Source organism: Eublepharis macularius, chromosome 18, assembly GCF_028583425.1.
Source record: "Eublepharis macularius isolate TG4126 chromosome 18, MPM_Emac_v1.0, whole genome shotgun sequence".
Taxonomy (NCBI): Eukaryota; Metazoa; Chordata; class Lepidosauria; order Squamata; family Eublepharidae; genus Eublepharis; species Eublepharis macularius.
In genome coordinates, this window is record NC_072807.1 from 1,779,304 (window position 1) to 1,832,467 (window position 53,164).

A 53,164-nucleotide genomic window follows, 5' to 3' on the forward strand; every position below is an offset into this window, starting at 1 on the left:
AGATGAAATGCCAGGAGTCTTCATGAAGAGCAATAATTTTATTGTCCCAAGGTGTAGGGGCCCTTCAATATCCATGGGACAGTAAAATTGTTACCATCTCTACTACCTTCTCCTAGGATTTCATATAGTATATTACAGGCTTTATTCATTGTATTTTCTTTGATGTGTTTATAATATTTATTACATTCTCTGAGCACTTTCAGCACATTGCACTTTTCTAAATAATTAAAAAACAACATACATCTGGGTTTAGCCTTGTCCCTCCGGCAGGCTCTTCGCCTTTTCCTTTGCTAGCTCCTGAAGTGATGGCTGCCACTGAGGTTGCACAAAGCGAGGGTGGTTTGAATAAGCTCTCCGTGACTCTCCCGGCTTGAAGAGGGTGAATAGGCAGCGCACGCCCCAGGAAGCCACCTCCACGTGGCTGAGGCACCGGGACAGGGCGGCTGTCAGAAAAGGGGAGCCACGCGTCCTCTGCCGTTGGGTATTTGGGTTGTGTCTGCCAGAAGCTTACTGCGGCCAAGTGTTTGGGGCCTTCAAACTTTGACCCCTACACCCCCTCTCAAGTTGTGTCTAAAACTGCTGCTATCAGGTTATTTACCCTGCCCTGGTTGGCCGAGGCTAGTCAGACCTCGGAAGCTAAACAAGGTCAGCCCTGATTAATACTTGGAGGGGAAACCACCAAGGAGGCCCCGGGGCGCAAGTGGTGGCAATCCACCTCTGCGCGTCTCTTGCCTTGAAGACGCTGTGGGATCGCCATAAGGCAAATTTGGGTCGAGTGGTGGCCACTAGAGGGCAGGAGCAGCCTCGCACGGCCATAGCAAGCGAGGGGCTTCTTAACGTGGACGTGGACGTGGTGCTGGTCTCGTTTCCCTGCCTTTTTCTACTGCAAGGGGATAAGAAAGGAAATCTTTCCAGCGTTGCAGAAGCACAGCTGGCAAAGTGTTTCTTACTGCTACCGCCAGGCTGAGTCTAAGCCTAGCCTTGCTGACATGCCATAGCTATGGAAACTCGCAGGGAATCTCACGGAAACACTTAGTTTCTCGCACGAACCCTGGCGCCTGTTAGCCAGCCTTTTATGCGATAGACGGCCTACAAGTCCCTGTCCTTTATTTTGCTTTCTGGCAGGCTCTCCCAAGCCCTGGCTTTGCCTTAAAAAGAGTAGGCCTGCCAGGGAGTTACGTTTCCTTGCCCAAGCCTGCAAGAAGCTCCTGCGTCTGCATGTGGCCACCTGCCAATCCCAAGGGTGATGGAAGCCGTCAGAGCTCATGGGCCTAGTCAGAGCTGTCCCAAGCCATTCTCATATTCCACTTTTCTCCCCAACGGAGACCCAAAGCAGCTTGCAACATATTGTTCCCCTCCATTTTATATCTTCACAACCACCCTTGGAGTAGGTTGAGCTGAAAGAGTGTGGTTGGCCCCAGGTCACCCATCCACCTTCCATGACAGAGTGGGGATTCGAACCTGGGTCTCCCAGACTCTTGTCAGATTCTGTGCCATGCTTGAGTCTCTTTGTGCCTGAGCAGAAATGCTCGTAAAAATAATCCTCCTTCATAGCAAGTGTAATAGTTCGGTATGCTGGATTAAGATTTCAAAGAGCTGCATTCAAATCTCCCCACTGCCGGAAATCTCTCTGGATGACCTCAGGCCAGTCGCGGTCTCTCTCACCCTGGCCTGCCTCACAGGGTGGTTGTGAGGATAAAAATTACATGTACCACTCTGTGCTCCTCGATGGAAGGGCAGGATAAAAATATAGCTGATAGTAAAGACGTTTGAGAATGTGTTGCCCTTTCACTTGGCTCCAGAATATGCTGTCTAAAGGCCTCACCTTTCCTGGCTGGCTGGAAGCCAAAGTGGCTTGGCTGAAGAAGGGCAGGCCAGAAACCTTCAAAGGGCAATGTGCCAGCCCTTCACTGCGGCACCTTCTCCCTCTGCCCTCCCATACCCAACCTTTGCCCTCCCCTACTGTTCCTTTCTCCCCCTCTTACATTTCAGCCCTTAGGCGTACCATGGAATTGATTGAACATCAGTCCCTAGATGTATTCCAGCCCTGCCGACTTCTATCCCCAACTCCTGGGGTGAGCCAGATAAGTGCACTGCCTGCAGGTTTAATATAAACACAGGGAACATGGACTTTTTGACATCTCTCCCTCAGTTGTCCTCTGCCCCCTGCCCAGAGTCCTTGTTGGCAGTTATTTGCTTATCAAACACAGGATGCTGAGATTGTGCAAGGGCTCGAACAGACCCACATTCCTCTCCAAGTCTCTCTGTCTGCAAGTTGTAATGGTGAGCCACAGTGATGCACCAGCCATGTACTGTGGCCTGTCAGAGACTCGGTAAACCTGCTATTCTTCTTGCCTCCGGTGCCAAAAACAGAATGGGTAGGAAACCCTTAAAGCACCACAGGTTAGCCACACTGGGCTTGACCCCTCATGAGTTGAAGTGACCCACCAGTAATCAAGAATGAGTTGCCAACTCTGGCCTGGGAAATTCTGGGAGATTTGGGGGTGCTGCTTTGTGGAGGGGAGAATTTGGGAAGAGATCTCACCTACAATCTATGAAATACTCCTTGGAGCTGCCATTTTCTTCAGGGGAACTGAAGCCTATAGTCGAGATCAGTTACAATTCCAGGAGGTCTCTAAGCTTCACCTGGAGCTTAGCAACCCTAAATCAAAATCTGGGGCAGGAGTCATGGGGGACAGCAGCAAAAGGGTTCTTGACAAGCCCCTTCTGGCATCCTTTGAGTGTGGAGTTATAAACCACCCCTCTGGCCTTTTGATAAAGGTCACAACCTCCAGCAGGGCTAAACTTAGACTTTGGGTCCTTTGCTAGGAGAGGGGGATCACCGTTGGACGATCAGAATCAGGTTACAATCCAATCCAAGTGAACTTTCTTGGGAGTTCCTCTGCGCCTGCATCTCTGCTGCTGCCCATCTAACACTTTCTTCTCTCCTCAGCTGCTCAAGATATATTTTTGGCCTTTTCTTACTAGTCCAACACAGCTTTTATGAGATTCAATTTTGTTAAAACATTTCCCTAGTTTACAGAAGAAAACACTCCTGTGTTGACCCGCGTGTTGTTCAGAATTTTTGCATGTGAGTGCGGGACTTCGCTTTGCAATTCTGGCATTTGGGGGAAAGGGGGAGGTGCCAACGTGCTGGTTCAGGTTGCTGGTCCTCCTGCTGTGGCCCAGTTTCCAACTTGCTTTGTACAAACAAGCATGCTTTAAAAAAAAAAAAAACTTTAAATTTTGTTGACTTATATTCTGAGTTCTTTTTAATCACTAACTTGGACTCCTCATAATCAAATCTGAGAGATTCTTTTGGCATCTCTATCAGGATTTTCTTTTTTAAAAAACTTCATTTTAAACTTTTCCTAACATTCTTCCATACAAGTCACCAAAAGGTATACTTCACTTGCAATATGGGATGTTTGAATATAGCAAGTCAATAACAATTTCAACAGAGCCACCAAAAATGTAGCAAGAACAAGCTCATCTACAATGTTGTTTATATCTAAGGTTACAGTGTTGTATGTAACTTTTTATGAAGTTTTAATACAGATCTAAATACTTCACGGCATGTGGCCCGTTTCTTATTTGAGCCAACAAATTTAAAAAAAGGGGGGGGGTCTGTTATAAGAGAAATTTTGCCTCTTTATAGCAATCATTTAGTTGATGTGTAGTCTCAAGCTAGGATTTAGGAGAGCCAAGCTCCAATACCCCATCGGCCGTGCAAGCTTGCCATTGGATCGGGCCAGTCACTGTCCTTCAGCCACGGTTTGCAACTTGTGCGGGACAATGATCCCGCTCTCACACACGCCCTGGGAGGCAAACCTTTTCTTGCCCACAGACAGCCCCCTAACCTCAAACAACTTGCTCGCAAGGATGCACGTCCCAACATGGGCACGGACTCTGGCACCAGAGTCTGCAGTAAATCAACTCTGCTTGCATAGTCACCCCAGCAGCCGCTGGACCCCACAACACCCGCTGGACCATCTCAGGCTCACTCACTTGTCCACTTTCCGGCATTATATAGACCATCGGGTGTTAGCGATGCCCTTCAACAGTTGGACAAACAGAAGAATGAATGGACATAAATCTGATATCAAAAACCAACAACGATCTAAAACCAATGGGAGAACATTTTAATCTGCCAAGTCATTCCATTACTGACAGTAGCAGTTCTCAAGATGAGAAACATCAAAGGAAAATTACAACATGAGATTGCTGATATTGAATTTATATGCAAATTTGGAACAAAGTTGCTCCCAGGACTGAACTGGAACATAGGATATTTCTCACATTACAGATGCTAATTTTCTGTGCTTCACATCCAGACTCTATCAAGCTAACTACAATATGCATTATAGTTAGCTCCCTAACTCTCTAATTTACAATACCCTTCCCACCCTCTGCCTAGATTATGGACAGTGCAACCTGAGGCCTGCTGTGCCGCTGGTGCCCCTGTGCCCATATACCTGTGGCACTGCTTATCCAGTCTCTAAGGGCAAGCAATGCCAGCAGCTGAGCCCAACAGGACACAGGGGAGTCGCAGCTGAGAGTGCACGCCCCGATGTTCCCCTGACAATCCCGCTGTGAGGATCTGCCAAGCAACTCTTAAAAGACTACACTGCAGTTAGTAAAAGCTTTATTGAAAAGTTGCCAGTATCGTGATCTTACTCCGTCTTTGCCAGGAATAGCAGTTACATGCAAGCCTCATATATAGCTTTCTAATGCTGTGGGCATACTGTAGCCCCTCCCGCCCAGACTAACTGTCCTCTAAATTCAGTGGGAAAGCATCTAAGCGAGAAAAGCAACAGGAATGATGTGTGGGGTTTTCCCAGGTTGTACAGGTGCCCCTTCCCAGGCGAACAGGAGAGGCTTAGAATCATAGAGTTGGAAGGGGCCGTACAGAGACCATCTAGTCCAACCCCCTGCCCAGTGCAGCATCAGCCTAAAGCATCTCTGACAAGTATTCATCCAGCCTCTTCTTGAAAACTGCCAGTGAAGGGGAGCTCACCACCTCCCTAGGCAGCTGATTCCACTTCTGAACTACTCTGACCATGAAAAAGTTTTTCCTAATATCCAGTCGGTATCTTTCTGCATGTAATTTAAGCCCGTTGCTTCACGTCCTACCCTCTGCTGCCAACTGGAACAGCTCCTTGCCCTCCTCCAAATGACAGCCTTTCAGATATTTAAAGAGAGCAATCATGTCCCCCCTCAACCTCCTCTTCTCCAAACTAAACATTCCCAAGGCCCTCAGCCTTTCCTCGTAGGGCTCAGTCTCCAGACCCCTGATCATTCTCGTCGCTCTCTTCTGCACCCTCTCGATTTTGTCCACATCCTTTTTGAAGTGAGGCCTCCAGAACTGCACACAATACTCCAGGTGTGGCCTGACCAAGGCAGTATAGAGAGGGGCTATGACCTCCTGCGATTTCGACGCTATGGCCCCTTTGATACAACCCAGGATTGAATTGGCCTTTTTTGCCACCGCATCACACTGACTGCTCATATTCAGTTTACAGTCCACTCTTACCCCAAGATCCCTTTCACATATACTACTGCCCAGAAGTGTATCCCCCATCCAGTATTTGTGCTTCCCATTCTTGTGGCCCAGGTGTAATACTGTGCACTTGTCTTTATTGAATTGCATCCTATTCACAGCTGCCCACTTCTCCAGAGTATGGAGCTTTTGGTGCAGCTGAGATAAGCATACAGATAACAGCAGGAACAACCACCTCCTTTGCATATTTCCCCGTCGCAGGTCCGAACAACAAGCAGTCCAAGCAATCAATGATCTCAGCATTTACCCACACATAAAGCATAATCCTATTGGCTGGGGGCGGCTGGTCATGGCAGGTGGTGATGCTGAGCACCTGCCACCCGCCAGCATCCCCTGACGGCCGTGACACTCCTATGACAGGCACGCAAGTGGCAAGCAAAGGCACAGCCAATGTGTGGGCCTTGGTTCCTGCTGCCCATCGACACCCACTTCCCCCTCACACTAGAAAGCAGGCAACTGGGGGTCCACATGCCCCTGCAGTCATAGCACTTCTGGGAGCTGCATGGGGGGGAGCTTCTCAGCCGAGTGGCAGGCAGGGCACTTGGCCCCCCTCAGAGGTGGAGCCTGCAGCAAGGACAGCATGCGCTAACTGCCCAGATGCAGGGGAGGGACCTGCCAGGGAGACTTGGCTGGGGCTGCCACAGGAACAGCCGAGGGACACACACACACACACACACACACCTGGGGTGAGCTGTACATACCGGCGGAGTGGCCATTCCTGCAGGCAGCTGAACGGGAGCGGGCTGCACTGTACAGGGCAAGGGCATAGTGCCCAGACCTCTGGGATGGGCCCCGCATCTCCCATATCCCGGCCCAGAGCCTGTGGCACGCACCCCATCCTACCAGCCCATGGCCCCCTCCACAGCCCCCACCAGTGTCACCCCACCCCTGGGAGAATGTAGAGTCGGCCTGTGGCTCCAGGGACTCAGGACAGCCGTTCCTGCGGCCACAGCCCGTCTCAAGGAGGTCATGGCTAGAAGATGTGCCATCACTTCAGTGGGGATCGCCAGTGTCCAGGCCCCTGCGGGGGAGAAAGCTGGTCCTCAGGCCAGGCATCCAGGCCCTGGGACACCTCCCCGCCCCCCGCCCCTGTCACCTGTCGTGTCCACTCCGCTGGTGCTGGGATTGTCTGCCGCCTTAGCCAGCTCCATTTCCTCCCGGATTTCCCCTCAGCTTGGCGGGGGGAACTAAGTCTGGGGCCTATGGCGGGGTTGGCCCCCTTCTCCGCAGCCTCCTTGCCTGTGACACCTAACAGCTGTGGAGAGCCACCCATGCCAAGTGCTTCACTTGCAGGACAGAAGCGAGGGGGGCACTAGCGGCCTGCAAGGGGGGCCAGGCTCCGTGTCCAGGCCTCCTGTCTGCCCAGCCCGCACTGCTCCCTCTGGCCATGAGCTAACCTGTCGGGTCTTCAATGCGAAGGCCGCCCACCACCACCCCAACAGTAGGGATCACACCCACAGGACCTTCTCCACCCCAGGCAAACCCTCCTGTACTGCCTGCTTGTACAGGGTGCCCCCCAGCCTTGAGGGCGCGCACACACTTCTGAGCCGGCCTGGTGCTTAATGGAGGACAGCTCCCCAGGGCTGACGCTCACTCTGCTGCCATGCACCAAAAGGCCTGGCAGCGACTGGTGGCTAAGGCGGCTCTGGCCATGGCAAAGACAATGCGGGTATGCTCCAACGCCAGGCCACGTGGGAGGCACGCACGCACGCACGCACGCACACCACCACCACCACCACCACCACCACTACTACTGGCCAGCAAATCACAGGATGAATACTGAGCAGATGGAAGCCGCTCACGGGCCTCCGGGGGGACAGGGTTTGCTGGCCCCCACGCTGGGTTCTGGGCCAAGCAGGGTGTGGGTCCCCTCCCCTCCCATTCCCCCCCACTAATTCTGCCCATCTCCTGCAGCCCCCATACAGGAAGACCTCACCTGGCACCTGTTCCTGCCACCGCCACCCCCCCCCCCGCCCCCGGTCCCAGGGGTCCACCTACTCCAACTCCTGCTAGCACTGTGTGGTTGGGTTGTGCGCATTGGTACCAGGCCAGACGATGCCAGGAGTGCATCTGCACCCTCCAGATCCCAGACAGCACCTGTCTCTGGACTGTTTCTGCCTGGACAGGGTGGCCATCCAGGACTTCTGTGAGGTGCTCAGGCCAGCGCTCCAGGGACAAGCCCCTGCCCCCAGGGCCAGTTCCACCCTGCAGAAGGTGCTGCTCTTCTCCCATTTCCTGGTCACCAGATCATCCCAAGGGGTGGCCAATGCCCTGGAGGTCTTCCAGGCCCCCACAAGTCATTGTCCCCACGCCTTCCTGGATGCCATGCTGGGCTGACTCCGGGAGCGTGTTTCCTTCCCCACAGAGGAGGCCGCGCTGGCCCCCACCTGGGCCTGGTTTGCTTCCCTCGCAGGGTTCCCAAATATTGTGGGAGCAGGGGACTGCATGCACACAAGCCTCTGGGTCCCCCACAGGGAGCCCCAGGTCTACCAGAATCGACACCGCTTCCTCAGTGTCGACATCCAAGTGGCATCTTCACGGACCTGTTGGTCGAGTTCCCCAGGAGCTTCCACAACGCCCAGATCTTCGCAGCCTCTGGCCTGAAGCGGTTCTTTGCTGCGCGACTGGAGGGCCGGGGCGAGCTGCTGGGGAGGCCGTCACGGGGAGAGGGCGTGGCACTTCCCTACTCACACAAGCGACCGGGGTGGCCCACTCCTATACCTCCTGGCCCCAGATCCCGTGGAAGAGCTGGTAGACCGTGCCACTGGCAACCACGTCCACTGGCAGATGTGGGTGGTCATCGAGAGGGTCTTTGGCCAGCTGAAAATGTGGTTCTGATGCCTGCACCTTGCTGGGGGGGGGGCTGCCAGGCAATGCAGCCCATGGTGGTAACAAAGCTCATGTTTGTCTGTGTCATGCTCCACAACTTTGCCACATAAGAACATAAGCAAAGCCATGTTGGATCAGGCCAGTGGCCCATCCAGTCCAACATTCTGTCACACACAGTGGCTAGAGATCCAGTGCCATCTAAAGGACTGTCAGTGAGGCCAGGACACCAGAAGCCCTCCCACTGCCTTCCTTCCAGCACCAAGACAACAGAGCACCACCTCCCCACAAAGAGAATACCATCTATCTCCTGTGGCTAATAGCCACTGATGGACCTCTGCTCCATATATTTGTCCAGTCCCCTCTTGAAGCTGGCAATGCTTGTAGCTGCCACCACCTCCTGTGGCAACGAATTCCATGTGTTTATCACCCTTTGTGTAAAGTAGTATTTTCTTCTATCTGTTCTAACCCGACTGCTCAATAATTTCATAGAGTGCCCACGAGTTCTTGTATTGTGAGAAAGGGAGAAAAACACATCTTTCTCTACCTTCTCTAACCCGTGCATTATCTTGTAAACCTCTGTCATGTCTCCCCTCAGTCGTCTTTTCTCCAGGCTAAAGAGCCCCAAGCGCCTCAATCTTTTCTCATAGGGAAAGTGTTCCAACCCTTTAATCATTTTAGTTGCCCTTCTCTGTACTTTTTCCAGTGCTATGATATCTTTTTTAAGGTGTGGCGACCAGAACTGTACACAGTACTCCAAATGAGGCCTCACCATCGATTTATACAGAGGCATTATGATACCGGCTGATTTGTTTTCAATCCCTTTCCTAATAACCCCTAGCATAGCATTAGCTTTTTTTATGGCAGTCGCACACTGTGCTGACGTTTTTAGTGAGTTATCTATCATGACTCCAAGATCTCTCTCTTGGTCAGTCTCCGCCAGTTCAGACCCCATCAACTTGTATTTATATTTTGGACCAAGCAGCCGTTTCCGCTGCCTCGAGACGGGGCCTCAGCCGCCCCCTCACCCAAGCCAGCAGAGGACTGCCGTGACAGGCACACAGCTGAGCACAAGTGGGAGCGTGAGCACTTTTGGCCCAGCGGCTGCTGAATGACGAGGCCATCCCACAACATGGGAAAGCAATTGGGGGCAACCTGGCCCCACACTTCCTCTGCCGCTGGGGACCATGGAGACAGCCCATATCACGGATCGCACTGGTCCTGTGCCAGCAGCCCCCCCTCCACACTATGCAGCCGAGCGCCGTCTCCCAGGTCACATTGTTGGACAGGGCTGGCCTCCCACACGGGAGTGCGAGGGGGGTGGCCAGCTCCCCGCCCCTCCTGCTCCAACAAAGTCTCTCTCTATGCAGGTGAGGGGGCCGTCCCGGCAAAAACTGTTCCCGGTCCTGCCCTGCGGGGGGGGGGTGCTTGCAGGAACCTCACACTGGCAGTTGCCGTGGCCACCCTGGGACCCCCTGCAGCTGCTGGCTGGCATCCCCGTGCCAAGGCGGAACAGAAAGATCACGAGCGAGCGGCTCATCCAGCTTGAGGGAACTTCGGGTTACTTGGGCCGGTCTGATCAAGACTGTTACTCCTGAGCGTGCTGCTAGAGAGCTGACATGTACTTGCACCACCATGTGTGCTTCCTTCTCCCTGCCCCAGTATTTCACATGGAAGCACTGATCCGGCGGCGGGAGGGGGGTTGCTCCCTACAACCATCTTTTCTTCAGTGCTCCCCAGGTTAAGATCCCCACTTTCACTGGTGAAGAGAAGAACCCTCGGGGGGAGTGTGTGCACAGCGCATGGACTGGCCCGCCCCCCCATGGGTCATCCTTGCCCCCCCCCGGCTGCCATGGCCATCTGCCTCGCACCTCAGACCCCAGCAGTGCTGGGGGGGGCTGATGGTTCTCTCCCCTGCACATGGGCGGGACTTAGCATCCCACTGCATTTGCCATGCTGCCATGTGCGGGGGGATGGGGGCAGCAGCCCCCACGGGATCCCCAAGCCCCTGCTCTGTTTGGGGACCGAGCCTCCAGTAGGGCTCAGTTGGACCACTATGCCATCTTGGAGCGGGGTGGTTACACTGGTGTAAGTCCAGGATAAGCCAGCACAACTCCTTGTTGGCTCCCAGGTGCCCCCCACCCCCGGGTCAGGATTGCGCTGAAAGACTCCGATGTTTTTCCACTCAGTTTCTGACAAAGGGAGTTTTGCCTCTCAAAAGCTCATTCCCTGGAAATCTAGTTGGTCTTTAAGGTGCTACTGGTCCAGGATCTTGCTGTTCTACCTCAAAGGGTTGTTGTAAAGGCCTTTACCTTTACCTCAAAGCGTGGTTGTGTGAGGATGAAATGGAGAAGAGACTGATATTATAAGTGGCTTTAGGTTCCCATTGGGGAGAATAGCAGGGTTAAAATATCTAAAATATACTCCTCATAATTGGCAGGCTGCGCTTATTACCCTCATATTGCGGTGGGGGGAGCAGCAGCAGGGCTTGATTGAGGTTATCTAGCAAGTTCACAGCAGCACTGAGATTTGAAGCAGGGTCCTGTGGAACCACATCACGTTTTCCAAGTCCTGATGCAACAGTTATGTGAGGACCCTGGCCGACTCGCAGCATCTCTCTGCGGGGGATGAGTGCCTCAGTCCTATAGCTAGAAACCAAGAGCTCCTCAGCCTGGCAAATGGGACAGCCCCGTGCACAAGAACGGCCTCTCCGGCTGCCTCCTTCCTTCTTGGGTCCCAGGGTCAAAATGCTTTTTAGCCCTGCTCCAGGTACAGTGAACAAGAAATCTGACCAATCTACAGTCCTTTTAGCCCACAGCACAAAGAGATTGTCTTTGAGCTGTGGGTTGAAGTACCATTTTAAATCCCAGGGTAGAAATTGGGCTGGCCTGGCCTTTCTTCTCTGTGGGGACTGGGCTCCCAATCGCAGCCTTATTCCTAGCCCCTTTGGGCAGGCCAGGGGAGTCTCTGTTAAGTCTTGTAGCACCTTTAAGACTAACCAATTTTATTGTAGCATAAGAGAATCAAGTTCTCTTCGTCAGATGCATGGTACAGAAACTGGTCAAATATAGAAGAGGAGGGGGGAGGAGGGGAGGAGAGAGAAGATGCAATTAGGGGGGGAGAGGGAGGGTGCAACCAAAACATTCCTTTGCTAGTAAATGTAAACATCTCCTTTTGGTGTGTGTATCAGTTGGCTTCAAAGGAGTGTGCCCTGTTAGTTTGTAGCAGCAAAACAGCTAGACCATCCAATTCCAATGCAGTGTAAGCCTTCAATAACCACAACTCTCCCCGTCAGATGCATCTGACAAAGAGAACTGTGGTCCCCGAAAGCCCACGCCAGGCTCCCCCAGACCCCGTCTCTGTAAAGGAAATCTGTTACCTGTGATAATGCTACAATAAAATTGGTTAGTCTTAAAGGTGCTACTGGATTCTTTTTGATTTTGCTACCACAGACTAACACAGCTAACTCCTCTGCATCTGTTAAGTCTTAACTCTCTCGTTTCATCTCTTCCACATGACCATTTTTGATGGCTGTTTTTTCAATGCTTCGTGAAACTTTGGAGAAGGAACTTTCTAAACCAGAAGGTGGCTGATGTCACTCTGGCAAGATCTCTTTTTTTAAAAAAAAGTCCTCGAACCCACCCTCTTTTCCACTAGTACCTTTTAAATTTAGAAAGCCAAAGTAGGTCTTTTACGGAGTGATCCTGAGCAGAATTAACTCCAGTCTGAGCCCCTAGTTTGAGTAATTCTCTCCCGGGTCACACTCGTAACTACTGAGGCATAATTAATTAATTAAAAGGCATCTTGTGGCACCTTAGCAACTAAGAAGATTTTCGATGTATTGTTGAAGGCTTTCACGGCCGGAGAACGATGATTGTTGTGGGTTTTCCGGGCTGTATTGCCGTGGTCTTGGCATTGTAGTTCCTGACGTTTTGCCAGCAGCTGTGGCTGGCATCTTCAGAGGTGTAGCACCAAAAGACAGAGATCTCCCAGTGTCACAGTGACACTGAAACCTTACCTGAACACCTCTGAAGATGCCAGTCACAGCTGCTGGCGAAACGTCAGGAACTACAATGCCAAGACCACGGCAATACAGCCTGGAAAACCCACAACAACCATAAGAAGATTTTATTCCAGCCTAAGTTTTCAAGGGCTGTAGCCTATAAAAGCCTACCCTGCAATCCCAAAAAAATCATCTTGAAAGTGCCACGAGGCTCTTTCCCTTTTAATGCAGCAGCCTAACCAAGCCCCCCCTCTGGACATGCTCCGGAGCTAAGTGGCTCCAAGAACAGCAGGAGAGGCCTGTCTGGGAGCAGGCTGGAGGGCAAGTCCTTGGCTCCTCCCAGCAGCAAGGCCTGTAGGGCACTTTACGGGCAACTGGCCAACGGCGGTGCATCTTCGCCTATTTTTAATTTTTTTTATTTGAAGAGGGAAATGATTAAAATAAGCTTCCTGTGCAAGAGAAATAAAACGATGACAGTTTGGTGTAGTGGTTAAGTGCAGCAGGACTCTAATCTGGAGAGCCGGGTTTGATTCCCCCCTCCTCTGCTTGAAGCCCGTCAAGTGACCTTGGGCCAGTCACAGCTCTCTCAGAGCTCTCTCAGCCCCACCCGCCTCACAGGGTGATTGCTGTTGTTGGGACGGTAATGACACACTTTGTAAACTGCTCTGAGGGGGCGTCAAGTTGGCCTAAAGGGCGGTATATAAATCGAATGTTGTTTTTATCATCATCATCATCATCAGTGAGAAATCTATGCTAGGCAGCATCTGCAAAAGGTTTCCGCATATCTCAAGGAAGCCCGCCCGCAGCCACGCCGGCCCCCTGCCACCCTTGGCCCATCCGCGATATGAACCCGGGGCCCCCGTTCTGCCCCCACCCCGCGGCCGCCTTCCCCAGCCGCGGGGCGTCCCCGGAGTCCCGCCGCCGCCGCCTGCTCCAGCCCGCACGTCCCGCGTCTGCGGCGCCCTGGCCTGCCTTTGCTGCCCCGCTCAGCCCCGACGGGCCAACGCGCGGCCCTCGCCCGATCTTGCAGGCCGCGGGCCTCGGCCGCAGGCGCTCCGGCAGAGGGAAACGGGCCCGGGGGTCCCCGGGGGGCCGGGGCTGCGGCCCACAGGCAGGCGGGACTGCCGCGGTCACGTCCCGCCCGTAGGAGCGCCGCAGGAGGCGCGGGGCGGGCGCGGCGGGGCGGGGCGGGCTGGTTGCCGGGCAATCGAGGCGGGCTGGCGGCCCCCGCGGGGCAGGAGCCGCAGGCGTCGGCCAGGCCTTTGTTAGGCAAAGAGCGGCGGCGCCTCTCTGCAAAGCCGCCCCGTCTTTGTTCGGCCGAGCCGAAGCCGACAGGCGCGGGACGGGGCTCCGGGGCAAGCCTGAGCGCCTCCGCTCGGCTCGAAGCCTTCGGCGACCCCGTGAGCCTTGGCCGCGCTGGCGCTGCGCTGCGGAACGGCTGGCAGAGCTGGCACGGCGGGCCCTTTGGCGAGGCCCTGGACTTGGCACGAGACCCTCAGGCTGGAGGGTCTGAACGGACTGAAAAGGCGGCAGCGAGTGCCCGCGGAAAACAACCGGGGGGGGGGCTTGAAGGCCCTTAGATAGAATGGGAGCCCCCCGACCCCCCATGCCAACTCCTTTCCATTCGCTCCGTTGAAGCACATTGCAGAACCAAAACGTTGCAATGAAATTATGGGGTGGAGTGTGAGGATCTTGCCCGGAGGACAGAGCCGAAGGAGAGTCCCTGGCGCGACGAAACTGCTCCGAGCGCGGCGTGAGGGGGCTGCCATCCCGGCCCAGGCCATCCCAGGGGCCGTCACGCCGGGCCCGGAGTGACGTAGGCGGTCCCAGGGGCCGGCGTTGCAGCTGGCCGCCCACAGTCCCTCCTCAGAGCAAGATCCTGCACGCCGGCTCGTGTTTTCAGGGCGATGTTTCGGTCCCGCCATGTATCTCAATGGAGCTCGTGCAAGTCAACCGGCACGTACGGCTCCCCTTCTATGCAATGGGCCCTCAAGCCTTTCCCATTGTTTTCATGCCCAGGCTTGTCATGCCTTTTAGCTTGTCCCCTTGCGCATGCCTTCCTTGGGCACACTATTAAACGGAAGTCCCGCGACCCCTTCAGGCGGAGGCTTTGCTACTGGCTCCTCTCTGAGGTGCAACGGGACTTCCCTTCGGTTTTATTTTCGTTTGCTGCTACAGACTGAGGCGGCTGGGAAACGCGCTCTAGATCTGTGGGGTTTCCTTTGACGGGCAGGATTCGGGTGAACAAGCGTTGAAGCTTGCGTTGAGCCCCATAGAGGCCTGCTGGGGCGGGCGGGTGCTCCGCTTTTCCCAAATGAAGTCCAACCAGCAGGCGCATTCTTTCCCCCATCCCACCAAGGAAATACGGTGCTGTCCTTCCTCACGTGCCTCTGGGACACGCGATCCAAGGCAGATTCAGTGGCCGGCCCTCGCGCCTCCCCCTCCTTTGGCCTGGCCGCGGTGGGGGGATGGGGGGATGGAAGGAACTCTCAGGACGGCCCTCGGTCGCTGCGGGGCATTCCTTTCGCTAGAGACAAAGGCAGTCGCTTCTTAAAAGGTTTTTTTTTTTAAAGTTGTATTTCGTTTCCTCGGCATGTGCAGCTGCGCAAAATGGCCCAGGCGATGCTATTCTTAGGGACTTCAAGAGCTGCCTCGGGGTCCAGGTCTCCGCATCCTTAGAGGCCAACGGTTTCCTTTGGGGGAAAACAAGAATGTCAGGCACTCATGCAAAATACAGAGACGCTCTACACAAGACATCTTACAGGGGATGCTCAAACGTTGGGAGATGCAATGCTAGCTAGGAAGCATAGTTTAAAAAGACAGAGCCGGCGCACATCGCTCCAAAGAGGGTTTGTTAATTTCATCTTCACCTCCCCAAGACTTTCTCAATTTCACCTCCCCTTCCCTGAGGCGAAGATGAAAGGAGCGATCTCCACCGGCTCTGTCTTTTTAAACTATGCTTTTCGGCCTCTCCTCACGAACATCCGGTGTAAGATGTCTTGGGTAGAGAGGGGCATAGTTTCCTTCTTTTTTTTAAGGTGCCGAGGATGGGAGGGGGGCACCCCCTCCCCCCTCCGCGGAGATTCCGCCCGGTTGCGTAGGGCCCTGGGAGCAGTTGCGGGCCTCTGGGGGAGGCCGGGAGATGCCGGTCCCTCCGCGCCTCGTTCGCGGCTCATCCTGGGAGGGCCGGCCTCGCCCCCTCCCGTAGTCACTGCGCTAGAAGGGCGTTCCACTCGGGAAGGGCGGGGACGGGGATTTGTGCTAATTGGCGGAAGGAAATCTCTTGCCGAATTCGTGCGAACGAGACTTGCGAGATGGCGAGGGTTCCTCGGGGCGGGTTTTGCTGGGCAGTGCCCACCGCCGGATACCTTGACAGCCCCCTAGCTCTAATGTGGCATTTCCCGCACCAGACTGGCACAATCCCTTCACACGTTCAGCTCTTGGGTATCACAGTACTCGAGCGGGGGCTGTGCACGTGCGCCTCCTCCCGGGGGATGCCCGCGGACGCTTCCCCCTCGCCTGCTTCCCCACCGCGGCTCCTTTGGGTGCTCTTTCTGGGAGGGGAGGGAAGGCGAGGCTTTTAAAGCGAGAGGAAACCCCCCACTCGGCGCTCTCTCCTAGCGCCCCGCAGCCCGGGGCGGGGGGGCTGTCTGTGCCCCGTTCCCTTCCGCCCGCCCAGCAGCCTCCGCCTTGGCCCGATGACTGGATCAGGCCGGTGCCAGGGCCCGGAACCTTGCGCTGGGTCGGGCGGGTCTGTGTCTCCGGTAAATACTGCAACATACTTTTAAAAAGCACGAAACAGCCACGAAACTGGTCGGCCACGGATCTGGGGGAGGCAGCTTGCCTGCGGGGCCGGCGCGTCCGCCTTCCCTGCCAGCGGCTGGGTCCGGGAATCGCGAGCAGCACTCGGCTGCCCTTAAGGACAGGCACTGCTGGGTGAGCGCCTCCACCCAAGAGCCGCTGGCCCCGGCCTTGTCTCCCGCAGCCGCACGCGGCGGCGGCGGCCTCGAATCGCCCGGGCTCAGCAGCGCCCGGCTGAAGCGCCCCCGCCGCGCCGCTCTGCCCGCGCGTTCAGACGAAACGCAACGGCGACTCACGGCGCCTTCCAACCCAACCGCTTGAGCGGGAGCGGGAGCGGGACCCCCTGCTGCAGGAGCCCCCGCGGGGCCCGCGAAAGCGCGGAGGGGACCCGCGCGTGGCTCTCGCAGGCGGCGCCAAGCAACAGGCGCCCAGCGGCGCTCGCCACTTTTAGCGCAGGACACACTTGCGAGGGCCGGCGCGAGCCCGCCCCGTCGGGGGCACCTGCTAGGGCGGCCTCTGCAGCCCGCCAGGTCCGCGCCAGCGCCAGCGCCATCTCGGCGGCCTTCGAGGCCTCCCGAGGCTCCTGCCGCGGCTTCGCTGCGCGCCTCGTCCCCCGGGGTGGCAGCCGGCGGGCGGGCGGGCCCGGCGAAGGCGCCCTTTCGCCCCCACGGCAGACGGGGAGTCCCGACCTGAACCCCCGGGGAGAGGCGGGACGCCTGGCAGCAAGAGGCCCGGGAGGGCGCAGGGCGCGGCCTCGGCAGCCTGGCCGGGGAGGGGCCCAGCGAGGGCCGGCCCGGCTTCCCGCGCCTGGAGGACTCTCCCCTCCTGGAACAGGGGGCGGCCCCCAACGAGCGACTGCGCCTCGGCCTGCCCGGCCCCAGGGCTGCTTTCGGGGGGGGGGGAGGCGGGCTCGGCGGCCCGGGGGCGGCCCGTCGCCTTTCGCGGGGCTCTGATTCGGCGCCTGTCGGCGGGGCCGGCCGCACGATTAGCATAGGGGGCAGTATAAAGGGCAGGGCGGGCCGCCTGGCGCGCTCACCTCCTCGCTTCACCGCGGAGCTGAGTTAGGCGGAGACCCGGGTGAGTCGCCGGCCCCAGGCGCGGGGCCGGGGCCGCGGGGCGAGGCTGGCCGGCGGCGCCCTTCGGCACAGCTCGGCCCGGGAAGCGGCGGTGGGGCCGCTCGCTTCGAGGGGAGGGTCAGGCCACGAGCCCAGCGCGAAGGGGCGGCCAGTTGCGCCAAGCGCGAAGCCCCGACGGGGAGGGCGAGGGGGCGGCCGGCCCGGGCCGGGCGCGCTACCTCGAGATGCGGCTCGGCGGGACCTGTTGCGTCGGCGGCCGCTTGCCCGGGGGCAGCGCTTCCTCCCGCTTCTGCCGCGGCCATGGGGGGGGGGAGATGCCCGCTTCCCGGAGGCCTGGCGGAGAGGGCGTGGGAGCGGGGCGCGGCCGAGGCGACGGGGTTGCGCTCCGTGGCGACCACTTTCCGCCTCCGCCGAGAGCAGTCGCCGTGTGGCTTTCCAGCGGGCGGCCGCGACTCTCTCCCCGGCGGTGGGCAGTGAGGGCGGGCAGGGGGGCTGGGGCTGGGGGGCTCGGCGGGAGGGGCTTCCCCGCCCTTTGCGGGCGAGCGGCTCACCGCCCCGTCCTTTTCTCCCCAGGAAGGCAGGCCGGCCCTTTTCAAGCCAAGATGGTGAAAATCGGAGTGAACGGGTGAGTCCGGCGGGGCCGACGTGCGGCGCGCCTGGCCGGCCATGGCGGGGGAGGGGGAGGGGAGCGGCCCCGGGGCTGCCCCTCCCCCGCCCGCCCCGGCAACTCGCGGCGAACTTTCTGGCCAAGGGCGGCGGGCGGCGGCAACGGCGAGGGATGGCCGGGGCTGGTGCCCCCCCCCAAGGACGCCTGAAGGTCGCCCCATCGCGGGGCTCCTCGTGGCTCTTGCTGCGAGGGGCCGTCGCGGGGGATGGCATTTCCCCGCTTGGCCGCGCTGAGTCACTCGCAGCAGGAAGCCGCCGGCTGCCCGCGGGGCGCTCCCTTCTGCCGCCTCCTGTGGCTCTTCCCCCCTCGCTGCCGCCCCGGAAGGCCCGAAGCCGCGGGCGGGCGGGCGGGCTTGGAGGAGCCCCCGAGAACGTGCCCTTCTGCGGGCCCTGTAACCGGAGCGCGCGGCCCCTCCTGCCCGGCGCTAAAGTTAGGCCTGACCTTTCCTGCGCGGGGCGGCGCCGCCTGCTCGGGAGGCGACTTGGGAGGCGCCCCCCCCCGCCCGAGGCTTTGCCTGCGACAGGCCTTGGCTCCGGGCTCTCGCGGGGCGGGGCGCGGGGAGGAAAGCTCTGCGCGGGGCCTCGGGGAGCGAGTGCCGCGCGGGGCGGCCCGGAGCAGCGCTGCTTCCTGCGGTCCGAACAACCGTTCAGGGGGCAGAAGCCTTCCGGCCAGCGCAGGTAGCTTCGCAGGCACCTTCAGGCCGAGGACAGACGCTGCCCGGAACGGGACTCCCGCCGCTGCTCCGGGGCTGGTCCGCCGCCCGCTGCCTCGTGCCTGCTGGAGGGACGGAGAGCCGCGGCGAGGAAGCGGCCCCCTTCCGAGCCCGGAGGCCCCCTTTGTCTCCAGCCCGGAGCCACGTGGCCCGCAGGCACCTGCCGGGATCCCTCGGAGCGCAGCTGCGCCTGGGCAGGCCCCGCCCCTCCCCCTGCGCCCTGCTTCCTGCCCCTGTGGATGGAGGCCCCCTCCTGCCCCGCGGGGGGGGCATTCGGAGGGGGGGGCCGGGGCAGGCAGCTCCTGAGACTTCCCGCCGTGTATGTTGACGAAAATCAATGATGAGTGTTTTTTAAACCCTTGTTTAAAACCTAATGGACTAGTTTGGTAAAAGTTAAGAGATGAGTGAAGGTTTGCATTCTTGACACGGACTCACCAGTTGCCAATTACATAGGCAGAGTTAAAGGCTGTTTTTCTACACGAATTACTAGGGGGAAAATACTTTTTTAAAAAATCAATCATTCCTAAAACACAGTGGAGTGTGTGGCGCTATTATGGGCGTCTTGATAGCAGTCTCTGGTTGGTGGCGCAGGCAGCCCTCTTCTGGTTTAGAAAATGCTTTCCTATAAGGAAATTGCCCCGTACCTATCTGGGTGAATGTGCATCTATATCTATCTTCGTTCTGTGACTGTCATAAAATCTGCCTTTTTGGGTCGCTTGCTTCTGTCCAGCCTGGCTTTTGTTCTGCCTAAAGCAGTTTCCGGCTGCCTGCGCATTACCCAGTGAGGGGCCTATTGTGGTTTTTCCCTTCACCCAAGAGCAGGGATATCCTTCCGTGGACGTGATCCTTGTTCAAGAAGATCTTTGTCTGTGGGAGATGTGAGGAATTAAAGAGGAAAGGTTTTCTTGTTTCTCCACCCTGAAGGTGGTGACTGTTCTCATTTCCTGTCTTTAGATTTGGCCGTATTGGCCGTCTGGTTACGAGAGCTGCATTTATCTCTGGAAAAGTTGAGGTTGTGGCGATCAATGACCCCTTCATTGACCTCAACTACATGGTGAGTGGGAGAGGGGGAGGGGGCGGGGGCCCTCCCGCTTGGGCTGCTTCCCCTTCAGATGCTTGAGTGTCCCTGGGAACCTTGCAGGCATTCTTGTATCCCTAAATAATTCCCTCCCACATTCTTGCTACCAGGAAAATGAACTACAAGGTGAAAGCTCTATCTGAGGAAGGGCGGAGGGGGCAGGGAGTTGCCATCAAAGCTCTGGGAAGGCCACTGAATGAAGGCCAGGATTGAGCCGGCAACTTGGGACCAAGCTGGTTCTCTGGTTCCTGCATTCATGAGACTGTCATCCTCGTTAAGCCTCCCGTTTCTTGTTTTGATATGCCAGCTCACATTCCCCTTGGCTGGTAAAATCTCTCGATACCGTTTCAATACATGCACACCCAGGTGAAAATACTTTCTGAACCAGTGGTAGATGGTGGCATCCACAGTTAAGGAAGCACCTGTTTCTCATGGAAGGGGCACCAAGGCGTAGGCAGGATTCCACCCATGTAGTTGTGTTTGAAAAAGGCTTGGCCTGGGGACAGGGGAAGAGAAATGGCTGGATGGGGCGGGGGTGAAGCAGGGAGACAGCTGACCGGAGTGCCTCTCTCAACCCAGGTCTACATGTTCAAGTATGACTCCACTCACGGCCGTTTCCATGGCACTATCAAGGCTGAGAATGGAAAACTTGTGATCAATGGGCATGCCGTCACAATCTTTCAAGAGTAAGCAGTGTCTATCCTCCCATTCTAACTTCTTTGCAGGCTGTAAGAAATGTTTTGATTCTAAACTGCTTTCTGCTCAATTCTTTTTGGCGGCAGGCGTGACCCTGCTAACATCAAATGGGGCGAGGCTGGTGCAGAGTATGTTGTGGAGTCCACCGGAGTTTTCACCACCACAGAGAAGGCCAGTGTAAGTAGCTGGGGACGGAGGGCTCATCCAGCCCATTGCCTGGGACTGAGGGGATGCCCAGATGCACACACGGGCCTAACCTACCTCACAGGGCGGGCTGGGAGGATAAAATAGAGGAGAATCGCATGCACCACTCCGATCCTGTCTTTCTTCAAGGAGCCTAAAAATGTAGATTGATAGAAGAATAAACGAGCTACATGCCAGTCCCTTCTGTTGTTGACCTTTAAGAAGTTATGGGTTGGACATACCAATTTAGTGGGGGTACTGATGCTTGCACGTCTGTGCTATGAACTACTGGTTTGCATATTCTTAGCATGCATCTCTTTTGGGGATGCTCATATAATGGATCAAGAGCCGCTTTTCGTAGCTGTGTGCCACACGGGTGTATTAATACTTAGGGATTAGAACCGTGTGGGCAGGGCCAGTCACTCGGATCCCTTTCTGTTGGATCCCCCTCCCCTGGTGAGCCGAGTCCCCATGCATGTGGGCGATTTAAGCCCCCGAATGACACCCTAGAACAAGCCCCCAGTCAAACGGGCCCACGTGCAACTGCAGGAATGCAAATGGGGTTCTCGTGACGGCTTTCTTCCCTCTCCTTCAGCCAGCCGTGGAGGTATAATGCAGATGTTGTGTGTGCTTTCTCCACCCCTTCCAGGCTCACTTGAAGGGCGGTGCCAAGCGTGTTATCATCTCTGCCCCATCTGCAGATGCTCCCATGTTTGTGATGGGTGTCAATCATGAGAAATATGACAATTCTCTGAAAATTGTCAGGTGAGTGGGGTGGTGGGGGGTGTCAAGGTTGTGGTAACTGGAATCTCAGGCTTCTGCTCTGCCCCACTGGCCTGAGGCCGGAAGTCTCCTGAAAGGGGCGGGAAAGGAAGAGGGAAATGCCCCCTTAATTGGTTTCGGTATAATTCCCTTCTAGCAATGCCTCCTGCACCACCAACTGCTTGGCTCCCTTGGCAAAAGTCATCAACGACAACTATGGCATTGTGGAAGGCCTTATGGTACGTGGGACAGAATGCACATTGTCCACGCTTCTCTTTAGCAGGCTGTGGCTTTTGTAATGAGCTGGATATAAAACGGGTTTTCTCAAGGAAGCAAAAGTCCAGCACCACCTTAAAGACTAAAAGTATTTATTCTAATGAGAGCTTCTGTGAGTCACAGCTCGCTTCCTCAGATATCAGACTGGGAGCTCTACTTGAAAGGAAGATTGGGGGAGGGAGGGAGACAGAATTTGGAATTCCCACCCAGCTTCTCTCAGCCCCTGTTGTGATCTTCCCTTGATACAGAACTCTTGAGTTTGATTTCCTCTACTTGACCACGGAAGTGAGTTTTGGCTCACAGAAGAACATAAAAGTTGTTGATCTTTGAACCCATGAAGCTGCCTTATGCACTGGATCAGACCGTTGGTCCATCATGGTCAACATTATCAATTTGGACTGGCAGCAGCTCCCCAGGGCCTCAGGGTGGGGGTCTTTTACATCACTTCCTGCCTGATTCTTACTGGAAATGCCAGGACTGAACCAGGAACCCTCTGCATGCCAAGAGGGGGCTCTGCCCCTGCGCCATGAGCCCTCCCTGTGGTGGAGGTGGCTGCTGGGATTTTGCTTTATTTTGCTGAAACAGACTGTCATGGCTACCTCTTTATCAAGGAACCTGGGTGGGAATGCTACTTGCCTATGGAACAGGCTCTGGAGAGTGAGATGGTAAAATACCGATTAGAAAGGCAAGTGGCCAAGAGGGTGAAATTCGTGAAGTATTTTCTTGATACATTTGTGTGGTGCCAAGATTAGTTTGGGGGTGGGGGGGAGAGAAGGCTGAGCTTAGGGCGTAGCCAAACCTGTGTGGGCTTGGGTAGAAACGGCCTCTTCTGCTCTTCCTCCTCCAGACCACCGTCCACGCCATCACTGCCACACAGAAGACTGTGGACGGTCCCTCTGGAAAGCTGTGGAGAGACGGCAGGGGGGCATCTCAGAACATCATCCCGGCATCCACAGGTGCAGCTAAGGCCGTGGGCAAGGTGATCCCTGAGCTGAACGGGTAAGTCTCTCCCGTCTCGGCAGAGGGTGCCCGTTGGAAGCCGTGGGTCATAGAAATGGCACGTGCGTTCCTACTGACCTGGCCCTTGCTCATCCACAGGAAACTCACAGGGATGGCTTTCCGTGTTCCAACGCCAAACGTTTCTGTTGTGGACTTAACATGCCGCTTAGCGAAACCAGTGAGTATCCCTTTCGGCCCTGCTGTCTGAAGGGGTTTCTCTTTATTTCTTGTGGCTTTTACTGCTTGAACTTGCCAGGGCAGAGATCTCCGTGCACAGTGGACTGGATGTATGGATACTCCCTACAATGTCTGACAATATTATGTGGTCTATTTCTACATTGGGACAGAGGGCCTTCTGATACCTTTAACAGGGCTGCAGGAATTGTGTGCATTTCTGGGGCAAGCGAACCTTTTCCTTTGAATGTTTTGGCTGCCTGTTTTGGAGAAGGCTTCAGGCCTGGAAGCAGGCTGAGGGGAGGATTCCTTGGCTGGAATGGCGGTGCCTACATAATTCCCCCAAGCCGCTCCTCTAGTCTCCATCTCAGGCATAGCTGTGCTGACCCAGCCGGCTGCTGCTCACAGGGACTGAACTCGGGCCTTGAAACTCTGCATGCTCTTTCCTTTCTACTCAGGCCAAGTATGATGACATCAAGAAGGCTGTTAAGGCAGCATCTGAAGGCCCAATGAAGGGTATTCTGGGATATACTGAGGACCAGGTAAGCAGCAGCCATGGACTTTTTTTTTTAATAGCGGCTGTGCCCGTTTTCTGGGGTGGCTTCACACAAACAACTTCAAATTGCCATATGTCTAAATTGCACAGAGGAAATGCTTGGACCAGGCTCCTCTGCTGAGCAGTGACAGTGCTAAAAAAGAAAAGGTACTTCCAGAGTTCAGTAGTTGCATCAGCATATCGCGGTAGAAGACACAGGAACACGTGGGAGACTCTTGGAACTATAAACATGCTTATGATTACACATTCAGTCCTTGGTTGCAGGGAATTGGTGGGGGGCATAGGTGTTGACAGCTGATACTCCCCCCCCTTTAATTCTTGCAGCCTTGTGCATTTTAAGTAACCCCTCCCCCCCCTTTTAAAGGTGGTCTCCTGTGACTTCAATGGCGATTCCCATTCCTCCATCTTTGATGCTGCTGCTGGCATTGCCCTCAATGATAACTTTGTCAAGCTGGTCTCCTGGTAAGATTTGGCTGGGGGAGGATACACAAAGGGGGTGGTGGGAGACAGGATGGGGAGGTGGTTACGGCTGGGGCCGATCTGTCAGGGAGTAGTGATGGTATCATATTTAAAATCTTTCCTGTTGCCCAAACACTTCAGAATAGAAAGCCTATTCTTATCTAGCCCATTTTGTGCATGCATGCTAATTCCTGGTGGGGTTTTCCCCTCCTTTTCTAGGTATGACAATGAGTACGGATACAGCAACCGTGTGGTCGACTTGGTAGTTCATATGGCATCGAAGGAGTGAAGACAGACCAGCTGCAACCTGCCTGGAGGGGGGGCCGCATCTCCAGAGGCCCCCCTTCGCCATTGCCCCCTGGTACCTTCTTACGACTCAGCTCTATAGCCTAGCCTGCGGTTAGAGGCCTCCTCTGTTCCATCTGCCTCTGAGGAAGTGGAGAGGCTGGACGAAACGTGACTGTTTCCGTAACACCTCCTCCCCTCTCAATAAAGCCATCACTGTCTCAAGAACTTGCTCTTGATTGGTGTGGGAAGGGAGGTTTAGGGGGGAGGGTTGAAAGGGTTTGCTGAAACTGAGTGATTGGTTTGGTAGATCTTTGGGTCAGCTTTAAATAATTTCTGATTGATTAGTGGTGTTTGCTTACTTCATGTGGGTCACAGTAAGAGAGACGATGAAAATAATTAGCTGCTCTCAGTCAAGGGCACTGACTTGCTGGTAGCCTACAGCTCTTACTGCAGTGTGTGCAAGTGAGCAAACTTCCTCAGTTTTCACTTCTACACTTTTAGCAAGGAGGAAGTATAGTTGAATTGTGACTCTCTTTAGGAATGTTGGGTACCAGCATAGCAACTGAGACTGTGTTTCTGCTGAACATACTAGTAAACATTTGCTAGGCACACTATTTGAATTTTGTCAGCAGGCTCTAAATAAATTCAACAACTATATATATTTTTAGGGAGAAAGCTGAATACTTACCCATGCATTGATCTAAATATTACATTACAAGAGGCAATTAAACACCTTGGCATTTAATGTTTCTTCCCTCTTAGCTGAAACTACAAGCAGGTTAGATTTGTCCTGTGGAAGAAGGTAGCCATTAAGATCAAACTCTAGCCAGAAATGTGGAAGTTTTACTGGAAGTAGCTGCTGTGCAAAGTATGGGCTACGTGCCTGCCTGCCTTCTACTGCAAAATGACCTGTAGCTTCCTGATGTCTGTAAATGGAACTGGAGTGGAAGTGGTAAATCATCTTGCCGTTTGAGGGGGAAGACAAGCGAACCATTGAAGACTTCAGACGGGGCTTAGTGCAGAAGAACTTCAGGTTAAGAATGGTGTATCTACCAACTTCCTGGTATTTCAAGAAAGAAGAGCTGCTGTGGGTGGGAGCTCTGTTAGGTTAAATCTATTCCAAATGTGAGAAAGGAGTTGCTACTTTCCCATTTGACTCTAAATTTACTTTTGGACCTGAATCTTGCCCCAGTGAAGAAATTCGTCCGGTGAGACTGAAGTTGCTGGTAGGCTAGGACTTTTTAAAAAAATCACTAAAGCTTAGATGCTATGTAAGATGATATATTATGGAGCTCACTCCATAATACAATGCTGGGACTAAAGCCATTTTAAGGCTGGAAGTTTTCATAGACTAAAGCCCACCTAGTTTTTAACTTGACTCCTGCTGGTTTGTTGGAAGCATACTAGCACCACCAGCCCCCCTGTAACTGGAAAAGGAGGACCCAGTAATGAATGCAGGGCTGCTGGTGGGGCCCACCAACACGCTCTAGGGAGACAGACGGATCCTCCAGATAAAAGGCAACGGGGGAAATTTCAAACATTGATACTTGAAGAAGTGCATGATGAATGCATTTTTTTAAAAAAAATCCCAAAAACCTTACGCTTGGAAGCTTTCTAAAACTCACCCCCCCAAGATAGACTACGTGAAGTTTCAGAGGCAACTTAACAGACTGGGATTCCCATCACACTTTCTAGCCCTTATCTAGGATGCTGATGGAAAAGGAGCAGGGCTCTCTTGCAGTGCGTGTGGGGGAAAGGATTAAATTTTTCCACATTAACCTGGAATAAAAGTACAACTTGGCAAGTGCCGCAAAAAGTAAAGTAGAAAATGTCAATTTATTAGTAATGTTGAGAAAGTTTGTTAGATGAAGGGTATATATAGTAACACCCATTTGAGAAGCCCAACTGAAATCTGATGGGGAGAGCTTTGAATCAGATGCCCAGGGATGTGATGGGGTCCCTCACACATTGGCAATCTTCAATGAGCAACTGGGCAAACGTAACGGATGCTTCAGGCTGTTCCTGCATTTGGCAGGCGGTTGGACTAGATGGCTTGCAAGGTCCCTTCCATGAATCTCAAAAGCTCATATCCTGGAAGTCAGTGCTACTGGACCCAAATCTTGCTCAACTAAAATATGTTGTGAGTCATCTTCAAAAGGTATCCAGCCTCCCTCACTGCCCAGCCTACTCAATCCAAGTAGCCTGCTGTGTTGCAAATCGAAGACTTACAACTGGGACTCCTGCGGAGACAAAACATCAAATGTTCTCAGGAATTATCTTTACTGCAGAGGACATAGATTGGATTTAAAATGGTAAGCTGCTTTAATGCAATGGGGACTCGCACAGCCTTCAAGCAGCGCTGCTACGCTTTAAAGGATTTTTGGCAGCGAGCTACTTGGGAGGCTGAAGCCTGATACTTCCAACATCTAGAGAGCAAAAGGCAGCTGGTGATGGCCCGGAGCATCAAGTAGGATCTTGGAGATGCTAGTCGGACCCCTTACGCTGCCCTTGGGCCAGTCACATACACAGCCCAACCTACCTAATAGGGTTGTTGCAAGGCCAAACATGGGAACAATGTTTTTACACACTGAGCTTCCTGGAAGGAGGCCAGGAACAAATACTCCAGACAGACCAATATTCTGGTCCTAAGACACATGCTACGAAACTTTGAAATGGAGCTGGAAGAACTGATGCTTCCGGGAGTGCAGTGAAATGTCTTCCGACACACCCTCCAGATCAGTATCTTTTAAGGGTAATGCTGAAGAGGCTTTTGGTCCTTTGGTTCGGTTTGCTGTGTTGTTAAAACCACGTTACGATTTACCACTACAATGAATAGTGGGGGTGCTTCGCGCAGACTGCCGCATCTAACCCCAAGGAACAGCCTGGTCTTGCCCTCCCTCGCCAGAGAGAGGGGGGGGCTGGGAGACAGGCTTCAGCAGGCCAATGTGACAGCATTAAATGTTTCTTGCAGAATACTTTCTGGTTGGGGCCCAAATACGCTTTGTGTACTTCCCTGGGTCACCTGCAGAGAAATTCCCCCTGTACTTCCAAGACCGTTCCTGCTGGAACGCAAACTCCAGCCACGCAGAGCTTGACTCACAGAACAGGGCCACAGTATGGGAGGAGGAGGGGGCCTGCCACCCCCTGGGTCATTTCCTCAACCTGAAACAGGCTAGGAGGTGCTCTTGTATTCATATTGGCGCCACAGAGTACGCCAATGACGGTGGTCACCAGAGGCCACCTCAGATCAGAAAAATGGAACAGAGGGAGGGAGGCTGAAGTTCCCTCTCCCTCCGCTGCAGTCCCAATCTGAATCGGACCAGCATATGCCTGGAAACTGAGCACAGAGCTCCAGGCACACCCCCAATTGTTTGGACTCAGGGAAAACATAAAAGGCCGTTGGGCCTGATTTGAATACCTGCTCCAAGAGCTTCTTGTCAGCATTGCCCCGCCCGGCGAGAGAGAACCAACCCTCAGAAACAAAATGGCACAGACCAGAGCTGTAGAAAAGGAAGCGACCCATTTATTGGTTCCTTGTTTCCGGACATTGCACATCACATACAACATTTGTGCTACAGACACAGCACTAAGCAAAATGCAAGGGCAGAGCTGGGGTGGGTGGGAGGGAAGGCTGCGTCTTCGTTCCCAGGAGGAGAGGCTCTCGCTATCATGTACGTTTCCAGGACTGAAGACGTGTTCCGTGAGCAAGGAGAGCCACAGAGAGTCCAGCCGGCACCAAGAGAAGGTTCAAGTGGAGCAGACAGGAACAGGCCCCGTGCTGCTTCGTGGCACACGAGGAGGACAGTTGTGTATACTAAGAGGCGGGAAGGAAGGTGGCTTTACGAGGTCCCGTGAGGTGTGGCTACGGTAAGGCAGACATCTCCCCTGCTAAAGCCCACAAAAGGCAGGGGGCAGGAAGAAGAGAGGGCAAGACGGTGGATCAGACAGGAGACGACCTGGGACCACCAGCCCTCTCAAGGTCAAGGGCACCTAGCTGGCTCCATCTCCAGATGTGGAGGGACTGAGTGGCAGAATTCTAAAGACGGCCCCTTCGGTCTCCCGTGGCCATGGCTGGGGCATGGCTCCCCCCATCACCCCTCCTGGGCCAGGAGGGGGCAATGCAGAAGGGGGGAAGGGCCTCCCCCATTATCTTATGGAAGCATCACTCGCGAGGTCGCGATCGGACTCCTCCGTTTCCTCGTTTGGGGCCGATTCACTGTTCGATACCGGAGTGAAAGCAGGAGACTTTCTGAAAGAAAAAGAGGGCGGGGTCATATGGGGCACAGGGGGGTGGTGGTTGCAGGAGAGTAGGGAGGATTGGTTGGCACTCGTGACGAGGTAAACTGGACAAGGCAGCAAGATGGACACTGGCAGATGAGGAGGGGGCCTGTGGACGGGTTTGTAAGCAGTGAATGGCATTGGAGCAGAGGGCTTACTTGACGGAACATTGCGAGAGGGCACAAGGAAGCGCCAGGGAGGGGGGCGAGGGGGTTTCCAGGGGCGGGGCCTTGCAAGCCAGGGGCTTTGTGAGGACGGTGTGTGTGTGTGTGTGTGTGTGAACACTCTCCCCAGCCCAGCGCTGCACTGAATTCATAGCCCCACAGAGCTAGTGGGCAAACGACCAGCCGGTCGGCGACGTCTCTTTTGCCCGGTGGAGTTTCTCTCTCGACAGCGATTGCGTCTGTCAAAACTGCCACCACCTTCTAGACACACATGGCACGAAACACAACGCCTGCAGGTCTGCATGGGGGGGGGTTACAGCCAATCACTCAGACCCCAACCCAACGGGGCTCTCCCCTCCCCCAACAGGGAGAAGGGCCTCCCCCAAACGCCTGTTGCTCCCGCCCTCGATCCTGCTAGACCGAGAACCCCGAGGGTCCGGATCCCACCCCCCTCCCTCTCAGGATGCAGATTTAGCAGCCAGCTGCATGTCACGGAGCTCACCGATCCCCAGACTGGGTGATGAGTCGGCGGCAGGTCTCCATCTGCACGTCCAGGCCACGCTTCATGCTACACATTTCCATGTACTCGTGAAGGTGCCGGTTCATATCATTCTTGGCTGTTGCCAACTCCAGCTGCATCCAAGAGAAACAACAGACAGTCTCACCCTGCTGCTGGGATCTGGCCACCCTGCCCACGACACGTCCTCCGCTGCCACAGGGCAAGTAGGGCTGGCCGCTGCCTTTGACGGAATCAGACGGTTGGTTCGCTGAGGTCAATACTATCTACTCACACTGGCCGCGGCTCTCCTGGGCCTCAGGCTGAGATCTTTCACATCCTCTCCTACTTGGCCCTTTTAACTGGAGAGACCAGGACTGAACCTGCGACCTTCTGCATGCAAAACAGGTGCTCTACGGTTGAGCCACGGTCCCTCCGAGGGTTTCTCCAGAGCATTCCCCAGCAGGCTTCAATCAGTTCCTAGTTACTTATCTGCGAATTTGACTGCAAATGCTGATGGTACTTTATTGATTTTAAACTGTTCACCACCCAGAGCCCCTGGGGATGGGCGGTATATAAATTGAAATATAAATAAATAAATAAAAGTCTGCATCTCAACAGAAGCATTAGACCACCCCAGATCTCACATTCCCAGACTCTGCTCCTTTTGGGGTGCAGAAGGCATGCAGCCGTCTCAGTTCCCAATTCGGGGCATCTTTTCAACTCAATCAAAGAGGCTTCCTGAGGGCACCCCAAACAGAAGCTCTTGAACCCAGAACCAGTGTTTGGTCTGGGCGCCAGTGCATACCCCCTTGTAGGGCAGAGTACCTTGAATGTGGGGGATGTATGACTTGTGGTGGTCCAAAGCTTATTTTGGGGTGCAGAGCTTGAGAATCATCCATAGCTGCAGCTGGAATGAGGAACTGGGAACCAGTGCCGGCCTCCCACTTCTGCAGTGCACAAGAGCCGGCTCTGGCCGTTCCACCCCATTTCCCAACAGAGCTCATGACTGGGCTGAGCTGGGGAGACCAAGGAGGCAGAGCCGAGCGAGGCCCCATCTCAACGGGATCCTGAAGTGGGATCCCTTTACTTCCCCCCACTATCAGCGGGGTGGGGGGGGCAGCTGTTCCCACGTGGAGGCAAAGCCTGTGCCCTACCGACAGGGAAGTGCCCCGGGCCCTGCAAGAGGGGTGCAGACCACCCACAGCCCCCCTCCCCAGGGAAGAGCAGGAAGAGGGGGGGAGGCGATGACCGGCTCTGCCGCAACAGCAGCCCCCCCCGCCCCCGCCCGTGGTCCTCAAGGATGGAGGAAGGAGGACAAGTGGGGGATTTGGGGTTGAGAAGCTCCAAGCAGGGCCTGGGGGGTAAACCAATTCCCAGACCGCAGATATCAGTTTCCCTGGACAAAAGGGTTGCTTGGGAGGGCAGACTCTGCCGCATCAACCCTCTGCTGAACTCCCTCCCCAGATTCCACTGTCCCCAGACATGGCCCCCCAGTCACCCAGAGTTTCTCGACCCTAGGGAAATCTCTTCTTCTAGCATTCTGTCAAGTGTAGCCTCTTCCTATTCTTCTGGGTCGATGCATGTATGAGTACAATGTTCCCCACTGTCAGAGGAAGGTTCATTCCTTCCTTCCCCAGGTTCTTCCTAAGAGCCTGGACCCCGTGGAATCCTGCCACCTTAAGACCGCCACTTTGTATTCTCAAGGGAAACCACAGGAGCGACGCTCCTCTTGCCCAGACAGCCCAGCCCCAAGCACTTCACCAGCTGCCACAGCTGCTGGCTCCCCCCCGCCCCCCGTCCTTTGCCCAGGCTGCTCCCCCCCCACCGTTACTGAGCATGCTAAATTTATCTCCGACTTGACTAACACAGCAAGAGTTTGGCTTGCCCCATCTTTTTTATCTACAGTCTCCCAACAAGGTTCCTGTGAGCCCCAAATATAGCATTTGAAGTGGGAAGAGATCATGTGGCCTCTTAGAGGCGTCACATTTCCTTAAGGAATGTGTGTGCATGTCCACACACACAAGGAAATTGTGTATCCTCTTCCATCAGTAAGGGCAGGCTGACCCTTTGTAGCCCCCCCCCCTCCACTGCTTCTTTAAATGAATGCTAGACATCGCTAATGTTTTAATATGGAACGTTTTAAAATGATTTTAAGGTTGTTATCCGCCCTGAGACTGCTTCCGGGGAGGGCGGGATACAAATACGATATAAATGAATCAGCCTCAAAATGTAACTTCCCTTCCTATATTTTCTTTAACTGCCTTTCTTCACTAGACGAAGAGTTCCAAGCAACTCCAGAGCCCGCTTTCACTATCCTAAACCCAGAAAGGTTCCGTCGCTGTCCCCCTCCTCTTGACACGTTCCTCCCACCTCTATCTGGTCGATGGTCTCCTGATATTCTTTCTCCCTGCTCTTGAAGAGAGACTCCGTGTCCTTGATCACTTTTTCCAAACTGTCGTCTGGCTGCTGCTGCCAAGGGGGGAGAGAAGAGAACAGGCATCACCCAATGGAAAAGGGAACGACGTCACCAAAGGAACAAGCAGGCAACACCCAGAAAAAGGTCCCCGCTAGCCCAGAACACCTCCGTTTTAAATCTCCAAAGCTTGGCTTTAGATCTTGAGGGCAACATGATACCATTTCCTCTGTGTCATTACTTTCTTGTGCAAAAGTTAGTTACTTTGAATTGCTTTATTGAGGAGGAGAACGGCTGGGGAGATAAAGGAAGACTTTAACCTCTTACCCTATTTTCCTTATTCCTGAGATACTTTTATCCCCTCTGAAGAAGAAAAAAGTAAAAGCCATTTGGGGGCAGCTTTTTTACAGGAAGAAAACAGCAGGAGAGGAAAGAGACCCCCTTCCACTTGTCTTCGAAGGGACCCATTTGCAAAAGGGGAAAAAATGTTTTTTAAAAAAACAAATAGTAAAGAAATCATGTGGAACCGGGCTGCAGAGAATTACAGAAGCAAATGGGTATAACTGTGAAGTTCGGGGCTCTGTATAGACAGCCAAACAAAGGTGGGGGGGGGGGGTGTCCACAGACTTTGCTGTTGCTCTCAACTCATTTGGAATATATGGAATGCTTTCATTGCCCCTTCTCTCCCCTTCGAAAGCTCGAGCAGGTTTCAATGGGCAGTGGAGAAAATTGGGGGGCACTGAATCCTTGGTTGCTGATTATTTTCCAATCACCACTTTATTTATTATTTAGGCTTATGAAAAGATTGATGACAGGAAAGAAATACAGCAATGCTCTTAAAAAGGACTCAGAAGGGACAGGTTGGGGACTCCAGATGCTGCTTCTGGCCTCTGAAAGTTGTGGTGCGTGTGTGTGTGTGGGGGGGGGACCTGCACAACCCAGTTCGCCCATGCAGCCCCTGGCTGGTGGCTGGCTCCCCAGCATCATTCAAGGTGCTGGCTGGAATCTCAGTACACACAAGGATATATCCCTAATATCGGCCACATCTGAATGGGTCAACAATGCAACAAAGGACACTCTAATGCGTCTGACGAAGAGAGCTGTGGTTTTCGAAAGCTGATGATGCATCTGACAAAGAGAGCTGTGGTTCTCGAAAGCTTATGCTACAATAAAGTTGGTTAGTCTTAAAGGTGCTACTGGACTCTACTATTTTGCTATCTAATATAGAAAACGTGTTGTAAAAAGGGAGGGGTCGGCTGCACAGCATATTGTCAGCATCAACTCAGAGACTCTTCTCATCACCCAAAGACAGGCATCAGCATTTTTCAAGAAAGTCATTCAACAACTACACAAGAATGCTAAAGGAAAAGAGCTTGGACTTCAGGCTGTGTAGGACTCATCCTGCTCTCCACCTGAAAGGTGGCGTGCAAGAGAGGTCACAGGGCCCGAGCCAGTGAGGTCAGGCGGCGCCAGCTTCAATGACGTGTAGGTAGCCAGAAGTGTCCCCACGGAAGCCCACAAGGGCCCTCGAGGGGAAGCCGCAAGAGAGATCGGGAAGTCAAAGAGGCCACCCAATACTGTAAGGATCGGCTGAGTCTTCAAAAGACTCCACTATACGTCAGTAAGAGTTTTATTGAAAAGTTGCTAGTTCATGATCTTACTGGGTTCATTGTCAGGAAGGAGGCATGCCTACATATCAAGCACCCGTATCATTTACAGATTAACATTTCCCCACCCCTCTTTACTAGATGCTGAGTAAATCTGCTGGGAACTAACTGTACAGAAGAGGACATAAGGTTCAAGGTTAAGTGGGCTCCTTTCCCAGCGGCTAAGAGCGAGCATAGTCTAAGAGAGATCATTCCAGGAAGAATTCACATCCTGGGAAACAGACAGTCAACCTCCAGCCCCAGCCCCCCCTCCCCCCAGGTATGGGTATGGCAGAGGATGCCAGCATCTTGACATCCCCCCCCCCTCGCAAATTAAGTCTCCTCTCGGTTTTTCCAAATATTTCTTGTGAAAGTTCTTTATTAGTCTGGGAGCTTTGATGTCCATTGATTTAACTCATTCGGCTTGGCTTTGGGGGAAATACTACTATTGGACAAGGTAATACAAGACTCCAAAAGCTGTTCGATCTCATGGTGGGGCTGCCCTTCCACCAGGGCAAGAGGGGGAGCCGCCAGTTCAGGATGCCATTTACCCGGCCCTGGGTCTTTTATTTAGAAGGCTGAAATGGAATACCGGGTGTACCTGTCCCAAGTTCTTAGGTAGTTCCAACTCCACAATTACATCACTAATTAGATGGACCACCTAGATTCCCCCACTGTTTCATCCGGCGTTTCCGAAGGTGGGATTGAGTTGTGCTGCTCCCGATACGGTTCTGGTTCCATCTCTGAACCTGACAACTGGAAGGCCATGTGAGAGCTGGAGAAAGAATGCCCCCTCCTTGACGGAGCAGGTGACGGAGAAGGCCCCCAGTGCGACAAGAGCACCCCAGGTCAACGTCATGAGGATCGGAGAGGTACCACTCTTTCTCATAGTCGCGTCCCCTCACTGGAGAACGTTTGGATGGGTACTTTCTCCGTGGCCATTCTCCCTCTTCTTTAGAGGAAAGAAGAGACCTCAGACTAGATCAAAGTGACAGGGATCCTGACTGCAAGGAAGGCATGCGGCGTCGGTCCAATACCACCGCATCCTCCTCTTGTGGTGTTCTCTCTGATGATGTCTTTCCAGGTTGACTTTTAGAGCAATGGTTGCTCTTCTTGGTATGCTTCCCGGGGGGGGGGGGCTCCTCCCCCAAGGATGCTACACCAGTCAGATCCAATTGAACCTTCGGTGGAACCGGGGAAGCAGTGGACTCCTTCAACTTTGAGCAACGGGTCCGATTGGGCTGGGGTTCGTGGATCCGGTGTGGCTTGGTCTTGGCTCAGACCCACTTAAGTCACCTCGGGTGAAGCAGATGGTGCTTGGCTCTGAGGCATTTTCGACCCCAATGAGGTGGTTCTCAGAACCGAAGATGGTCTCAGAGTCGAGGATGATCTTGGTTCCGATGGCGCGGCCTCTCCATCCACCGCTGGATCTTTCGCCAAGGGCATCGATACCTCCATGGCCTTCGCCCATAAAGCCACTTTCAGCCAGCTAGATCTTCCAGCCGGGCCTTCGGGGTAAATCTCTGGCAATGCTTCCAACTCTGCAGCTGGTGACCCTCACCGAGGCACATCAGGCAGAGAGAACGACCATCTGTTTTGGTCATTTTTGCATTACATTTAATGCAATGCTTGAAGAGCGCTTTTTCTGACATACTTTCCGCAACGAAGAACACAGGAATGAGAAATAAGCAGAATACTTATGTCCCGACGACGAGCTAGAACCTCTCAGCACAGCGGCGAAAGAGGGATTGAGGGTAGCAGGGGATGCCCCATCTCTACAAGGGCCATTGCAGCGGGGAAAGCGGCCGCACAAGCGCTTTGGGAGGTGAGAGTGCGCCCTGCTGGAAGTTTAGCTAGAAAACCTCCGGAATTGGCAGGCCACGTGGGACTGCACAGAATACCGAAGATGAACTAACTCTACAGGAGAGGACATAAGGTTCAAGGGCTCCTTTCCCAGAGGCTAGGAGCAAGCATGGTCTAAGAGAGGTAAGTCAAGAATTTGCATCCTGGGAAACACAACTGCAACAGACAGTCATAACATCATAGCCCCAACCTGCCAGCATCCTGACATTTACCTCCCCTTGGGCCTCGGCAGCAGCGATAGCATAGCCGGAGAAATCCTCCCAGAGCAGCAGCGTCTCTTCCGTCTCCTCCCAGGTAAGGCTATCACAGTCGTCTTCAAAATCATACTCCCTCCTGGGAATGGGGGAACAGGCAGTCAGCAGAGAACAGACACGGGGTCCAGAACATTTGTTCTGTGAAGTTCCTTCCCTGTTTCCTATTCAGATGGACCAAAGAGAGAGCAGCTTCCAGCCACTCTAATTTTCGCCTCTATCAGAAACAAGAATGCCCACCTTGGCATTCTTGGGCACCACACTATTTTCCAGTCCACGGTCTGGGACCAATGGAACCCCTCTGCAATAAACTAGTTTTGCCTCTAACAGGACAGGTGCCGGGGGGGGGGGGAGATGTGGTCCTCTTTGGTGGGAGGGGCTTCACCCAAAGAAGACATGAAAGGACCCCAAAGGCAGACTGACACTGGTCCTTTGCTGTTCCATCAGTTGTGTTGTTTGCTGCGTCATCTACTTTAATCAAAATTACATCTAGGACTGTTCCTTTTTATTGTTTCCAAGTGAAACTGTTCATCACTCCTGGATTCAACTTTGTTAGGAGGCTAAAGCTCCTTTTTGGAGGCCAGGTTGGGCCTAAGGGCATGCCCAACACGTAGGTGAGCACTGTGAGCCGATGGTGCCCCCTCCCGCCCCCACACGCAGCAGGAGGCAGGGTGAGACTCACAGCTGGTTCAGCATCCTTTGCATCTCTTCGTTGATGCTCATGGCCGTGCTCTCGTCTTCCTCCTCCTCCTCCAGCTTTTTGGAGGCCTCGCTCTCAGGCAGGGAAGTGTCTTCGTCACTGACCAGCTTTCGGTCCCGCTTCCGGCCCACCGTGGCTGGGACCTTAATGGGAGATAAGTGCAGAGACTACAGAAGCAGGTTGGGTTGGGGATTGGAGGTCAGAGGTGGGTGAGAAGAGGTGGGAGGGGGAAATGGGATGGCATGGGGCGAGAGGAAGATCGAGCCAGAAAGAAGAGAGAGGGGGAGAGGAAAGAGAGAGAGAGAGAGAGAGACGGGCTTATTATGACCAGGTTATAGATGGTGCGGTGACTCAAATGCAATTTTAGAAACCTCTATTTTTAAAAACAAAAACTAAGCAACTGAAGATGGAATTTGATGAGGGTTCACAGTTAAGGGAACTCAAATCACACCCCAGAGAAAGATGGAGGCAAGAGGGGACAGAGCGAGGCAGAGATTTTAAAAGTGGAGGGAGAAAAAGATTGCCAGAATTCACAGATAAAACTTTATTTTACAGAAAGGTTCTAAGGTTGCACAATTGTTTTTTCCAGCTCAATGACAAAAAACTAACCAACTGCTTCTGTGGGGGAAGCGAGAGAAAGAAGAGTGAGAGAAACAGAGAGAAAGAAACAGAGAGCCAGTGAGAAGTAATTGAGTGAGTGAATCAGAGAGAGAGAGAGAAAGAAAAGGGGACGGGGGGAGAAGAGAGAGACGGTGTTAGACGCACACATACTAGGGGCGCCGTCTCCCTTGCCATCAGCTGCTCCCCTGACAGGACCCTCCAACTCTGGCTGAGGAGACACTCTTGGGGGGTCCCCCAAGCCCCCCGCTGAGCCTGCAGAGAGACCCACCCTCAAACTGCCTGCCATTTTCTCCCCTGTGACTGAGGTGAATTCATGAAATGAGGGTTAGAATGACAGGGTCTTTTCTCTTGGAAGGGACAGCACCCACTCTGGCATCTCCCTTCCTTAGAGACGGGAGAGGAGGGAGGCGCTTCTCACCTGAAACATCTTGATCATGTCCTCGCAGTTACGCTGCTGGGCCACATCGCAGAGTTTTGCGGTGATGTCTATGCGCCGGCAGATATCCATGTCCACTTTCATGGCTTTTTCCTGGATCTTGGTGTCCAACTCGGTAAGATTCTGGAACAGCACAAAGAAGACAGCTGGAGGGACAGAGATGGCCCATAGAAACTTCTGGTATAAATGGTACCAATCTCACACTTACTTAGAATGGCAGTATCCTGCCCCCTCAAAGACCTGGCCAGCTAACGAAGAAGAGAGAAGAACAGGAGAGCCCGCGTGGTGGTCGGGTCAGTGGCAGACGAGGGTCTGGGAAACCTGGCTCTGAGCCCCCCTTCAGTCACGTAACTCACTAAGGGTCACTCCCGCTCAGCCTAACCTACCTTACGTGGTTGTTGAGAGGCTAAATGAGCACAGACCAACATAGGCTACCCTGAGCTCTCTGAGAGCATGATAAAAAATAAATAATAAAACAATTAATACAATTTTTGACCCAGAACACATTAAAGAACAGGAGGAGGCTTATGCCAAGTCAGACAGGACAGTTCCTTCTGTGTGCTGGGCGCATCTACAGTGGTTCCTCTGCTTCCTCTTTCCAGCCCTGGAGTACTGCTGGGACTAAAGCCTCGTTCATACATTACAGTGAAGGCACAGACATCCTACCTGTGCAGGCATACATCTGTTTGTAAGAAAGAGCCAACATGGGTTCGCTTTATGATTAAAACTGAGGGCCACTGCCTGCTGGATAAATGTGGAGTTTCGATCACATGCATTGACTGTAACATGAGAATTACTCAATGTGCACACAAAGATCAAGCAACTGTACACTGCACATGAGTCCACTCTGGTGAAGAGGGCTTAAGTGTGCACTGGCTGAGGCCACTATACACAATGCATCTTGTGCACCAACTCAAATCTATCTCCAGTGGTGTTAATGCAAGGACTGATGCATTCTCCCATCACTTTCAGCTTTTTAAGTGACCTGCACACCCAGTCTCCGGCCTTGGAGGCACGTGATCAAGTGCTGGTTTTTCTGTTTTCAGCAGGATTTTCTGCTGCTTCCTCCCAGAAGACCGAGGGTGAAGCACCTTTCCAAAATCTGCATATCTGCTCAGCATGTCACACAGGTACTTCTCCCACCTTTTGTTTTTGTTTTTTTTAAATTCAGCCTGATGAGGAGCCCTGGGGAACGCCCAAGCCAGGTCCCCATCAAAGGCTTGTGGTGATCTGGGGATATTTTCACTCACGTTACTCATGAGCCCCTTGAAGACCACCAGCTCCGCCTTGAGCTGCTCCACCTTCATGGCCAGCTCCTCTTGACACGCCTCGGCTTCTTGGGCCTCCTATGAGAGAGGGAGACACCCCGGTCAGAACTTCAAGGGTGAGTGCGGGGGGGGGGCGGGCGGAGGGGGGGAGAAGCAGAAGAAATGGGAGCCCCCTTCACCTCGTGAAGTTCAGCCACTCGGTCCTGCAGCTGAACACGCACCGTGTACTCCTCTTCCCACCTGGAGAGACAAAACGGACCAGTGAAGGCACGCAAACCCAACCCCTAACGACCTGGAGGAGGAGCGGGAATCAAGCCTCCCCTCTGGCTGACTTCTAGGCCTGGCACAGGAAACTCTGCTTGGGCCTTTAGAGCACGCAAGGAACTGGCCACAGGGGAGACACCCTCTGAAATGCAGGGCAGCGGCAGCTGGTCAGCCACGCCACACGGGCCTCGCTCATCCTGCCCTGAATTCACTTGCAGCAACCTGACAGCAGCAGACTGAGGAAAGTCACCACAAACCATGTTCCGTACACACAACACATTCTGCTCCAGAACAAACGGCGCTGACAGATGACGCGTGCCTGCTGCCTTTCCGTGCTATGCTGGGCAGGCCAACGTGTGGCCTCATCCATTGCTGGGCACTCCCTAGTCCCTTCCTCCACAACTATAGCTGGCACTCAGCTGTTCTGGGTCTACGGAGCAGCATTTCACCCCTGGGGGATAATAACTGAATGCTGTTGGGTTCCAACCAGCCAGGACAGGCACTGGATTGCTGACGTTCGAGTGGCTCTGCAAGGGCACCCAACGCGTCACAGCTGGACACAGAAGACTGCGGTGTCCTGAGAAGCAGCACCACAAAAGGCTGCAAGGCAAACATATGATAGTAACCGAAACTGGCATTTTGAAGTTAAACCATAGCAGTGTTGGAATCCCCAAACAAGGAGATTCGAAACTGGAGCTAACCTTTCTCCTTCGATTGCCATGAATTCACAATGACAGATGCGGAAGTTGGCAGCAAATGCAGATTCAAGCACCTCGAGAATCTCACAGCGATTCCAGGTAGAGAGGGACGTTGTGTGTGTGAATGCAAAGCCTGGAGTCAGCAGTCTACGCACGCACACACAGCATACAAGATAAAGGAAACAGCAGCAGGACAAACTGTGCAAAACAAGCACACACAGGCCATTTTCACATCTCGGCTCAGCCACCCTGAGCCCATTTGTGGGGAGGGTGGGGCATAAACCGAATAAAATAAATAAATAAATAAACAAACTCACAGAACAAGGGTGTCTTCATAGCGCGATTTCTAACACTGCACCACGAAAATGAAATTGTGGCGCAATGACATCAGAAATCGCACCACGAGGACACTCTCATTCCGTGAGTTTTGCGCTATGCCGAGACGTGTGAAAACGGCCCTAGACAACTGAAATAGTTTCTTCTCAGTGCAGAAAGCAAATGGCTTTGATGCAGTTTATTCACTTGGAGGCAGAACAAAAATGAAAAGGAGGAAGAGAATATACTTTATATAGTACATATATTCTTATCTTTACTGAGTTAGGTTTAATAGGCAATTACATTATTATTATCCTAACCTAGATAGCCCAGGTGAGCCTGATCTTGTCAGATCTCAGCAGCTAAGCAGGGTCAGCCTTGGTTAGTAATTGGATGGGAGACCTTCATCAAAGACCGGGGTTGTGGAGGCAGGCAGTGGCAAACCGCCTCTGTTTGTCTCTTGCCATGAAAACTCCACTAGGTGTTGCCGTAAGTCAGCTACGACTTGAGGGCACTCTCTAGCACATTATTATGACATTACCATTTACTTCATTAATACCACCACCATCCTCCCCAATGAGGACCCAAAGTAGCGCACATCCTCCTCCTCTTCTCCATTTCACTCTCACAACAACCCTCTGAGGTAGGTTAGCCTGAGCGTGTACGACTAGCCTGAGGTCACCCAGAAAACTTCACAGTGGAGCAGGAAATCTGCGTTGGGCCTCCCAGTTCTCTAGTCTGACCCCTAACCATTATGCCACAAGGCTCCATGATCACTCGTGCAAGAGACAACACAGCCCCTGTGCTCCGTTGTCCGGCAGGGCGGCTGCTGTGCTAAGCCGTGTTGCTCAAATGAGATTCAAAACAGACACGAGGAAGCGCTTCTTCACCCACATGGCGTGGCCGCAGCCATTAACTTTAAAGCGGGGCTTGACAAATGCGTGGAGGAAAGGGGCTGTCCACCATCGGAATGGGGCCTCCATATTCAGCAGCAGTGCAGCTCAGAAGACCAGCAGCTTGCTGGGGGGCAGCGTTGGCCTCTGTGCCCCAACTGTGATCCTTCTGGTTGGCCCCTGTGTAAAGAAGGGGGCTGGAGGCGACGGTCTGACCCAGCTCTCTGATCCATCCGTGCAGTCTTGGCCCAGAAGGCTGGCTTAGCTGCTTCAGCAGTGATGTCGTTCCCAGACATGCCGCTGCACCAGCATGTTCCATGCCCTCCAACTGCCCAGTTGGTGATGCCAGCTATGGCTGGGCTGTTTCACCCTGTTCTCTGCTGCACACCTCCCCTCCGGTGGCTCTGACAGAGCAGCAGAGTCACAAGGGATCCGCTGCTGCCTTTCGCTCTGGGCAGGAACTCATCATAATGTACTTCCCAACATTGGCACGGACTCTGGGATCAAGGCCGGCAATAAACCAAGATGCCTAACAGCACGGTCACTGGACTCACCCACATGTTATACCATCTCAGGTCCATTCATCTGTTCATCCTCCAGTGTCACAGATGCCACCAGCAACACTTCCCTACACTCTACATTGGACAAACTCATCAGTCCCTAAGCAAAACTATAAATGGACGTAAATCTGACATTACAAACCACAACACTCAAAAACCAGTGGGAGAACATCTTAATATTCCGGAACATTCCATTGCTGACCTAAAAGTGGCTGTCCTCAAACAGAGAAACTTCAAGGAAGGATTACAGCCTGAGATTGCTGAAATGGTGTTTATTCACAGATTCAGAGCAATGGACACTCCTGACCCAGGGCTGAACAGAGACGGGCAGCAATCCTGAGGTTCAGCGTACCACCGGTGCCCACATACCTGCAGCACTGCTCGTCAGCTCCCTAAGGAGAGCTATGCTGGTGGCCGAGCCCGGCAAGGCGCAGCGAGGCCACTGCCAATAGCACATGCCCTGCTGTTCCCGACAACCCCGCCAGCATCCCTCAATGGCTGTGTCACCCCTATGACAGGCCCACAAGTGGCAAACAAAGGCGCAGCCAATGCACAGGCTGCAGTTCCTGCTGCCCGTCGACACCTCCATTCCCCCCACCAGAGACCAGGCAGCCAGGGACAACATGTCCCCACAGGTCATGGCAGCCACATTAAGGGTGGCCGTCCAGGACGGGGGGGGGGGCAGTGCCACAGGGGTGGCCCCCATCATTGTGCTCTGCCAGGGGCACCCAGACCAGCCTGAGTAGCTGGACCCTCACCACTGGGGGGACGTGCCCCGACCACAGCACCTGCAGCCTCACGTCACCCTCCCATGCCGGCATCATGTAGCGTGCCGGACAGGACCTGTCTCCCTCATCCGGCCACATGGGTGCAAGGGGTGTGTGTGTGGTCAGCTCTTCAGCCCCAACACTCCCAGCTGCCGCGAAGGATCTCCGCATGCAGAGGAGGGGGGTGTCCTGACAATAACCAGTCTTGGTCGTGCCCTACTGGGGAGGTGCCCAGCAGAATCCTGCCCAAGCCATTGCTGCGGCCGCCCCGTGTTCCCCCACAGATGCTGGACGGCTTCCCCATCCCGGGGCAAGGGGGCCACTCACCATGACCAAAAGGACCCTCCAGAGAGGGTGGGCTGGGAGACCAGGAGAGGGAGGCTCATCCAGCTCAAGCAGCCCTCAGGCTACCTGGGCCAGTCTGGTTGGGACTGTAAGCCTGTGAGCGCCACGAGAGAGCACTTGCGTGCTTGCACCACCGCATGCGCATTCCCACAGACTGGTGCTCTCAGAGACTAGTATTCCACATGGAAGCATTGACTGGGGGAGGTGCATGGCTCTCTCACCGCCTCTTCCCTTTTTTGGTACTCCCTGAATTAGCAGTCCCAGTTGGAACGAGGGAATAACGGGCAGCCATCTGTCCAGACTTGCACTTTCACCAGTGAAGAGAACGCCTTCGGTGCGTGCGTGTGCGTGTGCGTGTGGAAAGCCCTCCTCCCCACAGGCATGTGCGCGTGAAGCACATGGACCAAAGAGGATGTCTTGCCCACTTTCCTCAGCCAGGACGGAAGCTGTGCCTCTTTGTGCAGCAGCTGAAGCCAAAAGAGACACTCCGCATGCTGCCTTCTCAGGAGTGGGGCTGTGTGGGGAACAGTTCTGTGGGCAGGGCTCGCATGGCAGCTGGGGAGCTACACTGGGGACTAGAACAGCCGTGTTCCCTGGCCTCCCTGATGGGCCATGACCTGCCTGAAAGGGAAGCACACACGTGTGTGGCGAGGGGCCAGGCCTTGCGCAGGCCACAGCCGGGTCTGCCACGTTCTGGGAGGGAGTCTATGGCCGGGGCAACGGTGGCAGCTCCACCATCACAGGTGCTGCCAGCAACCAACCAGAGGATGGATGCCCTCCAGTAGGAAAGTGCTCCTCGTCTGCTCCTGGCTGCTCGGAGCTCTGATCCAGAGGCAGGGGTCAGGTGCTCGCCATCACCGAGGAGTCACGCGAGCAAGCACCAGTCCGTCCCCCCTCGATCACAGTGACCCCCATCAGACAGACGCAAGCCTCTTGGCGCAGCCCAGTCCTACCTTCCTTTTCTTGATCTTCATGGGACAGAATACTGGGAACTCCCACCCTCAATCCTCCCCCCTCCTGCCCACTGGGCCTGCTGCAAACTCGGCCTTCACTTTCTTGTCTCACCAGCTGCTGAAAACTCTAACAAAGGAGAAATGTTGGCTCGACAACTGCGCGTCTCTGGAATCAAGACAGAAACCCCCGAATTCTCCTCCGCCTCCCCGCCTTTCCCTGACCTGGCTCCTCAAGCGCATCTGCAATGCACCATTCCCTCCTAAGAGCCTCACCACCACAGGCTGTCCTCCCACCCCCTCCCTCTCCGCACAACCAAAGGGAGCCCGGTGTGCTCACGGTTTCCCCATGTGACCCCTTCTGCCTCCCCAAGCCCACTCTTTCACCACTCCCAAGTAAGCGGCTTCAACTGCAGGCCCCCTCACCACACCTGACCCAGCAAAACAAACCCCCAAAGAATCCAAGCTGCTGAAACTATCCCAGGTGGATGGCAATCTTCCTGCCGGCCTCCTCCACGGCAAGGAACGGTCTGGCCTTCAAGAACCACACACAGCCTCTACTGGGAGGCAACACTGCCGGGGGGGGCATCCCATAGCCCCCTTTGAAGGACGGGGGGAAGACACAGCTCTGGGCAGGGGCGAGGGCCACCCTCCTCACAGCAAGGGAAGCTCTGAACCTGGACGAGGAGCCAACTCACCCCCATCCAGGGGGTCAAGTCAGCTGAACAGCAAGCGTAAGAAACGGTGGCAACCCTTTCCCCCTCCAAGTATGCCAAACAGTTCTCAGATTTGGATGCCACTGGCATTTCAGAGGGCCAGTTTTTGGGGTCAACTGTGTGACTGTGTAATATATACACATCTACCAGTTCCCTGTCACAACTGTCACCCAGAGCATCGGCATGTATACAGACATCAATGCATGGCACGCCCTCCACAAATATGTGAAGAATTGGATGTGGGAATTTCTTTGCTGGATCCCATTGTGTTATCAAAGAGATGCTGCAGGGAAGCTCACAATTAACATGGACACACAGCTCCACTAAGAGGGAACAGGCGGTAAAGGAAAAACGGTATATTAACATTGCAGGCGTAAGCTGGCTTACTAGTTCCATTTCTCCAGGGGCTCATGGGAGGCATACTGAGGCACTACATATTCTTGGCCCCCTCACGCTACCGTTCTCAGGATTCATGGAGGGAAACCATGGTTTTTTCATTGGTGGTGAAGTGGATAATGGCAAACCATGTTCTGCGTCAAGAATGGAGGGAAGCAAGAGCCCTCTTCACTGCTGCTGAAGTACGAAGAAATTAAGTATACAAATGGTCAAACTTTCAAAACTTAAAAAGGTAAATTTTTGTTACGGACAATTTCTCCAGATTTAGCAAAGTTTAAGACAGAGATGTGAGATGGAAAATTTTCCAGTGTTTTTTCCCCCTATGGAATAGTTTCAATTTCTAAAGATTCATTTAATAATATTGTTCAATAATAATTAAAGGGTACCTGGCCAATACAATTATTAGCAAGTTTGGCACTTTTAAGATGGTAATTACAAGTTTTTTTCAGACGATTATCCCTATGAGAGAGTGCACAGAAGTCTTACCGATTTCTAAACTGGGGGGGGGGGGGGGAGGAATAAAACCACAAATATGTATCATAATCCAAATTCTTTTTTAAAAAACAAGTTATGACGTCACCTAATTCGTTCAGATTCACAGCTAAAATTCTTACGCCTTCTCTTACCAGGGGGAAGGGAGATGGCAAACATCAGTTTTAACGTGGAACTAACCAGCAGTGCAAGAGACGAGGTCCCCGAGTGACCTCCACAGACCATTCCTGATGGGTGGACGTTACTGGTGCCTCGCGCACAGTTCTTTGGATGTGCTTAATCTTGTGTTTGAACAGTTTTCCATGCCTTCCCCCCCCCTTAAACTTAAACAATATAAAGACAAGCACATGCTATAGCTAAGTCTATAGAAGTATTATTCTAATAAAGATGTAAATTTGCTTCAATATAATACTGACTATAAGCTGGTTTATTTTTCTCTGTTCGGACATGAAAGTAGCATGGGGTACTTTAAAAATTAAATGCAAGTCAAGATTAACATGCCAAATGAAGTCATGATATATTTAAGGCCCTGGATAATTTTCCAAAAGACAGTTCAATCCTTATTTTTGTGGAAAACCCACACCACGAGTTTAAGGTTAGGGAGATGGGGCTGATATCCGGTTTAAATCCTTTCTAGTCCCCAAGCTTGCGGTGCTGAAGAAGTCTGCAACATCTCCTCCTCTCCCACACTGCCAAGTGTTCAGTTTGGGGAACTGAAACACTCTGAAGTTTCCCAACCCTCACAATACCGACTATGTGCCTGGGGAAACACTAAATACTCAGAAATCCTTTGCATGTATCTTCTCACAGATACACACTGGATTCACTCAGTGCAAACATGGAACACACGTCTGAACTTTCTACACGCCCCGTTGATCTCAGAGTTCTCACCTTTTTTTTTTACTAGCTCAATTCCTCTTCTTTTAAAAAGAAAAGTGAGGCAGCTGAGATTTATCGGTTTCTTCCTCTCTGTACAAGCAAAAACATCACCTGATAACTTTCTCTGTGTTAAGTGCTCCAAAGCAAGGTATAATCCACGTTATACCTTTTACTAGGACCAACCCAAACTATACAAAACTGTGTGCAAAGAGCTCACCAGAACTCTTCACTAGGCTGGATGTTACAAAATGTTTAAAAAGGGTGGGGAGGAGAAAAGGCATCCAAGTAGCGGCTTGAAACGTCTTTTAACGCCTTTCCTTGCCAGCGTTCCTGTGCTTAATGCCGGAGGGCAAGCAGGCAGAGAGCAGAAGCGCTGGGGGTCAGGCTTTCTAAGGAGAAAAGTGTCTTCTCCTTAGAAACCAGAGAGGCCGGCAGTTTCCCTGGTCTCTCTCTGACAACCAGCAGATTCACAGTTCCCTTGTGGGGTGACAGCAAAGGAGTTACTTGGTAGTTGTTAGATTAACAATTTAGAGATAATTTACACAGACCCTAAAGTCAGCAAAAGCCACGGGGTAGTTTTACTTTGTGCTGTGGGTAAATTTTGATGTGCAGAGTTTATTCCTTGTTCCATCACAGGACAAATACCAGTGTGAACAATATTTCTTTAAAAAAAATAATCTGCCTTGCAGGTTGTCTTTTGCAAAACATCTTCTCGAGGGACATTAATTAGCAGGTGACATGTTGATTTTATTCCTCAATTATCCAAAGATCTTGAATCCCCCTACTTTGAGTAACGTCTGTCAAAAACCCCATGAGCACTGGGGCTAACTACAAGTTACATGCAAAGCCTCAACAAGGGGAAAATTTGGAGAGCGGAGAAATGATAGAAGGGCAGACTGGAATTTGGGAGATGTGGAGTCATGATCTCCTTCTGCCTTAGAAGCTTGCTGAGTGACCTCGGGACAGTCCCTTTCTCTCAGTTCAACTTAATTCACAAGGTTGTTGTGAGGACAAAATGGGGGAAGGAGACCCTTGAGTGCTGCCCTAAAGGACCAAGAGTGAGGCTGAATGCACTGGCCAGATGGGGGTTTGATCCATTCTCTTTCCTGATCACTCCACCTCCACCCCACATGCTTGCCAGGGGGAACACATTTGGAGCAGCTTTTTGTAAAAAAAACAAAAAAAAGGAAAAAGATAAGCAGCATCCACCCCCCCCTTTGCTGGCCCTTTGCCCCAGGCCCCCCTCCGCCCCCCAAGTCCCTTCTCTTGCACATGCAGGGAGTTGTCTGCTACTGAGCCAGGGGGTGGGGCTTGGCTGTGCCCCATCAAAGCGCTTGGTTCTGATTTCACTATGCTGGGAACAATTTGCCATCCGGGAAGAACTGTCCACCTTCTCTGATTTGGGGGGGGGGGGGAGCTTTATTGCCTTTCTCTGCAACAGGAGACAGGCTGATTAAATATTAACACCAACCACTGAGGGATCAAATTCAGAATGCTGATTCTGCAAACATTTACCAGATCGACAGGATCAACAGGATCATTTTCTAATTTCTGGACGTGCAATGTTCTGGGGTATTGTCAGCATGTCTATGTGGAGGGGGTTTCTCAATCAGAGCGGCACATGCTCTGTACTTTTTTTAAAAAAAAATCTGCACTCAGCTAACTCCACTTCAGTATATGGGATAAATTACAAAAAGAAAGACCACTTGCACCTACCTAAATTATGATATTTGCACGTTTCCCCGTCACACAGTTTATGCTGCTCCACTAAGATGAACATAAGCCCTGCTGGTTCGGACCAAGACCCATCGAGCCCAGCACGTGGTCTCCAACCATGGTCAGTCGGATGTATCTGCAAAGCCCCCACAGCCGGGCTTCCCTACGCTTAAATAGGAAACCCTGCCCTCAAGTCATAACTGACTTAGGACGACCCCTGGTGGGGGCTTTACGGCAAGAGACTAACAGAGGTGGTTTGCCATTGCCTGCCTCTGTGCAGCAACTCTGGTCTTCATTGGAGGTCTCCCATCCAAGTACTAACCAAGGCCGACCCTGTTTAGCTTCTGAGATCTGACGAGATCGGGCTCTCCTGAGCTACCCAACAATCCGCATGGCTGAGGCACGTCATCTCTGCGTGTACCAGCCATGATGGCTGACAGCCCATGACAGACCTCTCCTCCACTGAAGTGCACTCTCCCCTTTGAAGCCGTCAAAAATTGGAGCAAATCCCATAATTAATGGGGCATCTCTTGAAGAAGTGCTTTCTTTAATCTGTTTGTTTCCATTCCCCCATCTCAATTTCACTGATCTCTGGTATCACAGGAGAGAAACGTTTCTCGATGCCAGGAATCATTTTATGGTTTTCTATTATATTCTCCCCTTAGACAGCTTTTTTCCTGGGCAAAGAGCCCCCGAATAATGCTTCTGTGTTTCATGGTTTGGTTGCCTCTTTCTGCACATTTCCTCGGTACAGGCGATGCTCACAAGCACCATTTGCTTCCAAGCACATCAGCAGGATCCCATACCCAGCATGGATGCAGCGGAAGAAGGCATGCCATCCTCCCCTTCCTTTTGCTACCAGTCAGTCTCTGTAGGACTTGCATGGAATTGCTCAACCTCAACGGGGGCATCACCATCCATGACAGGAAAGGAGCCAGTGTGGAACTGCGATGCCTTTTGTTAAGACCGACCCAAACGACACCAAACAGGATGCAAACGCACGAAACTTCCCAGACCCTTCCTCAGGCGAGATGCTTTGCATTTCTTTGGCTGCCCCTCGAGGGCAAGAGCCCTGGGAAGCACTATGGGCAACTCCCACATCCCTTCCAATTGCGTCTTCACGGGGACCCAAACACCAGGTGAGGGCGACGATGGAGCGCCTGCTTCAGTCCCAAGGGTCCCAAGCCGGGAAGTCAGCCACAGCGTCTCACTTGCCCATTTCTCCGTTCAAAGGATGCTCCACCCCAGGGTGGATGATAATCAACCATCAACAACAATAACAGGGCCACCCCTACTCCGCTTCTGGTGAGGCAGGGCTGTCCCCTTCCCCACACTTGGGCTTCAGAAGAGGCCAGGGGAGGGGGAGAAGAGCCGCGGCCTCCTGCCTGCCCCCTTGCCTACTCCAAATTGCCCCCCCACACACACACTGTACTGGAGGGATGCGCGGGGGGGGGGGGCCTCAGACACGCCTACAGCTCCATAAAGAGCAGGCAGGGGAGGATTCGGGCTGCGGAGGGGGAAGAGCGGCGCAGCCCCGTCTGTGCCGCTTTGGATGGGGAAGACCCCCCGGGGCAGAGAGGCCACCCCAGCGGGCCCCCTCGCCTCCGCCTCCGCCAAGAGGGGCAACTGCCCGGAGCCCCCCGGCGCGCGCTCCCCTGGCCTTCCTGCGCGGCTCGTCCCTCTCCTGTCGCCCCGCGACGGCCTAAATTTAGCCTGGGCCGGGCCCTGCCTTGCGCCCCAGCCCCGGACAGGCGAGCCGGGCGCGGCCCATACAAGGACGCCCCCGTCGCGCCCAGCAGCCGGCGGGAGGCCACTCACCGCGCGGGCCCGGGCCGGAGGGGGGCAGCGGGCGCGGGGCAGCCCCTCCGACCGCGGCCGCTGGAAGAGGGAAATGCCGGGCAGAGGCGCGGGCCGGGCGGCGGGCCCAGTGCTGGCCACGTCCGCGCTGGGCAACCGCACGCGGCCTCCGGCCCAGGGCAGCGCCCCGAGCTCCGCGGGCACCGAGGCGCAGCCCCGAGGCCGGAGGAGAGGCCAGGCCAGGCCAGGCTGCGGGCGGGCGGGCGGGGGCCCCGGGCGCCCCTCCCGGCTCGCTCGCTCCGGCGTCGGCCTCGGGGCGCGGGGATGCGCCTCCCGCCGCGGGCCTCACCTGCGCTTGTACTCGTCGCGCTCGCGCTTCACCTTGGCCAGCACGTTGTAGAGGGCGCGGATCTCGGGCGTGATGGTGTCGATCTGCACGCCCACGCCGTCCGGGTGCAGCCAGGAGACGCCGGGCCCCTGCACCAGCGTGGGCTCCAGGCCGGGCCCCAGGCGGCGCGCCTGCGAGAAGGACCAGATGGTGCCCGGCAGGAAGCGCGCCGAGGCGGCGGCGGCGGGGGGCAGCGGGGCGCCGGGCGGGTGGCAGCCGGGCGAGCCCTCGGGCGTGCGGGGCGGCGGCGGCGGCTGCGCGGGCGGCCCGGCCGGCCGGGCGGCGGTCCCGAGCGGCAGCGGCAGGCCGAGCGGGCGGATGGGGCCGACGAAGCCCGTCTGCACGGCCTGGTCGCGGCGCGGCGCGGCGGCCCTCCGCGGCCCGCCCTCGGCCAGCGCCTGCTGCAGCTGCTTCTCCAGCTGCCGGTTGCGGCGCTCCAGCTCGTGCACCTTGGCCAGGAAGCAGCGGAAGCGCAGGTTGAGCGTCTTGAGCACGCTGATGTTGGAGCCCAGGTCGTTGCGCAGCGCCATGGCGGCCGGCGGCGGGGGCGCGAAGGGCGAGGGCGGCGGGCCCAGCTCCAGCTGCAGCGCCAGCGCCCCCTCCGCCAGCGCCGCCCGCGCCTCGCCGCTCGGCAGCAGCACGAAGGGCGCCCGCGGCGGCTCCGCCTGCTCCTGCGGCAGGAGGAAGAGGTTGGGGCCCAGCAGCGGGTTCATGGCTGCGGCGGCCGGCCCGGCGCTGCGGAGGCCTGGCGGGGACGCGGGCGGGGGCGGGGGAGCGGCGGCCGGCCAGCCAATCGCTGCGCGGCCCCGGCGGAGGCCGGCCCCCTTCTCCCCCCGCCGCTGCAGGAGAGCTGCAGCAGGCGGGGGAGGGATGCGGCGGGATGCGCGGCGCGCGTCTGGGGGGAGCCGAGGGCGCGCCCGGGAGCGAGCGAACAGGCCGCCACCGCCGCCGGCCGCGCGCAGCCCTTCCGCCTCCGCGAAAGGCGCCCCCGCCCCGCCCGAGGCGCGTTTGTTTCCGCGGGCGGCTTTTCTGCGCGTCCTCGTTCACACGGTCGGCCGAGGCCACGAGCCGATGCGCGCTTGCTTGCGCTTTTGTTCCCGGGCGGGAGGTGGGCTTTTCATCGCGCGGCAGCGCAGGGACGGGAAAGCCCCGCAGGCGCTGCGCGCAGAATTGTTCACACGTGCACCGGGAGGCGTGCAGGGCCGGTGTTTGCCGGCTCGGACGCTTTTCCTCGGGGTCCAGACGAGGTCGGCAAGCTGCCGCCGCTCGCCTCTTGCAAACTGCCCAAGCAGCGGCGCGCCTGCCTCTATTTCAAAAAAGCGCAAGACAATATTCAGGTCCCGCGCGTTGTCAGATGCCTGGCGCCGAGGATTCTCTCTTACGGTGCCCCAAATCAAAGACCGCCTAATGCTGTTTTTAAAAATCAACTAAAATAACAGAATTGTGTGGGCTCCAGAACTCTTCCTGAGGCTAGATGTTCCGAAACAAAACCTCCTCTTTCTCCAAAAAGGAGCCCGTTCTTGGGGAAGGCGGGGTATAAATTGGAAGAAAAAGAAAAAGAAAGAAAGAAAGAAAGAAAGAAAGAAAGAAAGGAAGGAAGGAAGGAAGGAAGGAAGGAAGGAAGAACGTTCCGGGGAACTGCAAAACCTGCACACGCTATTGCTTTAATGATAGCTGTTCTGAGATTTTACTGCAGGCAGCTGCATTTTTCATCTTCTCTGTCGGCTTATAAGCATCATGGAAAGCTGCACATACATCCTGGCTCACATTACAAGAAGCATAAGCAATGTGCCCAGATTAGTCACATATCCTTGGGCAGTTCCAAATTTTCTTTTTGAGGAAAAAAAGCGTCCTGGAATAGCACCCGATGTTGCCACCACAGCTCTGCAAGCTCAGCCAGACAGGCCTTTGTGCACCTGGCTGAGAGCTCAAATCATTTCAAAGTTAGCTGCCTTTAAACTCTTGCAGAAAAAGCAAGTGGGAGGATCTGAAACACCTTTAAAACATCTCATTTGCTCCAAGTCTTGGGCTGTAGCCCTCTGCCCATTTACACTCACTTCTGACAAAACTGCTTTGCCTCTGTAACTTTTATTTTTTTTTAACTTCATTCATACCACACCTTTCCCCCTAACGGGGAGCCAAAGCAGCTTACATCATTCCCCCCTCCTTTGTATCCTTACAACAACCCTGAGATGTAGGTTAGGCTGAGAGAAAGTGACTGCCTCAAGGTCACCACTCAAGAACCTTCCAGGGCAGAGCAGGGAACTGAACCTGGGTCGCCCAGACCTTAATCAGCCACTCCAGCCCCTAGACCACACTGGCTCTCCAAGAGGGCAGCAGCCACGCTCTGGATCCACATACTTCAGGGAGACGGCCGGGTTCAACAAAACCGGACGTGCGCCCAAGTATGCCTGCACAGGCAAGCAGAGTCTTAATTTGGCTGTCCATGGAGTAGCCATACCCTCTGGGCTGGCATAAGGCCACATCCGGTTGTCAGGAGTGACAAACATTCCGGTTGCTCCGAGCTACCACGCACACATCCTTTCTGCAGAGAAGGGGGCAGCAGCCCTGCGTTCTGAGTCCCCAAGGACCCTCCATTTTCTCCCTTGTTCCATGCAAGGGAATGGAGCAAACCTTTTCCATTCTCTTTGGGGGTGGGGGGGGAGGCTGCAACGGGCAAAAACAGAGGGAGAAATCAAGGAAGACAGAATCCTGCCCTGTATCTGGGTTCCTGCTTGAAAACTGGCTAGATCAGATACTGCAGGGAGTTGGTATGAACACTCTCTCTCTCTCTCTCTCTCTCTCTCTCTCTTACTTTTTAAAAAGGGAGGGCGGGTATGCACACACCAGCTGTAAACAGCCCCGGGAAAGCCCAGCACTGGTGGCAGCAGCTCTCTCCTCCTCCTCCTCCATCTTGGCCACATACCTATCTTCTGACAACGTTCCTAGAAACTACTAGATTTAGAAACGTGTTACTAAATGCACAAGCGTCTTCATCCCACCCTTTCCCAAGAGAATCAGGACAGTGTGCTTGGTTCTCCCCCACTGATGGTGTTCTCACAACAACCCTGTGAGGTAGGTCAAGCCAAGAGGCAGCGAGTGGCCCTTGGCTGAGGGGGGATTTTAAACCAGCTCTGCCGCATCCTAGTCTGACGCTAGCTCGCTGCACCCGCTGAGATTCTCAAATTTCTCAATTGCCACAGCTTTTGAGAAACAGCCTTTTAAAATCCTCAGCTGTTCCAAACATTGCTCATATATATGCAGCTGGAGTACTGGGTAGTCTTTCTTGTATTATACAGGTCCTTTATTAAAGCTAACATTAATTCAGACACTGCCTTCTTTAAAAGTTTTAAGCTCTCCTTCAGTCAGAACACGACATACAGAAGAGTCTGATAAAAGCTCCTTCTGGAGCACACGGCCGGTTTGGAACGCAACCGACTCCCAGCTGATTAAGGAGCAGAGTTTGAAGCAACACTTTTTGCCAGAAGAGTCAAAACACTCTACAGCCAAACAACTGCACAGGTATTACAAACGTGTGTAATAAGCTGGGGCCTTGGAGGAATGAGGGTGTGCAAGAAATATGGAAATCCCACCTCCCAAAATCTTGCCTTCCAGAATTGTATCAGCTCTTAGGGACTTGAGTAGGCACATCCCACCCCCCACCCCTTTTCCTTTAGCCGGCAGAGACGCTGTCAACACCCCTCCCCCTCTTCCAAGCATATTGAGGCCTCAT

At 54.2% G+C, this 53,164-nt stretch overlaps 2 protein-coding genes across 5 annotated transcripts; one reads left to right on the forward strand and one right to left on the reverse strand.

The window, feature by feature from the left end:
* Window positions 1-17,207: 17,207 nt before the first annotated feature.
* GAPDH (glyceraldehyde-3-phosphate dehydrogenase) lies at window positions 17,208-24,341 on the forward strand. The gene is made up of 12 exons (XM_055002476.1): window positions 17,208-17,267; window positions 17,840-17,891; window positions 19,600-19,699; window positions 20,303-20,409; window positions 20,506-20,596; window positions 21,252-21,367; window positions 21,522-21,603; window positions 22,488-22,639; window positions 22,739-22,817; window positions 23,272-23,355; window positions 23,734-23,831; window positions 24,048-24,341. The coding sequence occupies exons 2-12, from the start codon at window positions 17,869-17,871 to the stop codon at window positions 24,115-24,117; spliced, it is 1,002 nt and encodes a 333-aa protein (XP_054858451.1). The 5' UTR covers window positions 17,208-17,267; window positions 17,840-17,868; the 3' UTR covers window positions 24,118-24,341.
* Window positions 24,342-27,617: 3,276 nt separating this feature from the next.
* On the reverse strand, window positions 27,618-50,177 carry IFFO1 (intermediate filament family orphan 1). Of its 4 annotated transcripts, none has more exons than XM_055002470.1 (9): window positions 49,393-50,177; window positions 38,435-38,495; window positions 38,238-38,333; window positions 36,970-37,110; window positions 35,913-36,073; window positions 35,192-35,312; window positions 31,428-31,523; window positions 29,061-29,191; window positions 27,618-28,365 (listed from the first exon to the last, which is right to left on the reverse strand). In XM_055002470.1, exons 1-9 carry the CDS (start codon window positions 50,142-50,144, stop codon window positions 28,263-28,265), a joined length of 1,662 nt encoding a protein of 553 aa, XP_054858445.1. In that variant the 5' UTR covers window positions 50,145-50,177; the 3' UTR covers window positions 27,618-28,262. The 4 variants fall into 4 exon arrangements, with proteins under 4 accessions (XP_054858445.1, XP_054858444.1, XP_054858443.1 ...); XM_055002469.1 differs by having other exon boundaries at window positions 31,428-31,526; XM_055002468.1 differs by having other exon boundaries at window positions 35,913-36,097.
* Window positions 50,178-53,164: the final 2,987 nt, after the last annotated feature.

Bases quoted from the DNA above. Each gene is read 5' to 3' on its own strand.
- GAPDH (XM_055002476.1), top strand. From the start codon at position 17,869: ATGGTGAAAATCGGAGTGAACGG. The intron at 23,356-23,733 runs GTAAGCAGCAGC...CCCCTTTTAAAG, and splicing joins TGGGATATACTGAGGACCAG to GTGGTCTCCTGTGACTTCAA. The intron at 23,832-24,047 runs GTAAGATTTGGC...CTCCTTTTCTAG, and splicing joins TTTGTCAAGCTGGTCTCCTG to GTATGACAATGAGTACGGAT.
- IFFO1 (XM_055002467.1), bottom strand. From the start codon at position 50,144: ATGAACCCGCTGCTGGGCCCCAACCTCTTCCTCCTGCCGCAGGAGCAG. The intron at 38,334-38,434 runs GTGAAGGGGGCT...CCTCTCTCATAG, and splicing joins GAGTGGCTGAACTTCACGAG to GAGGCCCAAGAAGCCGAGGC. The intron at 28,366-29,060 runs GTGAGCTCCGTG...TTTTTCTTTCAG, and splicing joins ATCACCCAGTCTGGGGATCG to AAAGTCTCCTGCTTTCACTC.